The sequence below is a fragment of the Lactuca sativa genome, chromosome 4, assembly GCF_002870075.4.
Source record: "Lactuca sativa cultivar Salinas chromosome 4, Lsat_Salinas_v11, whole genome shotgun sequence".
Lineage (NCBI taxonomy): Eukaryota > Viridiplantae > Streptophyta > Magnoliopsida > Asterales > Asteraceae > Lactuca > Lactuca sativa.
In genome coordinates this window covers 336,255,558-336,327,646 of record NC_056626.2, presented here as the reverse complement: position 1 = coordinate 336,327,646, position 72,089 = coordinate 336,255,558, and the positions used below count along the sequence as shown (strand labels likewise).

At 38.1% G+C, this 72,089-nt stretch overlaps 3 protein-coding genes across 4 annotated transcripts; all 3 read left to right on the top strand.

Annotated features, from left to right (window-relative positions):
• Nucleotides 1-48,175: 48,175 nt before the first annotated feature.
• LOC111909971 (uncharacterized) lies at nucleotides 48,176-48,751 on the top strand. The gene is made up of 2 exons (XM_023905764.2): nucleotides 48,176-48,218; nucleotides 48,288-48,751. The coding sequence occupies exons 1-2, from the start codon at nucleotides 48,176-48,178 to the stop codon at nucleotides 48,749-48,751; spliced, it is 507 nt and encodes a 168-aa protein (XP_023761532.2).
• A 450-nt stretch (nucleotides 48,752-49,201) lies between these two features.
• On the top strand, nucleotides 49,202-49,922 carry LOC111909992 (uncharacterized). The gene is made up of 2 exons (XM_052771439.1): nucleotides 49,202-49,274; nucleotides 49,363-49,922. The coding sequence occupies exons 1-2, from the start codon at nucleotides 49,202-49,204 to the stop codon at nucleotides 49,920-49,922; spliced, it is 633 nt and encodes a 210-aa protein (XP_052627399.1).
• A 449-nt stretch (nucleotides 49,923-50,371) lies between these two features.
• On the top strand, nucleotides 50,372-52,987 carry LOC111909991 (uncharacterized). 2 transcript variants are annotated; one of them, XM_023905793.3, is made up of 2 exons: nucleotides 50,372-50,639; nucleotides 51,303-52,987. In XM_023905793.3, the coding sequence occupies exon 2, from the start codon at nucleotides 51,305-51,307 to the stop codon at nucleotides 52,880-52,882; it is 1,578 nt and encodes a 525-aa protein (XP_023761561.1). In that variant the 5' UTR covers nucleotides 50,372-50,639; nucleotides 51,303-51,304; the 3' UTR covers nucleotides 52,883-52,987. The 2 variants fall into 2 exon arrangements, with proteins under 2 accessions (XP_023761561.1, XP_023761560.1); XM_023905792.3 differs by lacking the exon at nucleotides 50,372-50,639 and adding an exon at nucleotides 50,648-51,140.
• The last annotated feature ends 19,102 nt before the right edge of the window (nucleotides 52,988-72,089 follow it).

Here is a 72,089-nt window from a genome sequence, read left to right as displayed (position 1 = left end):
ATATTAGTATATATAAAATAAGATAAGATAAGACGTGGAAAGTTGATGATGTGTTGTTAATTATGTGTTTGTAGGGATGATGAGACGGGAAGTAGAAGATGTTGCGGAGTTGATGCATCGCATACAATCATGGTTGCCCATAGAAGAAGCAGCCCGCACGTGCGTGTTGTCCAAGTCATGGCTACACGCTTGGTCAACCATCCCTACCCTCAGGTTTTATGTTCTCAACGAACGAAGAGGAATGAGCATGAGGTTAGTGGACATGGAGTGCATTGCAGTCGTGCCCACAATGCCTTATCGATGTACAAGTACATGCTCCAAAATTACTTTTTTTTCGATTTTGGTGGCCTCACGGTGCCTAGTTTCTTGTTTCCGGACTCGTCTCTCAGGCATATCGACCTTTCACTCGATCTCAACCTTCCTATTGATGCTAATTTTTTTCTCAAGATGAGGGAAGCACTCACTTTATCACGCAAGTGCCACCTTCATATAAGAAACAGTTGTAGGCTGCCATTGGACATTGACATCCATGATCTAAGAAGAAGGCTCTTGTTTCCTCCTGCTACGAATGTGCAAGACCTCGAGTTTGAAACAAGTTGGGATGAATGTTTGTGGGAGCGATCCCCATTTTTTGATGCATTCTTTGAGATTTGCCATCCCAAGTACGTATATGCAAAGCCAGACGTGATGCGCCCAGACAATAATCACTTTTGCAGGCTGATGATGAGGGAGGTCTTGGATACGACAACAGGAATTGCATTTTGGCCTCATCACCTGAAAGATGTTCAAATAAGACGTCACAAAAAATGGAAAACCCTAACAGATTGTGAGAGAAGCTTTCTACACGGGAACATACACTTCAAACTTAACTGGCGTTAACGATCATCTCTGGTCCACGTCATTAAGAAGCCAATTTTTTTTTTTTTTTAATATCTACACATATGTATGTTTAAATTTAATATACCCATGTAGGACTATATATATCATATTATGGTTCATTTGTTTTGATTGTTATTATAACACATATCTACTTATCTTAGTATTAAAGAATTTTATTTTTATATATAAAAAATATATTTAGTGGTCCATTTTCATTTTTTGCACGCCCCCCTCAAAATCAACATGACCCCTTGCACGTTTTAATTTTTGTTTGGTCTAGGACCTTGCAAGATTATGTTTTACAAACTTATTTAAACACATATGGTATTCTTTATTATATTATATTATTTTACTGATGTTAGATTATGATTATATATTGGATATCACATACAACTAAAGTTCATAACCATTCACGAATTTAATGCTGACAGTAGTTTGTTTATGCATTTGTGGTAATAAAAATAGGTAGTTTTATATATACCACAAATTGTTGTGTACCCTTTTTAACTGGAATAAGTGTATATTCCTTTGATTTGATGTGAATGAGTCTCTCTCTCTCTCTCTCTCTCTCTCTCTCTCTCTCTCTCTTTGGGGTGCAAAATTCTTCATGTATGACTTTGTAATGGGTTGACTTGTGTAGACCCACTTGCATGTGGTGCATTAGCCTTTAGACCCATTTGTTAGTTAGAGTGAGAGAGAGACATGTAAACACCTCTATATAAGGTGGGTTTGTCCACTTGTAGAGGTGTGCTTGAGAGATGTAAAAGTGAGTCTGTAAGTGTGTGTTATTTATGTAGATGTAGATCTATGTCCCTTTTTGTAACACCATACACATTCAATATATCTCTTAAACACCCAAATCACCATATTCAATTGTGAAAGCTTTAATTCTGCATGCCAAACCATATTCTTTGTCACAACAATTGGTATCAGAGCGGGTCTTCAAGATCAACGTGATATTTGAAGAACGACTCTCGATTTGGCAATTTTTGTCGCAATTTGATCAATTTTGGTGAGTCTCTCTCTATGATCTCTCTTAATTTCATTGAATTCGTGCGTTGCATTTTTGATTTGTGATGTTTGACTCATTGGATCAAATTTTTCTTGAAAAACTCATTTGTTGTGATCCAATATTTTTTTTTTAGATCAAGGTCCGATCCAATTTCATATTTGTTCGTTTGATTTGATTCTCAAACTGTGATTGTTCATTTGAATCGAAATTTATGTTCATAATTCACAGTGATTCAATTACTTTTGATTTAGCCCAAGATTTTCGATCCGGTACTGTTCATTAAATCAATATTCGAAGTCCAATGTCTAAATTCCTTGATTTGTTAATGTTTTGCAACTTAAAAACAATTTACGTTTGGTTCACTGTTCATAAAACCCAATTTGCAATCTAATATTGTAATCAGAATACCTCAAGCCCATTCGTATGTTATATTCGCTGATATCATATAACTGAGGATTTGTTGATTTGTAAACTTGCATTACCGAGTTATACATTTGTTTCCGAAGTCTATTTCCGTTCTTCATCGGTTGCTCTTTCACAGATTGTCCATTAGTCGGTTGTTCTTGATTCCTGATTTCATTCCGTCATCTCTAATAATCATTTGTTATTGATTGTTAATCTGAGTTTAGATATCGATTTTAGATGATGTGTATGTGATGAAATCAGATTTGTTCGTATCTAAACTTTGAAATCGGAAATTGATTTTGAGCTTTTATAAATCTTGGAAAAAAACACAATGAACAAGTAATGAAGATCTGTTCGTACAACTTGTTTGATCTGAACTTAAACTATAAAGTTTTCAATTTTTGTTTGTTTGCTGACAAATTCAAAAAGTCAAAGATAAGATGGAAAAGTCAAAACCGATGTTCTTATGAAATCAATACTAGAATCGATTAAAATGGAAGAGTTCTTTGTGATTTCGGAAGTTGTTGTTTGATGGGTATCGATTGGGAACGAATCAAATGGTGAAAAACTTCGATTTTTGAAAAAGTGAAAGTTGCAGTCGATTGATGAACAGATAGGTTTTGGTTTTGATAAGACGATTTGGTTTAAGATTCGAAGGACTATTGTTTGTTGGTTTGAAATCGAGATTTGATTGTTCGTATGGGAAGATGATTTCGGTTGTTGATGTACGAAGGGCTCTCGTATGGTTGTGAACTGGGATGCAAGGTCTGTTAATGGATATGTGATAATCGAATGGTTGATCTGGAAATGTGAATCGATAGTCAATGTATGTTGCTGTCGATCGATGCGACGTCAAGAAAAATGGAATTGATTAATTTCCAAAGTGGTGTAATGGGTTGCTTAAAGAACGAAATGGTTTCAATTTCAAAGGATTGGAGTAGGTTGGAGACAATTGATGAACGAATGGAGTCAAGAAATCGATGTTTGGGTTTGACAATAACTGATTGATCACGTTTGTTCATTGGCATCAACTGGAAAAGCGAAGCCTGTTTAGACTTTGATGAAATCGATTTGGACGATAGGTTTGTATCAACTAGGAATTCGATTTCATGAAAAACGAATTGTGAAGGGCACTGTGATAATTCGACTTTGTATTGGATGATGGTTTGGAGTCAACGAACACAGGATGGATTTGATATATGGACTTGAAAACGAAGTCTATGATTTTGTGTTGACGAAACGAAGTTTGGAACTCAGACCTATTAATGAAGTTTGGATTCGTTAATTTGTTAATTAGGTCTGATATCGATGTGTTACAAAGCGAATGTTGTTTGCTGTTGAGGATTTTGGGATTGGATTTTGGTTTCGTGAAGGAGATTTCGATTTTGGGGATGATCGATTCGAAGGGTATTTGCCTTGGGTTTTGGGTTTCGGAAGACTGTATTATTAACAAAACTTTCATTCGAAGGTTGAATGATTAAAAGATTACTTTCATTCAGAGGCTTCGTTATGCTTGGATTTCGTGTGTTTGGATGAAGTTTCATACGAAGCAAAATGAAAAAGTTTCCTATGTTGTGATAGTTTGTGAATTTCGTATGAATTGAAGAAGAAGAAGTCGAATTTACGAAACTGGCCCTCAAAGTTTTGTTTGTTTGACAAGAGATTTCGTACGAATTCAAAAAGGAAGAAAAGGGCCTACTCTTCGCATGTCTGGAGAACAAAAGGGAAGAAGTTTCGAAAACGACCCCTGAACCTTCAAATATTTGACACTTCGCAAATTAACTCAAGTTTCGAATGGTTGACATTTTTCACCCAAATTCGAATTTATTTTGGAGCTCGTATGAATGGGGATGCTTGGTTTGATTTGTGCACAAAGGGCAAAATTTTCGAAGATGGTCCCTGAGACTTCGAATTTTTGGCAATATGCACCCAAATTCGAAAAATGACTATTTTTTGCTGAAAATTGAAGATTGTGCATTTCGGGCCCCTGCAGTTTGTGCAAATTGACGCTTTCTACCCAGCTTTGGAAAAAGGGGGAGAGTTTTGCATATTTTGCTGTTTTGGGCACACCGGGTCACTGCAGAATTTTGAAATTGACAATTTCTACCCATTTTTTAGAAATTTTGTCAAAGGCAACCCGTTAACGATGATAAAAAATGATTATTTTTTGGGTTTTCCGGGTTGAAGTACAAAGTTTATGCGACATGTTAAGGGGGAGTTTTGACATGAAAAATTCCTAATAGAGCACGTTCTTTTTCCTTTGAAGTTTTATAATCAAATTTCGATTATAAAAAGGGGGAGAAGTTTAATATGGAAATTCGAACTTGACTTTTTCATATTACGCTGATTTGAAGACCGAAGTGGTCTTGAAGTTTTGAAGCCTACGGAATGATGCAATTGGAAGATCGGAAGTGATGTATTTGAAATGGGTTTGTTTTTATTGAAGATTTTTGGGGTGTGTTTTTATGCGCAATATTTGGGTGATTATTTGGAGTTTGGAATACTCTTGATCATTCGTTGCTGCTCGTTTTGTATGGTCTCACATCCCAGAGCTCAAATTGAAGAATCATGGAAGAATTGAAGATTGAAGTTCATTTCGACATGTGTCACCTGTGAGGCTCGAACCGCATAGTGCTTGATTTTGGAAGATTTGAAGTGGGTCATCCATTCCTAGCTTTGAGGGGGAGAATGTTGAGGTGCAAAGTTCTTTATGTATGACTTTGTAATGGGTTGACTTGTGTAGACCCACTTGCATGTGGCGCATTAGCCTTTAGACCCATTTGTTAGTTAGAGTGAGAAAGAGACATGTAAACACCTCTATATAAGGTGGGCTTGTCCACTTGTAGAGGTGTGCTTGAGAGATGTAAAAGTGAGTGTGTAAGTATGTGTTATTTATGTAGATATAGATCTATGTCCCTTTTTGTAACACCATGCATATTCAATATATCTCTTAAACACCCAAATCACCATGTTCAATTGTGAAAACTTTAATTCCGCATGCCAAACCATGTTCTTTGTCCAACTCTCTCTCTCTCTCTCTCTCTCTCTCTCTCTCTCTCTCTCTCGGTGGAGCTTTTGGATCCATCCCAGGTATGTGATGATCCACATTTCCTCGCATTAAAGCTTGGACTATGGAATCTCATATTATGGACAAATCCTTGTTTAGGCTATTTCGTAGGTCGCCTATTTTTCGTCCTAGATATGAAATTTCTCTCCGTTGATTGGATTCTGCTTTCCAACATCCCTTTGCCATTTTTTAGTCTATTTTTGAATTATAGTATCTTGGATCATATAATTTTTTAGTTATATGATTTTGGCTCTTAATATATTCTACTAAATCAAGTTTTGTCATAACAAATTTTGGAATATTATATTTTTTAAATCATTTAATTTTGAACCAAAAAAAGTTATGATTTATGATCATAATATATTTGAATCAAAATATTTTTGGATCATAAACATGTTCAATCATAACCTTTTTTTTTATCATAAATATTAAAAATTATCCCATTTTGGATTATATTATTTTCGGCATTATTTTCTTAAAACTTGACTTTTTAAAAAATACAATGTCATATCTTAAAAACTTTATTTTGGAAAATTTCTTTTCAAAAAGCTAATAATATATGACAAATAAGAAACCTTTTAAAATTATTTTTGATTTGGAAAACGAAAATTTCACGTACTAGTTTTTATAAAAAACATAGAATCTTTTAAAAGAAACGTATGTAACTTTAATAATAATAGTTTTGAATTTTTTACACAAACTTTATAAAATATTAAGACGAATGACTCCTTCATTTGTTTTTTTTTTTTTTAATTTTTGAAAAAAGAGTATGTTACATTTATAAAAACCAGGATTTCATTTTCTTGAGAGTTTGACACTTTATATGATGTCTTGGAAGTTGGGAAACATTAATTTCAATTGTGCTTCAATCAAGAGATTGTTCTTGTTGTCATGCCCACAATGCCTTATCGATGTACAAGTAAATGCTCGAAAATTACTTTTTTCGACATTGATGACCTAACATTGCATACTCTTTTGTTTCCGGGTTTTATTTTTCATGTTTTAATTCATTTTATCCTTATTTTTTTAGACATATTTAAACATATACTTATCAATGTTATATTTTTTTGATACTACCAAACGTTGAATAAAAGTATACACCATCACCCGATTATACTAACCTAATCACATTACAACCTTGTTGGTTTTAGCTAAACAATTTACACCTATTGATGCTGATACTGATACGACCAGAAAAGAATATGTGTTACAAGCATATTTAAACACTTATGATATTCTGTTTTATATTACAATATCTTAACCGATATAAGATTGTGATAATATATTAAGTATCATTTCCAACTAAAGTTCATAACCATTTATGAATTTAACTGTAGTTTGTTTATGCATTTGTGGTAATAAAAGACACTCATGGTAATAAAAGCATACATTGTTAGATAATTTTGGGACCATTTAATTAATGTACATATATTGTTATCATTTAAATACATAATTATTATGGTAAGAATATAAAGTTGTTGATGGACTAATTTTATAGAATATTTGTTTACTTTGTGGGTTGAGTTCCCGGTTTGACTCAAGATCATCTATATTTTCCATCTCTCACATTAGAGTATATATTCATCTATATATACATGTGATGAGGAGCATACTAAGAGACATGAGATACACACTAAAATTAATGGGTCTCTATGTTGCGGATTTTAAAGAGAGTTCTTAAGATCGAATTGAAAACCAACCCTAGTTATCAAATCTCAAAATCACAATAAAGCCGGTATGTAATCGTTCTTGTTGTTTAAGTGTAACACATTGATTTTTGCCATGAAATTTTTTCATTTTTAAATCGAGAAAACATCCAATATTATTAAAACCGAGTCATAAAATCTCAGAAGAATCAAATACAATCATCCTAAATGAGAGTATCAAAATGAGGAAAATCATAAAATTTGCAAGCCAGAGTGTACAGGCAATCGTTCGCCTTTTTGCGATCGTCTAAAGTACTTGAAACACATTTAATCTACAATTGTAAGCACGAAGCTTAGTGAGTTCCCAAAATAGTACATCCAACTCGGCAAAGTAAACAATTATGAGTTATCAGCAGCCTTGTGGATTAACAACACCTTTAAGGGGTTATAAACAACTCCGTGGACTCACCGTTGTCCAAGAGATATCAACAACACAGTTACACAAAACACACGAACAAGTAAAACACAGCTGGTCAACATGCATACACTACTACACAAGTAATATAGTGAGAAGACTCACCTCACAGGTAGCAGCTCAAACAAGACAGCTCTCACACAGTGAAAACTGGTAATACGTAACAACTAGTAGCAATAAAAGTACTCACTCACTCTACACCCTGAATACTCTGGATTGACCAAAAGTTAACGGTAAAAATCAACTTTGACCGGTCTTTACGTCGTGGCCACCCATTGATCACATCGTGGGCACTCCAAGACAAACAGTCGGCCACCAGTCAAATCTCACGTTATGGCCACATTGGCCATGCCATGGCATCATCCCAAGGGAAAGGTCACAAAAAAAGCAATCGCTACGTTTTGGCAATTGATGGCCATGTCGTGGACACTAGGCATCCACAACTTAATGGATTAAGCTGTTATACCGCAACCCCAACAACTGTAACACTCAGATCTGAATCCCCATAAGGTCATGATGGATAAAGTTTCCAACTGTATCCATTAGGACATGCTAATAAGTCAAAATCTTCATTCCTAAGTTCTTAATGACAACACCAAGGCATGGGTTCACTTAATAACCCATGCAAGACAACTTTACAACCAACCCCAAGGTCCAGAAGCTATCAATGTACTCAAAAGGTTCTGGAGTTCACTCAAGGCCTATGTTTTTCTATCGGTAATCGCTATCGACCACACAACATAATTAAGGAGTTTATCCACATGAATATCTTCCAAGAGGTTACTATAGTTGTCTCGTACGCTACACACTTCTGCAGCTGGGATACATGGAAGGTGTTATGGATCAGATTGAGCTCTTCTGGCAAGTCCAAATGGTAGGCGGTGATAAGGTGTATCTGGGTACCCAAATTATCGTGGAATCTCTTCCAAAATCTGGAAGAGAAATGGACATCCCAATTTGAAACAATCGAGGTAGGAACCCTATGGAAAGCAATCACCTTGCGGACATAAATGTCGGCTAGATTTTCAGCCGACGAGCTCTCCTGGATAGCCAGAAAGTAAGCACTCTTGGTCAATTGATCCACAATCACCCAGATAGCATCCAAATCCTTTGCAATCCTTGGTAGATTCGTGATGAAATCCATGGTGATATGCTCCCATTTCCATAATGGAACCTCTAATGGCTGCAATTTTCCTTGAGGGCGCTGATGCTCGGCCTTGACCTTTCGGCAGGTCAGACACCGCTCCACGAACCTGGCTATATACCTCTTCATACAATGCCACCAATAATTGTGTCTCAAATCATGATACATCATTGTATCACCTAGGTGGATAAAGAATCTCGATTTGTGTGCCTCATCCATCAAAATATGTCGGGTCCTGCCCGAACAGGTTACCCAAATCCTGCCATTAAGTGTCAGCAATCCATGACTATCATAATCAAAAGTTGACATCTGACCAGTCACCCTCTCACTCTTCCAATTTTCCACCCTGATGGCCTCTATCTGAGTAACCCTAATTATCTCCAATACCAGAGTCACCACTGTCATCCTCAGACATATGTCCCGAATCAGAGTACTAACCGCCCTACGACTCAGTGCATCTGCCACCACGTTGACCTTACGCGGATAGTGTCACAACTAGAAATTTTGTGTCATGTAATCTATACACTCAAGTTAATGTGAATCAAAACTTAAGAGCATGTGTGATACCTACTATTATGACATCAAAAACTTCAATCAAATACATCCTACAAGTGCTACAAATGGTCATCAAACAATTGGAAACCCTAGAAGTTCTTGTTTAGATCCACTTTGGACTAGGACTTCCTTATTGGACCCAAATGGACCAATAAGCTTCCAATTTGACTATCATGGGCATAGAACCCTAATTGGGCTCTATTTGGACCCACATTAATTTATTTCAACATTTTGGGCCATATTGGGCCTAGAATGAAATGAATTAAAAGCTTTGATCCATGAATAACCTAAACTAGTCCAACAAATATGTAAAAATCATACTATATTCTTTTATGTTAAAACTCACCCAAACTAACTCTAATATTGGGCTTAGGGGCAAAAAGCCCAAATTTTCCTTTTCCTTCAAGATTCTCGGCCCAAGGACCAAGTCCAAGAAGAAGTGGTGAGGAGTTGACTTTGGTTTGCCACCTCATTATTGTCTTTTGGATTTCCATGCAACATATCACATACCTCCATGCAAGTATCACTTCAAAGATCACTTCTTCTTTTCCCTCCTTCACTCTCGGCCATCTCAAACACACACACATCTCACAAACTCTCTCAAGAACACTCAAGAAAACTTCCTCCCTCTCCACTCAAAGATCTCGAAATTTAAGAAGCTTTCAAGAGGATATTTCCACAAACTCTTCATCTAAGGTAAGATTATGCTTGGATCTATGACTTAGGTTCTTTGTGTTATCAAAATCTTTTCCTAATCTATGCAAAAATCGTGATCTTACCTCTTAGAAGCATACCAAACTCGAGATCTTCAAGAAAAGGGTGCTAAGGCCAAAAATCACCAAGTTTTCTTCCATCTTTTCTTCAAAAACCGAAATCACACCCTAAGGTGAGCTTCATACCCCCTATTTTCTGTTTTTATGAGTTTTGTGGGGGGGAATACAAGTGAAAGTGTAGATCTATATATGTTTTGTATGCCTTGTATGATTTCTATGCTTATATGTGTGTTTTTGTGTGTTATAATGTTGGATCTAGCCTTAAAACCCCTAAAAACCGAGATATACTTTATGATTAATGATACTAGCATCAAGTATATTTCTACATACAAAGTGTTCCAAGAAAAATAGCTAAATGGCTTAATAACATTTTATTTGGGCTAAAAACTCAATTTTTGGACATAAAATGTTAAAAATATAAAGTTAAAGGGCCCAAAATGTCATATCACGAATTCTGATGGATGAGGAGTGTCAAAACAGTTTCAATGAAATATTTTCTGAAAATATACTCATTTGGAGGATTAAAAATATAAATTTCAAGCTTAATGGGCTAAAAATGACAATTTCGGCCCAATAGGGCCCATTATGCGAAATTTTCTGTTTTGGAGGGCCAAAACTGTGTTTTTCTGTAAAACAGTGGACTACTAAGGTTCCAAGTACTTTTCAAAGGTTTAAAATGCTTTTCAAATTTAAAAAGGACCAAAGTTGCAAAAATTTTCCAATTTGGGCCAAAATTGTAAAAACTGCGAAAAAGAGGGGTTATAACCGAGAAAACTGCAATTTCAGGGACTTAAACTGTTTTCAATGAAAAATATGCTGAAAAATATTAATTTCAATAATTTTTGGTGTTAAAATGTCAAGAAAAATGATTTAAAGACCAAACCGGAAAGTTATTTAATTAGAGGGTTGAAAAGAGTAAATTTTACAAACAATGAGGGGCTGAAAACAGAAAACTTTCAAGGCTAATGCAATGCACGCAACTTGATCAAATATTGGCACCGCGACTACCTACGTAATACAATACACAACAATACCAAAAATCGTTGTTAAACGAATTGATTCGGTCTCGAATCAATAACAATCCGAAAATACTAACACGACGATAACTCGATTCATACACGAAAACATTTGGTAATTCAATATACACGTGAGAGTGCACAGACGTCTACGCACCATCTTTGGGCCCCAAAGTGTAAAATCTTGTTTGTTGGGCCTAGCTAGCCCAATGACCTGATCTTAAGGCCCGAAGACTTCTACCTTACGAGTTGTTGGGTCTTACATGATCTAACACAACGTAAAAGGACTTTCATTGGCTTTTATACTATTGGTCCCCAAGGGTCCTATGGTATTGCTAGTAAAGTCGGTATTTCATGCGAGGCGGGTCAAGGGCCCCTCGTACCCTTTTTTTTTATCCCCAACCGGTTAATGGAGTCATCGGGGTCTTCGTGTCCTCTTTCTCTTCGGATGTGGGATTACTCGGAGTCAGGGCGGTTGGATAACGTGATTAGTACGGACGACGCCTACGGGATCGTTAGTGTAGTTATAAACTGGTCGTTTGTGTAACACTTGTTTATAGCAATTAATCATGCGCAAAAATAATCCGACGTCGCCTGGAATTAATGACTTCACGCGTTACAATGGTTTTATTTTAATTTCATGGAATTCAAAGAATTAGGAAAACATCGGGTTTTCCTAGGGTTTTTCAATACATACGGTTTCGAAATGTATACAAGTTTAATGAACAATTTTTACAAATATAGAAACAAACAAGCATACCTATGGATCTTCACAAATGTTTTCAAAAGCTTTTCTTTTCAGAAAATATCGGATTTTCTGGTGGTTTTCAAGATGATACAAAACATTGTTTTCCCAAATACCGCTTATGAACTCACCAACATTTCACATGTTGACGTTTTTTTTTTCAAAATACTTGTATTCTCAGGTAACCAGTGAATCAAAGGAAAATGTACTCAGTGATGGCTTGCAGTTTATCTATTAACGAACTGAACAATTTATTTTTGGGAATGTAATGTTTTGAGACAATGTAATGGATGTAAACACTATCAGTTGTAATATTCAAATGTTGGTGACGAATGATGTTATGTTTCATGTATATTCATTGTGATGGTATTCAATTGAGTCACAACAGCTCCCGAACGTTTCCGCCGTCTGGTTCGGGGGTGTGACAGGTTGGTATCAGAGCTTTGTTTATAGTGAACTAGCATGTCGAGCCACACATTGATATGCAACTATAAACCAAAAAGAGGGACTAACATAACTCTGAACAAAACAAGAAAATAAAACACGCTTGCTTGCATTAGGAATAAGAACATAACGCCGAATCAAACACAATAATGCTGGTATCTCGGTTAACTCGGGACTGTTCTTAGTGATACCAAGGAGTGGATATAGCCTGATCAACTACATTCTCTCCAAAGTAAAACTAACACACGTCTTGATGAGATCGGGATAGCTAGGGAACCTAAAACAATACCCTTTATCACCAAAAAGAGAGCGTCTAGTTAGCATAAGTCATAGTCAGGAGAGTGACGATAGTTTATATTTTCCCTCAGTCGTCATGGAGGAAGAGCAGCAGGATATCCAGTTCCATCAGGTCCTAGTAGCTCACGGGATGCTTGAGGATGAACCGGGAGAGAATCCAGAGGAAGCACACGACGTCGGACCCGACGAATACGTAGACACCGACTACGAATTTGGAGAGATCGACGACGACGAGGAAGGTCAGGTCGGGGACCAGGACCCCGTTCCGCCGCGTGAGAATGAGGCGCAACCAGAACACCCCGCTCCACCAGTAAACCCCTCAAGGGAGAACCGTTCCCTCGAAGCTGAGATCGCCGCACTGCGACAACAGCTGTATGCTATGGAAGCTCGGGCAGTGCGAGCAGAGCATGAGAGGGATGAGGTTATTGGAGACATGGCAGAGATGGCGCAGTTACTGGCGCAACATTTCGGCATATGACCTCGGCACCACCTCCAGACGCAGCTCATCACGGTTAGGGATAGACTTATCATAGTAGGTCATTAGGAACTATGCTATGTACTCCGGCTCTATGTTTAAGTGACTACACTACTCATGGAGCCGTTATGCTGTCGAATTAGTGTCACTCATGTATGCTCTTACGAGCAAAATTTTCTTGTATTAAATGCGGATAATATTAATGAACTTTTATGTGTTTTGCTATGATATTACAAGTTGTTATGTGTTGAGAAGTTATGATTGTATGTCCGATGGTAGTAATGTCTAAGTTCGTACCATACACCTAGTTAGTAGGATCACAACCTCACAGAAACCACATACACTCAACATCTTTCCGTTTCATGACAGAAAGATGCCTCGCCGACCTACTCGCAGAAACCCAGGACCAACTCCACCCGAGGTTGACTCCACTGCATTCCAGGCAGCCGTGTCTGCTGCGGTCACCGCAGCTATGGCACAACTCGTCAGGGGAATAATGGAGGAGGTAACGGACAAGGGGCAGGAAGTTCGAACAATGGGATGAACCAAGGGTCTACCAAAACATGTACCTACAAGGACTTCACAAACGCTAAACCACGAACTTTCAACGGCACTGGAGGGGTGATCACTTTGAAGCGATGGATTGAAAAGGTGGAGTCGGTATTCGAGATATGCGATTGCCCCGAGCAGATGAAGGTGAAGTTCGCGGCCTGCACTTTTGTGGACCAAGCACTCACTTGGTGGAACGGACACGTGGAAGCCATGACGCTCCCTGTAGCCAACTCTATGCCATGGACAGAAATGAAAGAAATGTTGATGGCTGAGTACTGCCCACGAGGCAAAATATAGAAGATGGAGCAAGAGCTATGAAACCTCACCGTACAGAATGCGAATATCGATGCCTACATATCAAGATTTAGTGAACTATCTCTGCTGTGCCCGGGTATGATCACATCAGAAGGAAAGAAGATTGAACGATTCATTTGGGGACTAACATCACCCATTCAAGGGAATGTGATAGCTGCGAACCCTGAAACGTTCGACAGTGCGAAGAGATTGGCGAAGAGGTTGTATGATCATAACAACAAGAAGGGCGAGAAGCCAGTGGAGGCTGAGAAGAAAAAGGAGGGTGATGGCAAGAAAGGGAGGAACAATAAGAGAAAGGGACGTCAGGGCCCCGAGACCTCTAAAAAGCAGCAGACAGTGGCAGTTAACGCTGTCACTACACCGGTTCCAGCCACACCACATGCTCCAGCCTCAGCTGTTTCAAATCCTTCAAGACCCTATTCCGGTAATCTTCCCAAATGTAATAAGTGCGGTCTCCATCATCACGGCGAATGTAGGGAATTCCATTGCACCAGTTGCAACCGAAGGGGACACACTGCAAGATACTGCAGGACTTATCCTCCCCAGAACCAAAATCAGGGAAACAACCACAACAACAACAACAACAACAACAACCACCGCAATAACAACAACACTAATGTCGGCGGCAATAATGCAGGGCCTAGCCACACCTGCTTCGGGTGTGGAAGGACGGGGCATTTCTGCCGAGATTGCCCTAACAACACCAACTCAGGAAACAGAGGAGCAGAAAGGATGCTGACTATGGGGCAGGGTGAGGCAGTTCAGGACCCCGCAGTTGTGACCGGTACGTTCCTCCTAAACCACACTTATGCATGCATCTTATTTGACACCGGAGCGGAGCGAAGTTTCGTAAGCGAGAAGTTTAAACATTTATTAAAACAACAACCCCAAAAGCTAAATGAAACCTATATGGTGGAAATGGCCAATGGGAAAACCGAATCCACTGGGGAGATCTACATCGGATGTACCCTAACCCTTAACCAACACGTCTTTCATGCCAGTGTCAATTAGGAGTTTCGATGTGATTGTCGGCATGGATTGGTTAAGCCCCCACCATGCTGAGATTATGTGCCACGAGAAGGCCGTTCGCCTTCGTCTCCCAAATCACGAAACCCTAGTAATTTACGGAGACAAACCCAGCACGAATCTTCGTCACATCTCGTGCATCAAGGCACAAAAACATCTGCGAAAGAACAACTTGGCGTTCTTGGCTCACATAGTGGACAAGACCAAAGAAGAAACTAACATCCAAGATATTACGGTAGCGTGTGAATTTCCAGACGTGTTTCCTGAAGATCTTCCGGGAGTACCCCCAGAGAGACAGGTTGAGTTCCGAATCGACCTTGTTCCAGGAGCAACTACTCTCGCTAAATCACCCTATCGGTTGGCTCCTGCTGAAATGCAGGAATTGTCCAGCCAACTCAGTGAGCTTCTGGACAAGGGATTTATCCGACCTAGCTACTCGCCATGGGGAGCTCCGGTGCTCTTTGTCAAAAAGAAGGACAGATCTTTCAGAATGTGCATCGATTACAGAGAGTTAAATAAACTCATTGTTAAAAACCGCTACCCACTCCCACGAATCGATGATCTGTTCAACCAGCTCCAAGGAGCCAGTTATTTTTCTAAAATAGATCTACGGTCTGGATACCACCAACTCAAAGTCCGGGAAGAGGATATTCCTAAAACCGCTTTCCGAACCCGCTACGGACATTATGAATTCGTCGTAATGCCCTTTGGTCTAACAAATGCACCTGCCGCATTTATGGACCTAATGAATCGAATCTGTCGACTGTTCCTTGACAACTTCGTCATTGTGTTTATCGATGACATCCTCGTCTATTCTCGAAGCAAAGAGGAGCATGGCCAACATCTCCAACAAGTCCTAGAAACACTGCGATCGGAAAAACTGTATGCCAAACTCTCCAAGTGTGAGTTCTGGCTCCGGAGTGTGAATTTCCTAGGCCACGTAGTTAGCCAAGACGGAATTCATGTGGATCCCTCTAAGGTCAAAGCTGTGGAAGGATGGACAACTCCGACCACGCCCACAGAAACTCGTCAGTTCTTAGGCCTAGCAGGCTACTATAGGAGATTCATTCAAAACTTCTCTAAGATCGCCAAACCGCTTACCTCACTTATGCAAAAGGGCGTACCATTCAAATGGACAGACCGACAAGAGATTGCGTTTCGAACCTTGAAGCAAGCTCTCTGTAGCGCTCCTGTACTATCTCTACCTGAAGGAACGGAAGATTTTGTGGTCTACTGTGACGCGTCGAATCAGGGCTTAGGTTGCGTTCTCATGCAACGTGGAAGAGTGATAGCATATGCGTCTTGCCAACTAAAGACGCACGAAGTAAATTACACGACCCATGACCTAGAATTGGGAGCTGTGGTCTTCGCTCTGAAAATTTGGAGGCACTACCTGTACGGTACGAAGTGCACCATCTTCACTGACCATAAGAGTCTCCAGCACATCTTGAACCTGAAGGAGATGAACATGAGACAACGAAGATGGGTTGAATTGCTAAACGACTACGAGTGCGAAATCAAGTACCACCCAGGCAAGGCCAACGTGGTAGCTGATACATTAAGTCGGAAGGAGTACTCTAATCGCCGTACGAAAACTCTCTCGATAACCATTCAATCTCATCTGGCCACTCAAATTGCATCAGTTCAGTCAGAGGCTATGAAAACGGAAAATAGAGCTAGCGAGGCATTGTGCGGGATGGAGAAGAACCTAGAAGCAAAGGAGGATGGGGTTTACTACTTCATGAACCGTATTTGGGTCCCAAAAATCGGAGGATTTAGGGAGGTTGTTATGAAGGAAGCCCACAAGACGCGATACTCCATTCATCCTGGTTCGGACAAGATGTATTTGGATATTAAACAACACTATTGGTGGCCTAACATGAAGGCGGAAATCGCGACCTACGTTAGTAAGTGCCTTACGTGCGCCAAAGTGAGGGTGGAATACCAGAAACCCTCAGGATTGTTGCAGCAACCGGCAATCCCTGAGTGGAAATGGGAGGGGATTTCTATGGATTTCGTGACCAAGCTACCCAAGACGTCAGACGGACTGGACACCATATGGGTAATAATCGACCGACTGACGAAATCTGCCCATTTCCTGCCAATCAAAGAATCCTACAAGATGGAGAGATTGACGCGTTTGTACCTACGAGAAATTATGAGACTCCATGGAGTGCCAAAATCTATTATCTCGGATAGGGACAGTAGGTTCACATCGCGCTTTTGGCAATCACTCCACAAGTTAATGGGAACTCATCTCGACATGAGCACCGCGTATCACCCACAAACGGACGGCCAAAAGTGAGCGAACCATTCAAACGCTTGAAGACATGCTTCGTGCATGTGTGATAGACTTTGGGAAGTCTTGGGATACCCACCTACCTTTGATCGAGTTCTCATATAACAATAGTTACCATTCGAGCATCAAGGTGGCTCCTTTCGAAGCACTGTACGGGTGTAAATGTAGATCACCGTTATGTTGGGCTGAAATAGGTGATACCCAGCTAGCGAGAACACATATGTCGGACAAGGCACTAACGGGACCGGAGATCATTCGCGAAACCACAGAAAAGATCGTTCAAATCAGAGCTCGATTGCAAGCATCGCGTGACCGACAAAAGAGCTACGCCGACAAACTGCGAAAGCCCTTAGAATTCCAGGTCGGTGATCGAGTACTGTTGAAAGTCTCACCCTGGAAAGGGGTTATACGTTTCGGAAAACGGGGAAAGCTGAACCCGCGATGCATTGGACCTTTCGAAATCGTCGCCCGAATAGGTCCGGTAGCCTACAGACTACAACTACCCGCAGAGCTAAACGGTGTACACCCCGTGTTTCATGTCTCTAACCTGAAGAAGTGTCTATCAGATGAAACCCTTGTCATTCCTCTTGATGAAATCGAAATCAATGAGAATCTGCTGTTCGTTGAAGAACCAATCGAAATCATGAACAGGGAGGTGAAGCGTACTAAGCAAAGTCGTATCCCCATCGTGAAGGTACGGTGGAACGCAAAGCGTGGGCCAGAATTCACGTGGGAACGCGAAGACCAAATGAAGCAAAAGTACCCTCACCTATTCTAACATTCTCAAATCTAGCTTTCAAACAGAATTTCGGGACGAAATTCCCTCTAACGGGGGGATGATGTCACAACTAGAAATTTTGTGTCATGTAATCTATACACTCAAGTTAATGTGAATCAAAACTTAAGAGCATGTGTGATACCTACTATTATGACATCAAAAACTTCAATCAAATACATCCTACAAGTGCTACAAATGGTCATCAAACAATTGGAAACCCTAGAAGTTCTTGTTTAGATCCACTTTGGACTAGGACTTCTTTATTGGACCCAAATGGACCAATAAGCTTCCAATTTGACTATCATGGGCATAGAACCCTAATTGGGCTCTATTTGGACCCACATTAATTTATTTCAACATTTTGGGCCATATTGGGCCTAGAATGAAATGAATTAAAAGCTTTGATCCATGAATAACCTAAACTAGTCCAACAAATATGTAAAAATCATACTATATTCTTTTATGTTAAAACTCACCCAAACTAACTCTAATATTGGGCTTAGGGGCAAAAAGCCCAAATTTTCCTTTTCCTTCAAGATTCTCGGCCCAAGGCCCAAGTCCAAGAAGAAGTGGTGAGGAGTTGACTTTGGTTTGCCACCTCATTATTGTCTTTTGGATTTCCATGCAACATATCACATACCTCCATGCAAGTATCACTTCAAAGATCACTTCTTCTTTTCCCTCCTTCACTCTCGGCCATCTCAAACACACACACACATCTCACAAACTCTCTCAAGAACACTCAAGAAAACTTCCTCCCTCTCCACTCAAAGATCTCGAAATTTAAGAAGCTTTCAAGAGGATATTTCCACAAACTCTTCATCTAAGGTAAGATTATGCTTGGATCTATGACTTAGGTTCTTTGTGTTATCAAAATCTTTTCCTAATCTATGCAAAAATCGTGATCTTACCTCTTAGAAGCATACCAAACTCGAGATCTTCAAGAAAAGGGTGCTAAGGCCAAAAATCACCAAGTTTTCTTCCATCTTTTCTTCAAAAACCGAAATCACACCCTAAGGTGAGCTTCATACCCCCTATTTTCTGTTTTTATGAGTTTTGTGGGGGGGGGGGAATACAAGTGAAAGTGTAGATCTATATATGTTTTGTATGCCTTGTATGATTTCTATGCGTATATGTGTGTTTTTGTGTGTTATAATGTTGGATCTAGCCTTAAAACCCCTAAAAACCGAGATATACTTTATGATTAATGATACTAGCATCAAGTATATTTCTACATACAAAGTGTTCCAAGAAAAATAGCTAAATGGCTTAATAACATTTTATTTGGGCTAAAAACTCAATTTTTGGACATAAAATGTTAAAAATATAAAGTTAAAGGGCCCAAAATGTCATATCACGAATTCTGATGGATGAGGAGTGTCAAAACAGTTTCAATGAAATATTTTCTGAAAATATACTCATTTGGAGGATTAAAAATATAAATTTCAAGCTTAATGGGCTAAAAATGACAATTTCGGCCCAATAGGGCCCATTATGCGAAATTTTCTGTTTTGGAGGGCCAAAACTGTGTTTTTCTGTAAAACAGTGGACTACTAAGGTTCCAAGTACTTTTCAAAGGTTTAAAATGCTTTTCAAATTTAAAAAGGACCAAAGTTGCAAAAATTTTCCAATTTGGGCCAAAATTGTAAAAACTGCGAAAAAGAGGGGTTATAACCGAGAAAACTGCAATTTCAGGGACTTAAACTGTTTTCAATGAAAAATATGCTGAAAAATATTAATTTCAATAATTTTTGGTGTTAAAATGTCAAGAAAAATGATTTAAGGACCAAACCGGAAAGTTATTTAATTAGAGGGTTGAAAAGAGTAAATTTTACAAACAATGAGGGGCTGAAAACAGAAAACTTTCAAGGCTAATTCAATGCACGCAACTTGATCAAATATTGGCACCGCGACTACCTACGTAATACAATACACAACAATACCAAAAATCGTTGTTAAACGAATTGATTCGGTCTCGAATCAATAACAATCCGAAAATACTAACACGACGATAACTCGATTCATACACGAAAACATTTGGTAATTCAATATACACGTGAGAGTGCACAGACGTCTACGCACCATCTTTGGGCCCCAAAGTGTAAAATCTTGTTTGTTGGGCCTAGCTAGCCCAATGACCTGATCTTAAGGCCCGAAGACTTCTACCTTACGAGTTGTTGGGTCTTACATGATCTAACACAGCGTAAAAGGACTTTCATTGGCTTTTATACTTTTGGTCCCCAAGGGTCCTATGGTATTGCTAGTAAAGTCGGTATTTCATGCGAGGCGGGTCAAGGGCCCCTCGTACCCTTTTTTTTATCCCCAACCGGTTAATGGAGTCATCGGGGTCTTCTTGTCCTCTTTCTCTTCGGATGTGGGATTACTCGGAGTCAGGGCGGTTGGATAACGTGATTAGTACGGACGACGCCTACGGGATCATTAGTATAGTTATAAACAGGTCGTTTGTGTAACGCTTGTTTATAGCAATTAATCATGCGCAAAAATAATGCGACGTCGCCTGGAATTAATGACTTCACGCGTTACAATGGTTTTATTTGAACTTCATGGAATTCAAAGAATTAGGAAAACATCGGGTTTTCCTAGGGTTTTTCAATACATACGGTTTCGAAATGTATACAAGTTCAATGAACAATTTTTACAAATATAGAAACAAACAAGCATACCTATGGATCTTCACAAATGTTTTCAAAAGCTTTTCTTTTCAGAAAATATCGGATTTTCTGGTGGTTTTCAAAATGATACAAAACATTGTTTTCCCAAATACCGCTTATGAACTCACCAACATTTCACATGTTGACGTTTTTTTTAAAATACTTGTATTCTCAGGTAACCAGTGAATCAAAGGAAAATGTACTCAGTGATGGCTTGCAGTTTATCTATTAACGAACTGAACAATTTATTTTTGGGAATGTAATGTTTTGAGACAATGTAATGGATGTAAACACTATCAGTTGTAATATTCAAATGTTGGTGACGAATGATGTTATGTTTCATGTATATTCATTGTGATGGTATTCAATTGAGTCACAACAGCTCCCGAACGTTTCCGCCGTCTGGTTCGGGGGTGTGACAGATAGTACAAAATATCATAGTTATAGTCATTCACTATGTCAAGACATCTTCGTTGCATCATATTCATATTTGGTTGATCCATCAGATACATCAGATTCTTTTCGTTCGTGCAAATATTACACCAGACTCCATACAGATAGTGACACCAAAATCTTGAGGGTGAAGACTACCGCCCCCAACTCCAGATCATGAGTTGGATACTTCGTATCATGAGACCTCACCTGCCTCGAAGCGTAGGGGATCATGTGCCCTTTCTGCATTAGTACTATGCCCAAGCCCATGATAGATACGTCACAGTATACAACAAAACCCTCAACTTCAGTAGGAAGGGTAAGCACGAGCGCCTCACAAAGCTTCTGCCAAAGAGTGTCTAATGTTGCCTACTACTCAAGCACCCAACCGAAAGTGGCATTCTACCTAGTCAGTATAGTGTAAGGAACTACAATCTTGAAGAAGTCTCTGATGAACTTTGATAATACCTTGCCAACCCGAGGGAAATCTGAATCTTAGATGCAATTTAGGAACTTCCCACCGTATAATCGCTTGGACAACCATCCTTACCCTCAGGTTCAATGTTCGAAGAGGAATCAACATGAAGTTGGTAGACGTGGAGCGCACTCTAAAAAGGTATCTCCATGACAACATACCAATCCAAAGGTTTGAGTTTCTTATCGACATTGAGAACCAAGAGTCGGCTTCTCATGCTGAAAAATGGATATGTTCCGTGGCAACCAAAACTTCTATTAAAAGGATTTCCCTCTCAATATCCCCTTCGAGTGTGTGTGCCTTGTTTGCATTGCCAGGTAAGATACTCTTGGGTGAGAACCTAACTACGCTAAGAGTTTTACCTTCGTAAGGGGCCCATTCTGTTTGCATGACAACTAACCATCATCTTGCGATCAATTGTTTATCCCTACGAGAACTACACTTAGATGGTGTGTGTGTAACACCCCAAGTTTAGAAGAAAGAGTTCAGGGGTGTAAAGTGTTATTAGAAGGATGGAATCAGGGAGTTGGAGCTATGAATCATCGATTCAGAGCGTGTGAAGAGCAAGTGATAAGTGGCCTGACTCGCCGAGTCAGCGGCTGGACTCGACGAGTCAGTGCTGGAAGAGGAAAACTCTAATCTTAGGGTTTGCACCCTATTTAAAGGACTTAATGTCCACCCCTCAGCCCCCTTACTACCCTTTGAGATCCAGAAACCCTAAAATCGTGAGTGAGAGTCCTTGGAAGCAACTTGGAGCTTAGATAAGTGATTTTGTGAAGAGATCTTGAAGATCGAGGAGCTTGGATCAAGGAGATTTGTGGAGATTTGGCTTATTCTTCAGTGGGGGGTCATTTTGGAGGTAATGAATCGTTATCCTTGGCCTTCTCTTTTCTGGATCCATCTTTCATGGAGTTTTAGGGTTTGTTTGGAGATAATATGATGAGATCTTGGTGCATGAGTTAGATCTGGAGCTGAAACTCCAGATCTGAGTTCTATTTGGATCAAATATACAGAAAGCCCTTCTAATTGCTATGCAAAAGCCATTCCCCATGAGTTAAGTTCCTTTCTAGCTTGGTTTTTGGAATTATGGGACATTGACCGATTTGACCTTTGACTAAGTAGAGTCAACCAGGAAGGTTGGCTTTTGACTGAGGACTTTGACTTTGACTAATTTGACCTTCAGGGGTATTATGGTAATTTTGGATATTTATGTCATTGGGTCATTGATGATTATAGGTGTTGGAGTTGGAGGCAGTGCTTCGGGTTTGTGCTTTCGTGATTCGGTTTGGCAGTTTCAAGGTGAGTTATCCTTACTATATCAACAGGGTCTACGGCACCAAGGCCGGCCCTTTATTGGATAGGAATTAGTGTATTTGTTTGATATGTTATTGAATCGCTAGATCTGTATCCTGGTATATAGGGTAATGTTATGTTAGTGACTGGTTAGGTCGGTATCCTGGTTAGGATGTTGTTATGATGCATGATCTGATAGATTCGTTTTTTGGCTGAGGATTGTTATGTGATTAACTGTTTTATGTGCACATGGTTGTTTGACTGGGGTTGGGTTGAGGCGGGTCCTGCTTTGTGTTGTAGGCCAACATACCCAGGGCGTACCGGATAGACCGAAGGCCTAGCAAGCGGTCCGGATAGGTTGAAGGCCCCAAGAGGGCGGTCCAGACGTGTCGAGGCTCGGAGAGTGGACTAGACCAACTGAAGGCCCGGTGCAGGCGGACCAGTCATATTGTAGACTCCGAGAGTGGACCAGGTGGATTGAAGGCCTGGTGCGGGTGGACCAATCACACTGTAGACTCGATATGCATGGTTGTTCTGTATTGTGATATGATATGAGTATGGTTATATGTGGTTGGTATTTATGGGGTAACTCGCTAAGCTTTCGGGCCTACAGTTTCAGTGTTTTGTTTCAGGTGCTTCAGGAGATTGTGGCAAGGCGATGGCGTGATCGTACCGCTCCTCATTTTTACATTGATGTTTCTGGGATACTCTGATAATAAACAAACTGAAAACCTTTTTGTAATAATTCATGGATTTGGGTTGTTTTTGAAAAGCTTAAATTAGTTGGAAATTTTTGGTTGTTACGGTGTGCATAAGTGAAGAGACACTCAATCTCATATTTTCGTCTTGTAGCTTGCTTGTGGAGATAGAGCTTCCAAATATATACCATGATTACTTCGAGGGGTTCAAGACGATCAAGGTTATTAACCTTCCTTTTCTTTACGTATTAAGTATAGGTTTAGATGGTTGGCAATCTATTTCTTTGGGAACTAAGGATGTCCCAAATATTGGTGTGTTTAGCTACAAACTATTTCATTCATCATGATTGTAGGACCCACACCCTCTTTCATTCAACTCAAATGCACATTCGATATCATTAGGAAGCAATGTGACACACTTAATGCTAGGTGGTGTGATAGCGGACAACGCGGGTCTAAACATGATCAAATCAGGATTTCCCTTTCTCAAGTGTTTGATGCTTCATCTGACATCTTGGATGTTAGGAAGCTTCCATTTAACATGTGCTTCAATCAAGAGATTGTCGTTGTAGTCGTGCCCAGAAAGCCTTATCGATGTACAAGTGCATGCTCTAAATTACTTTTTTTCAACTTCGATCGGTGGCGACACGCTGCCTAGTCTCTTGTTTCCGGACTCATCTCTCTGGCATGTTGAGCTTTCACTCTCTCTCAACCTTCCCATTGATAGTGACTTTTTCTTAAGATGAGGAAAGCACTCACTTTATCACAAAAGTGTGATCTTTGTATAACAACTAGGAACAACTCTAAGTTGCCATTCAACATTGATATCGAGGATCTAAGAACAAGGCTCCTCTTTCCTCCTGCTATGAACGTGAATAAAATCAAGTTTCAAACAGTTGAGGATGAATGTCTGTCGGACTGATCCCCATTTTTTGATGCATTCTTTGAGATTTTCCATCCCAAACACATATATGCAAAGCAGGACATGATGGGTGAATACAACAATCACTTTTGCAGAGTGTCAAATAAGACGCCAGGAACCACATTTTGGTCTCATCATCTTAAAGATGTTCAAATAAGACGTCACAACAAATGGGAAACCCTAACAGATTGTCTGAGAAGCTTTCTACATGGGAACATGCACTTCAAACTATACTGGTGTTAACGGTCGGCTCTGGTTGGGTTATTTGTTTTACTATTTCCTGTTTTAATCTTTGTAATATCCTTATTTGTTTCAGACACATTTAAACATATACTTATATTTGATACACCAAGCATTGCATAAAAACAAACCACCACCTGATTACTCTAACTTAATCACATAGAATCCTATTATTCTTAACTAAACATTTTACATCTATGGATACGACCCTTGCAAAAATGTGTTACAAACATATTTAAAAATATATATGATACTTTTTATATAACATTATCTTTAACTTATATTAGATTGTGATGATATATTGACGATCTAAAGTTTACTACTATTTTGGATAATTCCATAAAAAGCCTCAAATTTGGCCAAAATGTCGGTTTACCAACTGATGGATTTTAGTTTGTTTATGTCGAAAAACTACACGGAGGCTTGCTAGAAAATTCCCAAAAATTCCCCTTTTGAAAAAAAAAAGATGGTCGAAAAAGTAGTGTTCCGGCGGCGGTTTGAGATGAGGGCAATTTTTGATAATTAAGGGGGTCAATGAGTACATTCCAGTCAATTTTTGCTAAAAAGGGTGGTTAATGATGGGAGCAATCGGCGACCGGTAGTTGTTTCTGGCGACTATGTTGGTTGTCGGAGTTGGTGGTAGTTGGTTATGAGTTTTTGGACAGGAGGGGGATGCTAGAGGATGAGTGGTAGTAGTTATGGTGGTGCACTGTGGAGGGAAGGGCGGCACATGGCTGTGGCCGAAAAATCGAGAGCGGAGAGAGATAGTAAAGAGAAATAGAGTTAAGAGAGATGAGAGAGAGAGAGAGAGTGAACGGACCGGATTTTTGTGAAGATCTAGGTCTCATTTTATAGCACACGGTGATGTCATGGTGATGTAATAGACAATGTGTTGCCTCGATTTCCATGTCCCGTAATTCGAGTCCATAATTTTTTTCCGAACAAGCCTTTGGAATGTAACGAATGTGGTCATATAAAATATGAAAATAGAATTCCAAACTGATAAACAGAACTAGGTGAAAACGGCGTTCAAAAGCTTCATTTTTATAAAATTTTTGTCCGACAGTTTTCCCGAATTTGTCTTAACTTCAGTTAAATATAGTGCAAAAGTGAAATCAAATATTGGGCCCTAGTATGAGTTCAAAAACATTCTCAAAATTCGATAACAAGATGTTCAAGTACCCAAACGAACAGTTTCGGTTTTCTTTTAAGAAAAATCACTTATATTATAATTGCTTTCTTAAAACGGACATATCTTTCGCATAGGAACTCCATTTTCAATATTCTTTATATCCACGAAGTCGTGAGAGTATGCTCTATCCAATTTCAATGTCAATTTCTCACAAGTACACTTAAGGTGGGTTCTGTTAGGGTAGCACGTGCATATTTCCCTAGTGAAAGGAACAAATCGACTTTTTTTTTTTCGTTTGAAGGTGATCGTTATCCGTAGAGTTTAAATTATGGGAGTCCAGTCCGGTGAGTTCTTGGTTTTGGAAAACTTTATCCGGAGTTTGGGATTACGTCTAAGGTGGAAAACGAAGTTGTACGGGAAATATTGGTATGAAAACGTCGGCTAGATCATGATTCAATCTCAATAAATCCAATAAGATGACATCTTGATGCGCAAGGAGGATGATTTCGGGGAGGAAATCTTTATAAGTGGGGAAGAGTTGTAACACCCTGTTTTCACTTTACAGTATAATTTAACATAACCGTTTGTTTATAAAAATCTAAATATAACTATATTGCTTTTTAGCCAAAATAATCATCATAAACATGTAGTAAACGTCAATACTATTTTTATAGATATAAAGAATGTTTAAATCTGACTTGGTATGAAGAAGTTTAGATTTTCCGAAGTTTTGATGCAACATAGTACAACAACATGCGACACAGAAATTAAAATGAAAATCGATTGATTGTTAACCAAAAAATGTAAACGAGAGTTGAAGATCTCGGAAATATGAATTTATCAATATAGAGATAGTCGAGAACAAAGTTCGTATGAAGGAGTTATGATTTTTGCATGAATTTTAACAGTGTAAGCTCTATAAAATATGAATTTAAAAATAGAATGAGAATTAGTTGTTAGGGTCTAAATGAAAGTTGTAGTACTCCAAAATACCTACGTGTGGATGGAAAGAACGTCGAAAATGGAGCTTGTATGTGAGATATATGATTTTCGAAGTTTGCAAAATACACATGTGAGAATGATGACGTGACACCACATAAAGGCTCCACATGGACTTGTCGGGTAGCCTCCTCCTCCGAGAGACCGGGTAACATGGACCATCTAAATTGCAACACATGACAACTTCTAAAGGAGCAACGTTACGAAGCACCATGCGGCCCAAACACAATGCACGGTGGGCCTCAAAATCTGGCTATAAATAGCAAATTAACTCTCTTCCCTTCCTCACTAATTTCCTCTCAAATCACTCTCTAACTCTCTCTCAACCTCCGAGATCCAAACCTCTAAGTCTTGAACGTTTTAGCGAAGCGTTGCAACATTGGAAAGCCCAACGGAATGAAGTGTTCGGAGTCAAAGTTCTGCCAACATTTTGGACTTTTGCTAGAAACTCTGTAAATTAAGCTGCACTTACTAGGCTTTAAGCATAACTTATGTTTAAGCTAATTATCATTATTATGAACCTATAGATAAGATTTATCAAAAATTCCAATCATAATACTAATTGATCTACTCACGGGAGTGATGTCTCAGCAAGATCTAGTGAGGTGTTTAAAGTGGATTTTCCAAACAGCATACTCTGTATACCATACAGATCCTACCTTCGATATAGTCTTACATGGTTACTCCTTATTTGATAGAACTTGGAGTATTCATTGGGATTAGTGAAAGATCTAGCATTTATTGCAAGATTACCATAGATGTTAATAAGTTATAGTAATATAGGTTATTACTTGTTAGGCGTGCTGCTTGCCAGTTGGATCTCTCAGATAGATGTTAATCGTCTGAATAATTGCTCAAGTGAGTTATCTCACTATACTATGTATTACGATATATATTCACGTATGTTAGTATATAAGAAATAGTAGGATAGAGCAGAAAGTATAACCTCTATGTGCTTAATGTTATTATACTTGAGTAATTGAGTAGAGCCGAAAGTATAGTCTCCATGTGCTTAAATGCTATTGTACTTATTTGAGGGGTTGACGGTGGAACAACAACAATTCAGGAGCCTACAGACCAGTGTTGACCACGAAATGGTAGGTAGGCCGCAAGTCTAGATACACACATAATCATATTGAAGATAAAATCGTAGGTACGCCATAAGTCTAAGTTACACATATTATTGGTGGATCGATGAATGGTCGTGAGCCAATAGGTGGATCGGCGAACGATCGTGAGCCATTGTTTGTATGCATGTATATGTATTGTGATATATGGTATTTTGGGGAACTCACTAGGCTTCGTGTTTACCCAATCGATAACAAATGATTCCTAGTACTTGTTTAGATCGTGAGAAGAACGAGGCTTGACTGTACACATGCATCAACATCATGTTTTCCTTATTAGTTAATTATACTTTGATTTAATTGAATAAATAAAAATGAAAATTTGGCTATGAAAAATTGCGATGTTACGCCTACTCTCTCTGTATCCATGTGTTTTTTGAGTGCTCAAATATCAATAAATATATGAAATCTACAAATTAGACTCATTTGCTGAAGTTATGTTGTTTGTTGGACCTTTTGACATTTTTGCTCCGGGGCTATTATTCAGGTTTCCTATTGTTTTTGTTGATTGATGTTGCCACTGCTTTCATTGGGTTTTCCCTTGGTGTATGTTTGAAGGTTATAGGCTTGATGATGTCTTCTATTACTCTAGCAGGGTTTTGTATGGTTTTGGACAATTTTGCCCATGATTATTGCATATATATTCTTAGCTTCCCTTGCAAGTTGTGTCTGCTTGTGAAATACAGTGAAGTAACAGTAAAATACCATTTCCTGTTACAACAAACAAAACCAAATTTGACTTATGCAAAAAAAATGGCCAATTTACCATTAAGAAGTAAAGCTTGCCAATAATACCTTGGAATGACATTAATATAAAATATGCATTATACTACAAACAAAACAATGCAAAAAATGACCAATTTACCCTTGAGAATTAAAGATTGACAATAATACCCTTGAAATAACATTAATACAACATATGGATTATACTACAAACAAAATAAATGTAAAAATAACCAATTTACCCTGAAGAGGTAATGCTTGGAAATAATACTCCTTGAATGACATTAATACAAAATATGCATTAAACTACCAACAATGAAATTCCATTGCAATACTATTTCCTAATAAAACAAACAAAATCAAAATTCACTTTTACAAACATAACTAATTTACCCTTGAGCCATCAGTAGATATATATGGTTGTGAAAGTAGGATACCATTGCACCACCATTGAAATACCTTTATGATACCAATAAAATACAACATATTGATATTGTCACACCCTCGAACCAGACGGCAGAAACGTCCGAGGGCTCTTGTGACTTAAATTGAATATCATCACAATGAATATACATGAATCATAACATAAATCATCACCATGCATTGAAATAATACAACTGATATTGTTTACATCCAGTACATTGTTTTAAACATTACAATTTCATAACATAAACTGTCTGATAGATATCATAAGCAAAACATCCAGACATTACTTGGTACTTATTCTTCGGTTTACCTATTACCTGAGAATACAAGTTAATTTTGAAAAACGTCAACATATGAAATGTTGGTGAGTTCATAAGCAATGTTGTGATAAAATTATTTGGTGTAGTTTGTAGAACCCAGAAAATTCGATATTTTCTGAAAAGATCAATGTTTTTAAAAAAGTGTGAAGATCTGTAAATATATGCTTGTTGATTTTCAAACATGTATAATTGTTGAACTTCTGTAATGATCGCGCAAGTGAAAATGTTGAACTTCCTAGAAAAACCCGATGTTTTCACATTACATAAAACACAGTGAATTCTCAATTTGTTATACCGTCACAACGAATGATTTTTGATTACTCGGGTGGCTTTGGATTAATTAGGGTTTGTGAGTCGTTATAATCATGCATTTGAAAATGACTAGTTTATAACTACAGGTTTCGAACGATCCTTAAAGGCGTCTCCTGTTACTACTCACTTAATCCAACAACCATGATTACTTTTGATTAACGTCCTGAATCTGATTACCTTGATTACTCGTAAGCCTAACAAACGAGGAAAAAGGGAGTACGAAGTCCCGTTATATTCTGTGAGTTATTTAGGCTGTCAGGAATGCGAAAGGCACGTTGGCCCAACTCGCATTTGATTTCTTGACCTCACTAGCAATACTAATGGGCCACTAGGGCCCAATAGCACATTAGAGCCAATAAAAGTCCTTTTACATGAAATCGGGTCATAGGAGACCAAATAGCACATAAGCATATTCCCTTTAGGCCCAAAGATCATGTTAATGGGCTAGCAAGGCCCAACAAGCATGATTTGAAACTTCCAGGCCCAAAGTTTGTAAGTTTGCTCATCATAGTTATCGCGTATTTATTTAGATGGTTTGGTTCAACGCTTGTTGTTGTGTATTGATTCGAGACCAAATCGCTTCGTTTGTAACGATATTTGTTGTTGAAAGTGTATTTGCTTTCCGTTTCGTCGGTAGTCGTGGATCTTGTATTTTTGTATTAATGAATTAATTTGTTTAAAAGTAGAATTTGACCTTTTCACTACCCTTCTTTTATAAAAATAACACTTTTGGTCCTTTTATATAAAAGAATTTCATTTTTAGTCCTTAAAACCTTTTCTTGACACTTTTGTATTATTTATTTGATAAAAACACAATTTTAACCCAAAATTTATTTTGTTGACAGCTTCAGCCCTTTCAGAATAATGTTTCTCAGTTAGAGCCCCATTTTTCACAACTTTTACAGTTTTGGCCCAAAATCTAAAAACTTTACATTTTTGATCCTTTTTGATAGTGAAAAGAATTTTTGACTCATAAAATGATTTTTTCATGCTAATTACCCCCTGTTTTACAAAAAAGTTTCATTTCAGCCCCTAAAATTTATCATTTTTCGCATTTTGAGGCTTATTGGGCCGAAAAGCCCAAAATTAGCCCATTAAGCTAAAAATTTACATTTTAAGTCCCTTGAAAATTCTAATGTTCAGAAAAATGATTATAGAAACTGATTTGACCCTTTTAACCTTCAAGAAACTTGACTTGTCGGTTTGTATCCCAAGTTTTGTATTTTTGACAATTTAAGCCCAAAAATGGGTGTTATGTTAGAATATGTTCATCATGACCTTATAAGCTATTATTCTTGACTTATTTTGTGTAAAATAACTTAGATTATGTTTTTTTTCCTTTCTCATGTCATAGATCTCGGGTTTACACCCTTTTTGGTAACATATTTATCACAAAACACATAAAATCACACACATACATGCATCAAATCACACATAGCATACACATACACATAGATCTACACATTTTCTTATATTCTCCCCCATAAAACTCATAAAACACGAAAAGAAAGGGGTATGAAGCTCACCTTGAGTTGTGGTTTCGGTTTTGAAGAAGATTTGGAGAAGTTTGGTGTTATTTTCGGCCCTAGCAAGTTCCTTGGATGGATCTCGAACTTAGTGGGTTCTAAGATGCAAGATAATGAATTTGAATGGATTAAGAGGTGATTTTTGATGAAAAGAAGTGAGTTAGATCATAGATTGAAGCACCAACTTACCTTGAATGATGATTTTTGTGGAAGAAACTCCTTGAAAAGCTCTAAATCTCTAAATTTTGAAGAATGAATGCAAGTGTTCTTGAGAGAATTTGGAAAGAGTTGGAATGAATTTTGTGAGTGTGTGTGGGTGTCTCCTCTCGGCCGAGAATCAAGAAAAAGAAGAGAGAGAGTTGAGGTGACTATCTTAGATGCATGTTGGTCCATGCATGGAAGTATGTGGTGTATTAATGAGGTGGCAATCTTAAAAGTCAACTCTTCCTCTCCATTTTGTGAACTTGGGCCGAGAGAAAGAGAAAGGAAGAAAGAAAATTGGGCCTTGTGTGCTTAAGCCCACATTATGGTTCAATTAGAGAGCTTTTGGCCCAAAGTAAATCAAGAAATGATTTTTATGGCCTATTAGGGCTAATTAGGTTAGTTATGGCCCAATAAGGTCCATTTAGGTATTTTATTTCATTCTAGGCCCAATATGGCCCAAAATATTTAAAATATATGGAAGTTGGTCCAATTAGAGCCCATTTAAGTGTTCTAAGCCCAAGATAGTCAAATTGGAAGTTTATTGGCACATTGGGCCCAATAAGGAAACCCTAGTCCAGAATAGACTTAAACTGGGATTTCTAGGGTTTCCAATTCTTTGTTGACTATTTGCAGTGCTTGTATGAAGTGTTTGATTGAAATTATGTTGTTATTGAATAAGCATCCTACATGCTTTCACATTGTTGGTTCACATTTGTTATCATTGTTCAATGTTTACAAGGCATCAAAATTCCTAGTTGTGACAGATATTGAAGCTTGATTTGAATGAGATGGAAGTAAGATGTTATTGTAACATGGAAGTAAGCATCGTATACAAACCTATATACATCACTATATATAACACTTTATACAACACAACTATATACACACCTGTACACAATACTTTAAACATCAAATCTATATACAAACCTATAACAGGGGTATCTTGGTCTTTTGTTTATATTTTACCACTAGTGGTTCATATGACCATAATCAATCATGATTTTGATCAATTGTCATTTACATGTTGTAATATATTAAACCATTATAGCATTGCGCACTTTTCATTTAACCGATGTGCATCAAATGAAATATCAATGTACTTTCATTTCTTTCTATTTTTATGCTTGATGTCTTTTTTACTTTCATGCCTAATGTATTGCTTGGTTTTTTTTGTGTAATATATCAATATACTTTCATTGCTTATAAGAATTAAATTTTCATGTCTGGTGTCAAGGGTATAATATCACTGTCAAAGTTAAGGGACAAAAATGTCTAGGCCAAAATTTTCAAGGTCAAAGCTATGAAAGGGACAAAACTATAGAATAAATTGCATTAATATGTCATAAGTGCAATGCCTCAATAGGGTATTTTTGTTAAATACCACCAGTTATACTAATGAGCTTTAGATACTTAGCTTTTGACACTTCATCAAGAAAAAATGTAACCAAGTAATACTTTTACTGTCAATGATATACCAAAAATTCATATTTGCAACGTACATGACACATATGCACATTTAGTCAATTTTATCATATTTAGTCATAGATGCATATATGCCTAACACATCATATTTAGTCACAGAGGTGCATTTAGTCATAGAAACATATCTAGCATATGAAGATTGCATATGCATTGGTTACATTTTCATTAAGAACAATATAATACATGGCATTTATACCCTTGATCACGAACAAATACAAGAGTTGCAGGGGTAATTTGGTCAAAATTGTAACAGAACCGACAAACATAAGCATAGACCAATTTGAGCAGAGGGGGTTTGATCACTCGAACCTTAGAGATTACACATTGATTCCTTTCACTTAATCGATCTGAGTAGAGGAGGGTTGATCGGTTGCTTTGAGTATTGTCACTTTTGGGCTTCATTCCCTCCTTAAGTCAATTATGATTCATTTCCCTTAATCCACATAAGGATGTCATGTCACATTTTATTTTCCTTATTTTTTTTACAAGTAATAACTTTCTTTTTACCTATACATGCTGTCGGTTACTAGTGCGTACAATTTGAACAAAGCATAAAGTTTGTTGGCGTTTTTTGTACAAAGTGTTTACTTGGATGGTGTTTTTTTGAACAAAGCAAACTCAGATGGTGTTTTTTAAATGCTTTTGAAACATACTTACCCTTAGGCCACTCAGAGTAGCTTCGACAATCAGCTCGGAAACCTAGGCGAACATCGAGCTAAGCCCTCGGCATGCCGAGCTCGGCTCGGCAACTCGGCTAAAACTTACTGATAAGAGAGGGTATTAGGTTTGAATATTTGTGAAAGTTGGAAGGGTCTTTTGACTATTTGTTTTTTCAAAAAATCCCCCTTTTTACCATACATAAATACTAATACATATTCTGTTTTATCCCACTTCATCATCTTCATATTTTCATTCAAACAATATAATTTTTGTTAAAAAATGGCTTCCCCTTCCAACCCAAAATCTCAAAAAAGATACAAAAAAAAAACACCGAAAACCCAAACATCTCACCTTCTTCACCAAATTTCATTCAAAATCAAAAGTGATCGACAAATTTATTCTCCACCAAATTGACACTTTAGTGGTGTTTACTACCCATTTCAAACCTAAAACCAACCTCAATACCAAAATCAACCGCAATACGAAAACCAACCTCAATTCCAAAACCATCCACAATTTCAAAGACAACTCCAATTTCAAAACTAACCACAAATGAAATTCTTATCCCAAGTGGAAACTGACTTCAATCTATTTGATGATCTTCCAAACTCCCATATGACTTTCCAAACCTAATTCCAAACTCAAGCGAACCCAGAGTCATCCCCGAAACAAAATCGGAGCTGGTAGAGAAGCCACCACAACCCAAAAAAAGTGGAAGGGTGGCTCCAAAGAAATTGTAACACCCATAAATATCAAGCCAATTTAAAACTTTTTCAACCATTCAAGACCACTAAGTTATTAAAAAGTGTTTTCAAAATAGTTTAAACATCAGAGTATCCTAGAAATCCAGATTATAAAAATGTGAGGAGGTGCACGATCACGCCTTCGCCGTCCCGCGATCATCTAAAGTACCTGAAACAAAATGCAAAATTGTAAGCTCGAAGCTTAGTGAGTTCCCCCAAAATACTCATACACAAAACAATATACATATATTCACAAACATGGGTCCAATCAACCATCGTGTTGGAATACCCCATGCTCTCAACCATCGGGTTGGAATGCCAACATACTATGGGTTCAGTCATCCTTGGGACGGTATACTCTCGGCCCACAACCATCGGGTTGGAATGCCCACCTACTACGAGTCCAATCATCCTCGGGATGGAACACAAACGGCCCACAAACATCGGGTTGGAATGCCCAGTTCTGTTGGTTCTCGCATAAAGTAGATAAGCCTCAACCACTAATCAAACATGTGCACATATATCATATAATCACATAACAGTGTATAGACAGACAAACCGATCTAATAGATCATAAAAGCATAATAACATCTTATCTACCAGGATACTGATCTAACAGATCATATGATACTCGAGCATATAACATATCAGGATAATAATTCAAAAAGGGTCAGCCTTGGTGCCTTCGACCCTTGAGTATAGTGAGGAAAACTCACCTCACAAGTAGCTCGGGATGATAATGCCAAACTCCTCCGAATACAGCTCCAAATCAAACACCTACATCCACCAATGATCCACTTCCATAAATTACCAAATTACTAAAATACCCCCAGAAGTCAAACTGGTCAACCCTTGGTCAAAGTCAACGGTCAACGGTCAAGGTCAACAGTCCATGTTGACCTAACTCGTCGAGTGTAGCTCACTGACTCGTCGATTCCTTGCAGAACACAAGAAATCGTGAAAACCCTAGTTGACTCGTCGAGTTTCCAGACAACTCATCGAGTCCATGCGGTGTCCAAATGTCGAGAAAACCCTAACTGACTTGTCGATTCGTCTCACTGACTCGCCGAGTCCATGCAAAAACCAATAATGGACAATCTTCATCTGACTCGTCGAATTGACCATGCAACTCATCGAGTCTATTCGGTCCATTTCTCATTCAAATGTTTTTAAGCTATCCCGAAGCTTCAAATTGCAGACATAACCTCCTAGAGTATGGTTTCCATGTAAAGTTGCAAACTTTATGTACATGCAAGGTCCTAAATGCCAAAACCAAGCTAAGGGAGAAGTTTAAGGTAAGGGGAAGGCCAACTTGCCATAGACTAGAACTTTATAACTATAAGGGCTTAGAGGAGTCCAGATCTGAAGTTACAACTTCAGATCATGGTTGTCAAAATCGCGATCCTGATCGTAGGATCGCACGATCCTACAATCCTAGGTATGAAAAACGATCCGGATCGTAAATAGATCGTATTTGGGGTAGGATCGCAGGTGGATCGTAAGATCGTAGGATCGAGATCCGATTCGATCCTACGTTCCCTTGATTTTTTTTCCAAATGAATTGTTTTTACTACTTTATGTCTTTTACCCTCTACCAATTTACCATTTTTTTCCAAATGTTTGAAATTTTTTTTACTACTTTGTCTTTTTTACTAATATTTTAAAATTTTTATAACTTTTGAACAAAAAATTGAATGTTTGAAATATTTTTATGATTAAAAATTATAAGTTAAAATTATATTTTATTTTGTGGGATCTTAGGATCCTGATCACGATCTTACGATCCCGATCTTACAAACCCAAAAACGATCCTACATAGGATCCCGATCTTGACAACCTTGCTTCAGATCATGACCAAACCCGAAATAACCCACAACCAACCAGAAAATGGCCCTAAACCTTTGCATGAAGAGATCTAGCTTGAGAGAAGTCAAGGTAATGACTTGTTACCTTCAAGATAATTCCAAGATGAATTAGAAACCAGATCCACAAGCTTTTCCTTACTCCAAGCTCCTTCGAGTTCAAGCTTTCTTCACAAAATCCACCTTCCAAGCTTCTTAAGACACAAAATGGAGAGTAGGCGCGATTAGGGTTTTTTGAGCTCAAGAGGGACAGTAAGGGAGGCAGACGGAGACTAATGACCCTTTAAATAGGGTGTAAAACCGTGGAAATTAGGGTTTCATTTTCCAGCTCCTACTCGTCGAGTTGGGGTCCACCAACTCGTCGATTAGACCCCTTAAATTCACGCGGGCTGAATCGTTTCTACACGATGAGTTGGGGCATCTAATTCGTCGAGTAGGTCTAAGAACATCACTATAAGTTTAGGAGTTTGGATGTTACAGAAATGGACATTGGCCGAAGAAAATGTGTTAGCTCATGTGTGGGTGGATGTTTTTGAAGATCCGGTGGTCGGAAACAACCAAGATTGTCCAAGTTTTTTCCAGAAAATTACATGGCCTTTTCTCATGGATATGAATCTTGGAGAGTACCGGAAAAAAGACCAAATTTATTCGAAGTGTAGAAATGTCAACAAAGCGGTGACAAATTTTAATGTGATGTTTTTTAGTGTCAAACGACAATGACAAAGTAGTGCAAACGACAAAACTATTTTGCAAAAAGCTTTTGAAGTGTATCGGAATCAGAAATGGGCCAATTTCAAATTTCTATATATTTAGAATATTTTAAAATTGTCAAAAAAATGGCAAGAGGTCGACGCTTTTGAAACCTTTACAGGTGGTTCTTCTAAAAGAACCAAAACATCTAAAACGACGCATAGTCAATTGTCATATATGCATGTCAGGATTAACCTAACTAAGGAGGAGCATTTTGAGGCTCCAAGAGCCACTTGTATCATGGGAAGAGACCAAGTCAAGCGAAAGGGAAATGCGGTGGGCAAGTGGTTCGGGAAATTCTTTAGGAGACATCGACCAATTAACAACCAAAATGGACAACTTGAAGTCGTCTTTGGAACAATATTTGGCGGTCGCATAAGAGAAAGAAAAAAAAAATCATGTCATGACGATCTTAACGAGAGAAATGGACAATTTCAAATTTCGATATATTTAGAATATTTTAAAATTGTCAAAAAATTGGCAAGAGGTCGACGCTTTTGAAACCTTTATGGGTGGTTCTTCTAAAAGAACCAAAACATCTGAAACGACGCATAGTCAATTGTCATATACGCATGTCAGGATTAACCTAAATGAGGAGGAGCATTTTGAGGCTCCAAGAGCCACTCGTCTCATGGGAACAGACCAAGTCAAGCGAAAGGGAAAAGCGGTGGGCAAGTGGTTCGGGAAATTCTTTGGGAGACATCGACCAATTAACAACCAAAATGGACAACTTGAAGTCGTCTTTGGAACAATATTTGGCGGTCGCATAAGAGAAAGAAAAAAATCGTGTCATGACGATCTTAACGAGAGACATGAGCGCTCTCAGCGCTTTCACGGGACGTGAAAAAGAAATGATAATAAAAGCAAAAAAGGAGGTTGTGAAAAAATATAACATCTAGGGTTCGTTATTTTATTTTCATGGTTTCGTTATTTAAATTTCTAGGTCGGTAATTTGAAATTCTATGTCTTTTTGGTGCGTTGTATTTTTATTTTAAGTTTAATGAAATTTAAGATAAAAAAATAATATTTTTAAAATGTTTATTTTCTATATTAATTAATTTTAGAAAAAAAATAGTATGTCAACTGTGACAACTCACGTCATATAAAGATAAATTTTGGCTTAAGTGTTGCAAAACCGACGTAGCGTACTGGCAAGTACTCCAACCAGCCTTAATTATAAGTCATTTTTCCTAATAATTACTTTATCACCTATAAATATATTATTTATTTTCACATCCTTTTAATGCTTTTACGTGTGATCCAAAGGTTAACATATAATTATAAGTATAGTAATTCTTTGTTTCTTGCATACTAGATATTATAGGATTAGGGTGGATCATAACTCTTCTTCTACTTCGTTTTTGGTTAACGAGTCTTCCATGACTCAATTTAAAATTTAAAGAAGGTTACCAAATAGGTAACTTGGTATATGGTTTCACCATAAGTTTAAAGGGGGAGGTGGGATAGAGGGGTCATTTATTTTATTAAGAAAATTAAAAATACAAAAGATAAAAGATACAAGGGAAAATGTCACTATAGCCCTACGATCTTTCATATTTTGGTTTAAAAGGTCCCTATTGTTATTTTTTGGCTTTATAAGGGCATGAATTCTCTTTTTACCGGCTTGTCACGCCCCCGAACCAGACGGCGGAAACATCCGAGGGCTCGCGTGACTTAAATTGAAATATCATCACAATGAATATACATGAACAACACATACATCACCAACATTACATAGTACAACTAACATTGTTCACATCAAGTACATTGTTTAAATATTACACATCCATAACATAAATTGTTTGAGAATTTTTCAAAACATAACATCCTAACACACTTGGTATTGTTCTTTGACTTATCTGTTACCTGAGAATACAAGTTATTTTGAAAACATCAACATATATAATGTTAGTGAGTTCATAAGCATGTTTGATATAAGACTTGTTTGTATCGTTTGTAAAACCCAGAAAATCCGATATTTTATGTACAAAAACTGTTTGCGAAAAGTTGCGATGATCCCATAAGTGCATGTGTATGTAATTTCAAGACAAGTAAGAGTGACTGTTATTCAAAATTGATTATCCTATTATAGTTGTTGTGTATAGGATTGAATAATGTTTTTCCCCCGGAAAACCCGATGTTTTTCGATATATATAGTATGATAGTTTTATATCATTGTATCATCACAACGAATGAATGTGTTTTCCCCTTATTACTTAGATGGCGTTGGATCTCGATGTGAGTCGTTATAACCATGCATAATAATGACTAGTTCGTCTGTTTTGGCATTCTAGTGAATGCCGGAATTGATTTAAGATTTTGTCACCCTAGACTGGCCGAGTCTAACTGTAGTGAACAGCTCAAGTGTGGGGGAGTCACCCCCGTATAGATCTATACACAAACTCTCGCTCTCCCTCCAGGGGACTCTGGTTATAACTACAAACTATGACCGACACTTAGTGTCACCCGTTATTTCCCACTAAATCCAACTGAATTTGAATAACCTTATTTATCAATCAAAATTTATGTTTACCTAACAAACGAAGAGAAGAGGGCAGCAGAGGCCCACTAATCATGTATGTTATTATAGGTTGTCGAATATGAGACGGGCACGTTGGCCCATCATGCATATGTTTGATTTGGACCTTACTAGCAATACCAATGGGCCACTGAGGCCCAATAGCATGTAAAAGCCATTGAGGGTCCCTTAGGCATGTAATTGGGTCACAGGAGGCCCAATAAACATGTGTGAATATATCGGGCCCAATAAACATGATATTAGGCCACAAAGGCCTAATAGCACGTATAGAGGGTATTTGAGCCCAACTTTTGAATCTCCTATGTTTTATCGAGTTTAAGTTCGTATTGTTGGTATTCGTGGTATGTTAAATGTTTATTCGCAATAACGAAATATTTTAACGTTTGATTTATAACGAAGTTTATATATATATATATATATATATATATATATATATATATATATATATATATATATATATGTATGTATATTTTTAAAACCATGCGTTATAAACTTGATATTTTTAACCCCAAAAGTTATAGTAGTTTAATTGGCCCATAAACATTTAGATTAACCATTGCGACACCTTTTACTATAAAAGTGACAGTTTTAGTCATTTTTTATGAAAATTGACATTTTTTGGTCCTTAAACCATTTTTATTGACATTTTCCACCCAAACTTTATTTGAATATTAATTTCAGTCCAAAACTATTGCATTTATCATTTCCAGCCTTTATTTGCAAAAAGTTACATTTTTGGCCCAATTTCCGTAAGTTTTACAATTTTGACCCCAAGATCAAAAACTTTGCATTGTTAGTCCAAATTTGGTAATAAACTCATTTTTAACCCCTGAAAAAGTTTATTTACATTTTAGACCCATATTTTGTTAAGTTTTCCAATTCAGCCCCTTTAATTCTCATTTTTTTTTGCAACTTTGGGCCCAAAACCAATTAGGCCCACTTTTAAGCCCATTTAGCTAAAATTTATGTTTTTGACCCTTTGAAAAGTGTTACTTTCATAAAAATTAGCTTTTATGAAAATATTCAACTTATAACCCTCATAAAACCGACAAATTACAATTTATACCCAATCTTTTTTGTTTTTGCAAAAATGACACTTGTAAGGTTCTTTTGGTTTTGTTTTTCACTTTTTAAGCTTAAAGACCCTTAGATCCATGATGTATATTGTTCATTATGTTCTTGTTCATGTTTGTTTCACCCTTTTTTATTATAGATCTTAAAATATAACAAATATTTCATATTATCACAACCAAAAACTGAAGAATTCACATATAACATGCAAACACACATAGATCATCACATAATGCTTGTATTCTCCCCCCCCCCCCCCCCCCCCAAAAAAAAAGTAAAAACCAAAAACAGGGGGGTATGAACTCACCTTTCTTAGTTGCTTTGGTTTTGAAGAAGATGTGAAGAAGATTTTTGGTCCTAGCAAGCCTGCTAGAGTTGATTTCGAACTTAAGAATTTCTAGGAAGCAAAATCACCAAAACTTTTCTTAAAAGAGTGATCTATTAAGAGAATGGAATAATAAAACTTGGAGGTGTAAAGACTTACGAGAATGGAATAATAAAACTTGGAGGTGTAAAGACTTACCAAGAATGATGATTATCTTGTGAAAACCTCTTGAAACACAAGCAAAAGTCTTGAGAATTTTTGGATGAAGAAAATGGATGAGTCTTGAGAGAATTAGAGAGAGTTTTTTGTGATGTGTGTGTTTTTGGGAGGCTCTCGGCCAAGAGGAAGAAAAAGAGAGAGGGAAAGAGAGATGTGAGATGACTTTATGGATGTATGGGAATTATTGCATGGATACATGATGAATTTTATTGAGGTGGCATCTCCTAGTCAACTCTCTTCTATCCAATTCATTTTTCATTTTTTTTGTTGTTGTTGGGCCGAAATGGGCTAAGGAAGAGGAAAGGAAGCATCTTGGGCCCATTCTAAGTCTTGCTCCAAATTATGAGGCTAAATAACTATTTTTCAGCCCATTAGGTTTCTAGGGGTGTTCACGGCCCAATTTTGTATAGAAGAATGGATTTATGGTCCATGAAAGCAAATTGAATAAATTATAGCCCAATAAGGCCCATTAAGGTAAACCAATTCATTTTCGATCCATTATGGCCAAAAATGTTAAGTTTCATGAAAGTGGGTCCAATTAGAGCCCATTTAAGAGTTCTAAGCCCAAAATAGTCAAATTGGAAGCTTATTGGTCCATTAGGCCCAATAAGGAAATCCTAGTCCATAATGGACTTACACCGGGATTTTTAGGGTTTCCAACCTTTTGTTGACTATTTGAATGTTTGTATAGAGTATTTGATGGAATTTTGTTGTCATTGAATAAGCATCATCCATGCTCTCAAGTTTTAGTTACAATGTTATCCTTGTTAATTGTTTTACAATGCATCAGAATTTCTAGTTGTGACAGGCTTTTAAGGCCATTTTCTAGAAAGTGAAGGGGTCACCCGGTCACCCCTTTTCCAATCAGCCAATTATCTTGTACACATCATTAAAAAAGCCAACTCATTTTCCAAATCTGATGCCACCTAATGTATTGTTAAATGAGACAAACAGGAGAGCACGAATTTGAGGGAGAACGACTATGTGGAATCCATCGCCATTATCATCACTTCCCCTCAAAATAGCATTCATCATCTCTTTCTTTCTTTCTTACTGCTTCTTTTTCATCTTACTCTCCCCCAACCCCCAACCCCCGTTATCATTCCATCTCAATTCCAAAAGTCAACTCCAAGAAACAACGACCACTGCCACCAATAGAGACATACTCGCACTCCTTGGCACGCCTCAGCAGGCTGCATCCATCGACCCCCCAAGTTGCTGTTGAACTTCAATCCTGCTTCAATTTCATCGTTCCTTTTAATCCTACTACCAACACTCCACCTGATTACCGTTTCAATTTAATAAACCAGCTGAGTCAATCCCTAACCGAATCAAGAATTCAATTTCCGCGACACACGCTGAATTCTAAAGCCCGTCGTGACGTTGAGAGTTATCAGAATGAGCTTATCTAGTCACCATCGACACCTGTGTTGGAGATTGCTCGACTTGCTGTTGATTCTGGTGGCGATCCAGGTTTTGTTCCAATCTGTCCAACTCCTATGCAAAAGGGATTTGCTTACATCTGTGTAGCAGGTATCAACTGTTACAAATTAGCAATTTTCTGTAATCAAATAGCTTCATACTCCTAGTCGCTGGTAGCAAAAGATTAAGAATGATGAAGAATCATAATCGGACCTCAATCACTCAATGTGCTCACTCTATTTCTTTAAGAAGTAAAAAAAATGGAGTGTAATTGAAGCTTCCTTTAACTATGTCACAAGTACCATATTGTGAAGGCTCAAATGAAAATCGATGTTAACTTACAAGATATGCTTATGGACGACACTTTATAAACGAGGTTTTCACAACAAGAATTGAATTCCTACAAGTTGGGTGATGAATTGGGTGACCACTGAACCCTTAGGGCACAAACAAGGCAACTCGTTAGTGAGTCAGTGATGTGTCATCCGAGTTGGGTGAGTTGACTCTGTACCTGAGTTGGGTGATGACTAGGCAAGGAAACCGGTTGAATTGGGGAAAATTTCCTAATTAGCCGGTAAAAAGAGAATTCATGCCCTTATAAAGCAAAAAGATAACAATAGGACCTTTTAAACCAAAATGTGAAAGTTCGTGGGGCTACAGTGGCATTTTCCCAAGATACAAAAGCAAAGGTATAAATAGTCCTTTTTGTCACACCCCCAAACCGGAACGGCGGAAACGTTTGGGGGTGGATGACTTCATGTACAGTATCATAACAATGTAAAGTAGTAAACAAGCAACAACATCATCCATTACATTAATAGTATAGTTTAATACATATGTGTTCTTGCATAGTAATATGACATAAACAGGATAGACAAAATAAAAGACAAGTCTTGACATAAGCTTCGTCTTCTCAAAACCAGGCATCGGTATCTGTCTACTGATGACCTGAGAATACAAGTTATTTTGAAAGCGTAGGTCAGCATTTAAGCTGGTGAGTTCATAAGTATTTAATGTCATTGTTTGTATAAGTATGAAGAAAATGTTTGAAATTGTTCAATGTAATTTGTTTATATAAAACTGAATAGAATGGTTTGGATATATTTGAAAGTTCCTAGAAAAATCCCATATTTTCTACTAGTATAAAAGTAGTTTTCTACCAAGACCCGACTGATTTGAATGTTTACTTCTAGAAATCCGATGTTTTTTAGTAAGTGGGTGGCAATTTAAAAGTTCCAAAACTGTAATACAATGATGTTTTTCATTCCTAAATAGTAGATTTATGTATGTATAAAATTACTAAAGCATTTGATGACCCCGTAAATCAACGTGTGTTTTTGATACTCCATGTGAGTTTTATAACCATACTAATGACTCAGGCTGCCTGTCACAATGTTCTTCAGGCGTTGGAATGTTATGATATTTGTCACCCCAGACCTGCCGGTCTAGCTGTAGCTAACAACTTAGGTGCGACATTGTCAATCCCGTATAGATCTATACACAAGTATCACGCTCTCCCTACAAGAGATTATGGTATATAATACAGGACTTTAACTGCATACTCGAAAGTACGTGAAGCTGAACGTCTCACAAAACTTAGTATCAAATAGATTTACATATGAAAAGTCCATTTGTTCTTGTATATTAAAGTATTTCCTTGATGTAGTACTTATAGTATGTAAAATCTCATGATTTCCTTGTAAACTATACCCATTATAGTTTTTCAAAAGTGTGTTTCGTTTGAATAGTAAACCCTAGTGTAGTGTCAGCTTTGTATGTATAGTATAACATTTGTAATAACATTATCGAACATTTATACTCAAAATATAAATAAAGTGTTTGATATTTATATAAAACATGTTTTATTCCGAAAAGGGCAAGACATTATCTTGACATGTTTTGCATTCTGCTATAGTATTCTCTGTTATAGTATTTGTATATGATACTATTTCTCCTAAACTATACCTATAATAGCTTACTAGTAATTTGTATAATTTGAATGAAAGTATACCTTTGCTACCCAAAGGTATTGAACTGATTGAATAGTACTTTTATATCTACATATGTACACATAATACATAAGTTTAAAAGGAAGTTTTGTAAAACATATAAAGAGTTTAATAATAAATATTGATGACTTGATGTCAATGTATAAAATGATTTAAAAAGTAGTTTGTTTGATAAGATAGTGTAAAGTAAAAGAGACCTTTTCTGTAAATGCAGTTATAAAGTATATGAAATCATTTGCTTGAAACACAGTTGTAAAGTATATGAAATCATTTGCTTGAAACACAGTTATAAATCACATATGATTGATTATATAACAAAAAGTATAACAAAAGATTTATGTCTTTCACACGAGGATAATCGTGTGTTTACTTCTATTCCCCCCCCCCCCTTAAAAGAGTATAATAAGCATTTGAAAGTGTAGTTTATAGGCGTATGAACTCACTTGATTGAAGTGGTGGCTTGAAGAAGTTGAGACAATAAATCGAGCAGAACTTCGACTAGAAAAGCTGATTTATCTCTCGGGAACTTCGGGGTGCCAGGCCTTGCGTCGTGTACTAGGGGTGTACCGGGACTTTCGGGCGGTTTAGATGGGCTTTAGAGGGGTTCTAAGGTGAAAGGAAAATGAGTGAGGGAGCAAATAACCCGGGCAGCCTCGTATGATATTTATAGGGTGTTGAAAGAGGGATTACGCTAGGCATAATTTCGAAGTACGCTGGGCGTACTTGTTACGTTGGGCGTATGCGACGTCAACGCTTACTGCATCCTCGGACGGAGCATTGGATGGGACCCGAAGCAACGTGGAAGAACCGAGGACTAGCACCCAAGTACGCTGGGCGTACGAGGGTACGCTGGGCATAAATCGTCTTGGTGTGTGTGCCTTGAACTTGTAAAATCGATAACTTTCGCATACGAGCTCCATTTTTGACGTTATTTATATGCACGCGTAGGTGAGAATGTACTCTACAACTTTCATTTAGACTTCGTCGGCTGGTTTTGTTTTTATTTTTTATTATTTATTTTTAACAGGCCGGGACAGGAACAGTCCGTTAAAAATCCATAACTTCTTCATCCGACGTCCGTTTTCGTCAGACTTTTTACCATTGTAATACCAATGATGAGATCTTCGATTCTCATTTAGGTTGTTTTGGCCAAAAGTCTCTCGATTTCTATTCCGAGTTTTTAGCTGTCTACTACTATATCCGGATTTTGGAAAATTCATAACTTCCTCATACGAAGTCAGATTTGGACATTCTTTTTATGTACGTTTACGGTTTCATTATTTCTACAACTTTCCTTTAGATACCTAAGGCTAAAAATTATTGTATTGAAACTTCCCGTTTTACGTCTATCAGTGTTGCCGGTTTTTGCCGCGAATCTTAGATTGGTCATAACTTCTTCGTTATAACTCAGATTTTAGTGTTCTTTATATGTACGAAAACCTTAATACGATTCCTACCACTTTATTTAACCCAAATAAGATTTTAGGAAAGTCAAAATTTGACCTAAATTTGATTGGTGTTACATTATATTGCCTCGAAATGTCGGGTTGTCAAACTTTTACATACATTAACATTTAATGGAAGGGATGAAGGGACTAAATTGATGAATTTTGAAACACGAGATGTTTGGTATCTAATTTGAAAAAAAAAATAAATAAAAAGAAAAAAAGAAAAAGAAAGAAAGAAAAAAAAAACTATAAACATGAACCATCAGGGACTAAAGCTGTAATATACGCCCCGCTCCTGAGTTTCACTTAACGAAAGAACAGAACATAATTCAGAGGATTTGGAAGGAAAACAGAGAATTTTGGTTGCTCCCTAGTTTTTTTTAAGAAGAGAAGAGAAGAACATAACGGATTGTAGAGGAATTGTATCGCTCTAAACTTTCCTCCCAAATGGGGAGGAATTGGAGAGAAAGAAACGCATGGAAGATAAAAAGTTAACTTATGACGAAAATACCCTTAGCCTTGATGATAAAAGGATACGCCCCTGTCTTCTATTCTACCTTCTTCATCATCTAGCCTTCTGCCTTCTCCAACTGGTACGCACAATTTCTTCTTATATACTGTTTTTTTTTTTTTTTTTTTTTTTTTTGTACAGCTTCTTATATACAGCACAATTTCTTCTTATATACAGCTTCAAACTAGTTTTTTTGGGAGATATTATGTTCTTGATCGTCTTCCTTGTATTTTGTTTTTGGTTATTATTCTGTACATAATTTCTTTGTATGTAATTTCTTCTTATAAACAACAACCTGTTTTCATATTTCTAGTAAAAAGGGTAAAATTGGAAATAAAATCAAATTGGAAATAATATCAGCAAATGACTAGACAGCAAATTTGTGTATCCTTTCTGTTCACAGTAAGTATATATCAGCAAATGGGCAGAAATATATAGAACTAATGATAACAAACTTTTTATATATTTTCATTTCATTCCTATGATCTTTTGTGGTTTTCCCAGATATACCCTTTTTAACAAATAAGTCTTAAATTCAATATTAAAAATTAATTTTTTTTGTACATGCTTAAGTACTTATTGTTTGTTGTAGATTTATAATTAGAATAAAAAAATTAGTTAAAACCCATTAAATTATAGATTTGGTTTTATGAAATTTTATATTTAAGTGAGACAAATGTATGTTACCTATGCTTACAAATGTTTTATTTATTTATTTATTAAGAGTAGAAAAAGACAACCGATCTTAATCTATGAAGATGTTCTTAACCTAAATACTTAGTTTAAGGTGATGTGGGTAGTTGTTTATTTATACAATAAAAATTCCATCACAGTACTAAATAGAATCAAATTTGCTTCTTTAATAACTAAATAGAATCATACATTATAATTAACAAATGTATATAGTTCATATATAGTCCTTATAAAAAAAATAAATATTGTTGTTTATCAATGTTGTTTAAATTTAACTCAAACTATTTTATCATGTATCAGAAAAAGGGATTAGTTCATATATAGTCCTTATGGATACTCCGATACTCAACCCTGCCCATGCGTTAAGAGCCCGACAATTGCAAGTCGTTAACTTGATTTGCTTGTTGTTGACCTTTATTACACAACGTAATATGGCTAACAAAAAGCGGGTTAGGTTACCCACTAGAAAAGTTATTTTAGAAAGACAAGCTGTACGGGAAGAGTTGCTACACAATCTTTTAGAAGGTGGTCAATGTCGTGACCTTATTCGTATGAGTGAAAACGCTTTTAGGAGATTGTGTGAAATCTTCCAAACTGTAGGTGGTCTACGACGTACGCAACGCATGTCCGTTGAGGAACATGTTGCTAGATGTTTGCATATTGTAAGTAATGATATGCGAACTCGGTTTACCTCGTGGATGTATCGTCGCTCTAGATCAACAACGAGTAGGTGCTTCCATAGAGTATTACGATCGATTATAGCAATAGAAGGTCTTTATATTCAGCAACCTACAGGTGATGTTGTCCCGAGAGAAATTCAAGAAAGTAGGAGATTTTATCCTTTTTTCAAAGATTGTATAGGGGCAATAGATGGAACACATGTTCGTGTCCATGTGCCTAATAGAGATGCCCCTAGATACCGTGGTCGTAAGGGATACCCGACAATAAATGTATTAGTTGCTTGTACATTTGATTGAAGTTTACGTATGTGTTAATGGGTTGGGAGGGTACTGCATCAGACTCGAGAATAATAAAGAATGCATTTACTAGAAATGATCGATAAACTACTAATTCCATCAGGTAATTTATTAAACCAATGTAATTTCAATATCTAATATTTTTCAATAATATTGATTAAGCTCTTTATAGGTAAATACTGTTTAGTAGATGGGGGTTTGCCTCATATGAATAAACTAATGGCGCCATATAGATGTGTTAGATATCATTTAAAAGAGTACTCCATGCATGGTCCACAAAATTCTAAAGAGTTGTTTAATCTTCGTCATGCTTCCTTACGTAACACCATTGAGCGAGCTGTTGGTGTCCTTAAAAGAAGGTTTCCTATCATTCGAAGTACAACGGAACCATTTTACTCTTGTGAAACACAATCTGTCATATTTTTGGCATGTTGTATTCTACACAACTTTTTATTAGATGAAGACCGCGACATAAATCTTGAAGATGAGGTGATGCAAGAGATCTTAAACGGACCACAAGAGCAAGATCGTCGTAATTCAACAGAAACAGATGAGGGTAATAGAATGACAGAGCAACTAAGGAATTCAATTGCAAATGAAATGTTGGCAAATTATTTGACACATTCAAACAATTAAATTAATATGTAAAACTAGTTTCATTTTGATACATTTTGTTTTCAATTTCATATTGTATTGATGATTGGTTTTTGAGATTAATTATGTTATTTACCCTTCATATTTTTGATTAGTATTATGCTTCATATTGTGGTCTAACAATGTACCATTCTTTCATTTTTATTCCTATGTGCAAAGTCATCATGATCAAACAGGAAGCTGGTGGTAGTGAAAAGGAACAAGTTAAATGGTCAGAAATAATGGATTATGCGTACATCCAAGCGATGATTAAACAACAAGAGACAGGCAATAGGGTGAATGGTAGTTTCACACCAATTGCATATGCTCAAATGGTTGAGGAGTTGAACACAAACCATCAAATGGATATTACCAAAAGTCATTTGAAGAATCGCTACAAAACCTTAAAAAAAACAGTTTTCGCAATGGTACGATCTGTTTAGGGGAATTTCAATGAGCGGGTTCTCTTGTAATTCGTCTACTCAACTAATAGAAGCGGAGGAAGAAGTATGTGATAATTTAATAAAAGTAATTGTTCCTTTTATGTCTATGTTATTTTTTTAAAATATTTTATATTATCGTTTGCAATATTAATTATTTTTGTGTTGTTATATAATCAAAACCTGAGGCTGCGTCGTTAAGGACAAAAAAGATTGCATACTTCGATGAGATGTTGGTATTATTTGCAAGGGATAGGGCATCTGGTGCACATGCTGAGACAGTGAAAGAAAGAAATGCCCGATTAAATAAAAATGAAAATATTCAAGTTGAAACAATTAATGAAGTTGATGACATGTTAGCTAACAATGAAATTCATTTGGAGAACGAATATGTTGATCTTGATGATAACATTCAGGATGTTATTCCACATCCTTTTTCACAAGAACAGTCTTCATGTGCAAAGAAGTGTAAGAGTAAAAAGAGGAAATTTGAAGACGACGAAGAAGAAGAAGATATTAACTCAAAGATAATGAAATCGGTTGATAATGTGGCTGGTGCTATCAGGGAGGGTAATATAATTTTTGATAGAGCTTATCCTCGGGAATATACAGGGGAAGAAATTTATAGAGAATTGGAGTTGGTGGGTTTGGAACCCCATGAATTACCGAGGGCTCTAAATTTTTTGGCAACAAATCAAGCAAAAGCTAGGACATTGTTCAGTTGTCCCCTTTAGATACAGATGAGTGTCCTCAAAGATATGATGGGTGCACGTGATTGAATAACCTTGGGTGATTGTTACTGGATTGATCTAATGCGTTTATGATTTTGGTTTTTTTTTAATTTTTTTGAGTTGTTTGTGGTTTTCGTTTTGCATCTTGAAAACAATTGAATAACATGTGGTTTTCCTTTTTACAATTTACTTTATATTAAAATAAAATTGTTTTGTTAATGTTGTAAGTAGAGGGGAGGAAGGTTTTTTTTGGGGGTGGGGGGTGTGGGGTAGGGGGTACGGTAGAATGAATGTGAGGATGTAAAGACTTAATATTTACTCAAAAACATAAAAGGGTATAATTGTTTTTTTTTTTTTTTACTTTCTTTTCTTTCCTTTAATGAACTCGGGAGCACCTAAAATAAATACTCTCTTTTCCTTTCTTTCGAACTCGGGCTGAATACTTTATTATTTCCGTTCCCTTCCTTTTCTTTTCTCTCCTTGTTCTTCCTTTCTTTTCTTTTCTTTCCTTTAATGAACTCGGGAGCAGGGATACTCTTAAGAATGATATCGCCCAATTGAAAATAGTAAACACAATTTATAACTAGAAGCTAGGTCATCATCATGAATTAGAGGCACGCACGAGGAGTAGAAATAAAACATGAATCCTAGGTCATCATCATGAATTATAATGGTTGACGAACCGCCTGCTGCTGTTTGTCTCTCCATTTTTGGTATCAGGTAAGCCCTCCGACTGGTTTTCAGTCTTGTTGTCTGCTGTTTGGTGCGTATCAATACTCGATTTGAACAATTTGAGGCATAAACTACAGCGACTAAACTCGAAATTACAAGATTGGTTTTTTCTTATTATAAGTTCGGAATTCTCGAGAAAATTTTGAAAGTTTATGTGGTTTTGAAGAGATTTAAAGCATTTGGTAGATTAATTCATGGTTGGGTAAACATCATATCGCCGGTCTTCACCCCCTGGACAGGAATTCACCGAATTAAACTGTGTTGCGGCTTTACATAAATTTGGTTGGTGGGTCCTGGCTGGCTAAGAGTTTTTGTATGCTTGTAAGACTAATTGTGCAGGCAAACATAGTTTCAAGCTGTGTCTTATAGGCTTCTGTTTCTGGTTAATTCCTATTGCTGCATATATATTAAACTGGAAGACAAAACCCCTAAATCTGTAGAGACTATCTATGGATGGATATGCAAATCTGGTGTTAGCAATCAATCAGAGTAATTTTTTATTTGATTTGTATATGTAATTTTTTAGGAATGATTGGTGTGCCTGTTTGGATAGCGTTACTGTTTTAGTTTGATTTATATATATGTATGTTAGTATATATATAAGATAAGATGTGGAAAGTTGATGATGTGTTGTTAATTATGTGTTTGTAGGGATGATGAGACGAGAAGTAGAAGATGTTGCGGAGTTGATGCATCGCATACAATCACGATTGCCAGTAGAAGAAGCAGCCCGCACGTGCGTGTTGTCCAAGTCATGGCTACACGCTTGGTCAACCATCCCTACCCTCAGGTTTTATGTTCTCAACACACGAAAAAGGAAGACAAAGAGCATGAAGTTAGTGGAAGTGGAACGCACTCTGATAAGGTATCTCCGTGACAGTATACCAATCCAATTGTTTGAGCTTGTTATCGACATTGAGAACCAGGAGTTGGCTTCTCATGCTGAAAAATGGATACACTCCGTGTCAACCAAAACTTGTCTTAAAAAGATTTTCCTCTCAATATTCCCTTCCAGTGTGTGTGCCTTGTTTACACTGCCAGACGAGATACTCTTGGGTGAGAACCTAACTTCGCTAAGAGTTTTAGCTTCGCGAGGGACCGTTTCCGTTCGCATGACGACTAGCCATCATCCTGTGATCAAGTGTGTGTCCCTTCGAGAACTGCACTTGGATGGTGTGTGCATAAGTGAAGAGACACTCAATCTCATATTGTCGTCTTGTAGCTTGCTTGTGAAGATAGAGCTTTCAAATATATACTCTGATTCTTGCGAGGGGTTCAAGACGATCAAGGTTATAAACCTTCCTTTTCTTTACGCATTAAGTATAGGTTTAGATGGTTGGCAATCTACTTCCTTGGAAATTCGTGATGTCCCAAATCTTGGTGTTTTTAGCTACGACTTATTTCATTCAGCACGATTGTGGGACCCACACCCTCTTCCATTCAACTCAAATGCACATTCGATATCATTAGGAAGAAATGTGACACACTTAATGTTAGGTGGTGTGATAGCGGACAACGCGGGTCTGGACATGATCAAATCAGGATTTCCCTTTCTCATGTGTTTGACGCTTTATCTGACATCTTGGATGTTGGGAAGCTTCCATTTCACATGTGCTTCAATCAAGAGATTGTCCTTGCAGTCGTGCCCAAAAAGCCTTATCGATGTACAAGTGCATGCTCCAAAATTACTTTTTTTCGACTTTCATGGCGACATGCTGCCTAGTCTCTTGTTTCCGGATTCATCTCTCTGGTATATTAAGCTTTCACTCTCTCTCAACCTTCCTGTTGATGCTGACTTTTTTCTTAAGATGAGGGAAGCGCTCACTTTATCACAAAAGTGCGATCTTCGTGTAACAACTAGGAACAATTCTAAGTTGCCATTCAACATCGAGGATCTAAGAACAAGGCTCCTCTTTCCTCCTGCTACGAACGTGCAAAAATTCGAGTTTCAAACAGTTGAGGATGAATGCCTGTCAGACCGATCCCCATTTTTTGATGCATTCTTTGAGATTTGCCATCCCAAACACGTATATGCAAAGCGAGACATGATGGATGAATACAGTAATCACTTTTGCAGCCTGATGCTGAGCGAGATGACGACAGGAACCACATTTTGGTCTCATCATCTGAAAGATGTTCAAATAAGACGCCACAAAAAATGGGAAACCCTAACAGATTGTCCGAGAAGCTTTCTACATGGGAACATGCACTTCAAACTATACTGGTGTTAACGAACGTTTCTGGTTGGGTTATTTGTTTTACTATTTCCTGTTTTAATTTTTGTAATATCCTTATTTGTTTCAGACACATTTAAACATATACTTATATTTGATACACCAAGCATTGTATAAAAACACACCACCACCCGATTATTCTAATTTAGTCACATAGAATCCTATTATTCTTTACTAAACATTTTACATCTATTGATACTTTTTAGATAACATTATCTTTTACCGGCTGACGGGATTTTAATTCGTTTATGCCGTAAACTTACAAAAAAATATTTGGTTATACCTTTTTTACAGGTTAAGTCGGTCGTCTGTAGGCCTTGTTATGTTTATAATGTGAACAACTAATATATAATGTATATCACTGAAACAATTTAAAATACAATTTTGTCGTCGTCATTTTTCTGGTTTAAAAAAATGAATTCCCTCCTTATTAGGTCACCAAAGATGGTCCCTATGTTTAAAAACATTTAATGCATTGTCTCTCATGTATATAAAAAGACATTTATTTTCTTTTTAATTTATTTTAGATTTTTTTAATCAAATTTTAATTCAAAAACAATAATAAAGAAATAACATGGACCCTCTGCCTATTTCGGAACGACTATTTAGATTTTAGAATGTATAATATTTTATCTTTTTGTTAGATTTGAGGTTTTAAACCAAGGGGGTGTTTGGCTTAGCTTTTGTGGGGCAAAAATCCTTTTTGTAAAAGGACTTTTTGTAAAAGAACTTTTTATAAAAGTTATTTTTTAAAATGTGTTTGGATTAGCTTTTGAAAGGAAAAAATCAAAAATTAAAGTGTTTGGTTTAATTTTTACATGTAAAATAACAAAAAAGGATATGTTTAGGATAGATGAGGGGTATATTGGTAATTTAATATTTTTAGCTGGTGAAAAGTTGGGAAAAGTCAAGTAATCTTGACTTTTCAAAAAGACTCAAATTACTCTATGGGAAAAGTCATTTACAAAAGTCCTTTTCCTTTTACCAAACATCTTTTGGGACTTTTTTCTAAAAGATAAAGTCAAAAGTCATTTAAAAAGCTAAGCCAAACACCCAACAACTATCACATTTTATGCATTTCTATTGTATCTATTTCTTCTTTCCTATGAATCTTTATATTTTTGATAGATTTCAGTAAAATGTTAAGCATTTTCTCGAAATATAGGATTTGTTTATCGGATTTCAAACATATTCTTGCAATTTCGCAATAATTTTTTTTATCCAGAATCCAAAATTTGTATTTGAAATGTATTTAATTGTTAGAAAATATATCTTGAGTATGGAATAAAGTTGGTCTAAAATTACACATTTAAGATATAATGATCATGTTGGAGAATATTAGCATTAAGTACACATTATATAGGTAGCAGAAAAATCAAAACTTGATATATCTAAGTGCACATGCAAGCTAGGATCTATGTTTTACTATTATAGCATCCTACTTTGAAAAACGACATAAAAGAAAGTACCAACCTCTTGTTGACTTCCTTGTAATCTCGATCGTGACATCTTTGTTGCAAGAAGATGCATCTAAAGGAAAATTCATCTAATAGAATCGGACCCACATACCAAATAGCAAAAGGAAGAACTTACAAATTAGGGTTTGTTCGAAAATCACAAACCCTAAGAGAGAGGTTTTGATTTTCATCCAAGGAGGGTAGTAGAGACAGAGGTTCGACGATTTTGACAATAGGAATAATTGGGCTATAGGGTTTACCCTAAGAGTCTATTTATAGTTGAGCAAGAAGTATATCAAAAGGATACAAAATCTAGGATTTATTCTTATATGAAATAAACATGTCAAATCGTTATCCAAGCAATCTAGAAATCGTCCATAGTCTATCGCCAGTAGGTTCTAGAATATTCCAATTAATCCCTACGATTATTTAAATTAATTAAAATATTTTAATTAATTTACCAAAATAATTTTAATTAATTTATTAATTTATTAATAAGTTAACACGTTATTGTTCTCCATTTTCTCATGTCATTTGGCTCATGAGGCCAAACCAAAAGGACCATGTTATTATAAAAAATATTATCAAAACAGTTAATAACCTTGACACTATTTCCAACAGATAAATTTTCAAATCTTGAATTAGTTGGTTAGTTCGGATTATTACTTCATTTTTATGTGTCATTTTTATAAATATTCATTTTTAAAATATATTTAATGGGAAATTGAGTAATTAAAACTTAATTATGTAATGTGTTTGTTTTTTTATGTTTTGAAATATATTTAGTAATGGTAAGTTGAGTAATCTAACCCATAATGTAATTTGTATTTGACAAAAAATAACTAACAATTTTGATTTTTGAAAAAATAACCACCAAGTGCGGCATGGGAAATCTAAGAAAAAACATACATTTTCTAACAAAAAAAAATTACATTTCAGATTGACATTCAATAATTTTGGACAAACATTCTAAATTCTAGATTGAAATTTCGGAGTTCAAAAGAAAAGCATCATATTTTTTATGTCTGTTTTGGGTTCATCTTTTATTCGGGCTAAATTTAGCGATCCATGCAAAATAAGTTCCGTTCACCTACCGTAAGGGAACCAACCTAAAAAATTCGAAATCAATTGAGCGGCTAAACGATACGAGCATGCCACACGCTTCGATGTATAGGCAAACACAACAGTTTTAACACGCCTAGATTGAGGAGTCTCCTTTTAGCCATTCTCTGGTTGGATTTTGATTTAAAATATGAATGTAGAGAAGTCAAAGACAAGAAGTCAAGAGAGTAGAAGATGAGGACACTATGAACTAATGAACAAAATACTGTTAGAGGTTTCATTATTGAATAATAAAAGAGTACAATTACAATGAAAAGGAAATACATTATAAATAGGAAAACTAATTAGGTTAAACCTAAGTAAAGGGTTAGACGGCCAAACAATCCCAAACCAAAAAAGGGCCTAAAATATGTATTATGAGGTAGAGAAATTGTCTCCTACTAAAAGTGGTGATAAGTGAAATGATAATCAATCTCAATATTTTTTTTCCGCTCGTGGAACACTGAATTCTTGGAAATCATTATCACACTCTCATTGTCACAATGCTAAAGGAATAGGTTAGGAAATATGAACACCATATATGCAAGGAGCCACCACAGCCAAACAATCTCACAAGTAGCAAAAACCATAGCTTGATAATAAAATTCTATAAACAATCGAGATACAACATCATGTTTCTTACTCTTCTACGAAATCAACGAATATCCAATAAAAATATAATATACAGTAGTGCACTTGCGCTCATAAAACGTCACTATCCCAATCAGTATCAATATAGGGACATATATCAAGAGAGGACGTGGAAGGAAACAAAAGGCTTTAGAACTGAGTACCACAAAGATATCTCAAAATATAAAGAACACCTCCCCAATGAACACTAGAATGAGCCATTACAAATTGACTAACCACATGAACTGCATGAGCAATATCTGGCTTAGTGACAGTAAGATCAAAAAAACTTCCCATAATAGTACGATAAATGCTCAGATCTGATAAAGGAACACCATCAATTGGAGAATACTTTGTATTACTCTCTAGAGGCGTATCAACTATATGATAATTCGGGAGTTGAGCGTGTTCAAACAAATTTGATATATACTCCATCTGAGATAAAAAAAACAACCCTTTAGATATTGTGCAACTCCAATCCCCAAGAAATAACGCAGTAAGACCAAGTCTTTCATAACAAATTGGTAGGACAAATCATGCTTCAAAGACTCTATATCGTCATGATCATCACAAGTAATAATCATGTCATCAACATATAAAGAAAGAATAATACGACCTGAACTTGTACATCTAACAAATAAAGTTGAATCATGATTACTAGCATGAAAACCAAGCGAAGAAATCATCGTAGAAAATTTCTAAAACCAAACACGAGGGGTTTATTCGAGACCATACTGTTGGATTAGGTATCTAAGCCCATAACTAAAATTGGTATGTGCTTGCTTTGATAGTAGTATAGTCCTTTTAGGTTGCTTTTACCATATCAACTTGACAGGATGACTTTCGTAGAGAGAAGAGAGAGGTTATTTAATGATTTATTAATATATTATAAGAAAAATATATTAATTAGAAATCATATTATTTAATTAGTATTTAATTAGTATTTAATTAGAAATTAATTTGGTATTAATTTTGAGATTAAAGGAACTGATTAAAAGTGCGGAGATTGATATTGAAAATCAATGATAGTTGCAATATTAGGCTTGTTAACGTTACCATAAATGGTCCTGTTAAATGTAACAAACATCATAAACAAGACGTTATCTCGTCAGGACCTTGGCCAAAGCCCGATCTTGGCCAAGGCACTCTAACACCGGGATGGCAGTTTGTTTCCCTCCGTGAGGGATGGATATTTCCCGCAATCTTCTCATTCACTCACGACCAATCAGGGTGTGGCAGAAAGCTTAGGTGATGCTCAGAACTGACGTCACCAGGCAGTTAGTTAACGTGAGCATGATTGTAACATCCCAAATTTCGAGTCCAAAAATTTCAATTTTAATATAATGGTTTAGAAAACATTTATAAGAAAACATCATTAAGTCATATCATTTCGTAAAACCATAATCTCATGTCTGAAAATCATATCATAAAAATAGTAACAATGTCAGAGTACAATCCCAAGAAATCTCATAATGCGGAAATCCAATGTGTGTGTATGATGTGCAGCTACCGCACCGACCCCTTCCCCTTTGCGGAAGAGGTACCTGAAACAAAACTGAAAACTATAAGCACGAAGCTTAGTGAGTTCCCCCAACATTCCACATACCATACAATCACATAGCATACATATTGTCGGGCAATTCTAGAGTGCCCGACCTACCCGGTACGGCCATTCTGGGGTGCCGACCTACCCGTGTCAAGCCATTCTGGGGTGCTGACCTACCCTTCGCTCCTAACAATCGAACCTCGGGGACTATTCCACCCCTACTGCTACTATCACATATATCATAACATAAACATACTATCATACATATTTGGGGTGTCTGACCTACCCTTCGGTCCTAACAACCGAAGTTGGGGACTAGTCCCCACTTACTATCACTATCACATACAACATAGCATGTCAGCAAACAACATATCAGGTAGTAGCAAACCTAGATGAATATCACATAAACAATCATCTAACATACAACTCTTACTAGTGGGACGACATTGTGGTCGTAGACCCACCGTTACTGGAAGGTAACTCACCTCATATGAATGAATGCTGTTAATCCGAGTGCAAAGTCCCTGCCTGCTGCTCCGGATACTCTCCGACTATAATTCCCATAAAGACACTTAGTCAGAAGCTGATAACTACTCTTAGGGTAAAATGACTATTTTACCCCTGGCCAAAGTCAATATCCTGGTCAAACTCAACTTCCAGTTGACTTGACTCGCCGAGTTGGACCGACAACTCGCCGAGTCCCTATTCTTTCATCTGACCCCCTTCCCGACTCTACTCGTTGAGTTTGGCAAGGACTTGACGAGTTCTCCTTCTACAATATCATCGAATGGACCTTCATCCGACTCATCGAGTTCACCTTCATCCTATGAACATGTCCAGTCTGCGACTCGCCAAGTTATATGAACAACTCGTTGAGTTCATCTTCAAGGGTTGGGAGATTGTCTTGGACTCGTCAAGTCTGTTCATACACTCACTGAGTCCTATGATTCCCATATCCATGGATAAATCTAATGCGTTGGGTCACTCCCCTGGACCCCTCTAAAACCCTTCTAACACTCCACTGGGTTCCTTTGAACCTCAACAGATTGGGGACTCAAGCCCCGACTCGCCGAGTTCCAAGAATAACTCGCCGAGTCGATGTTGTCCAAGTCTTATATCTCGATTTCTGATGTACAACACTCATCCAAAAGGTAGATCTGGGCTTCTAAGATTGATCTAGCACGTAAAGTTATGAACTTTACGTGCATGCATGGGAGTATAAGCTTAAAGGACCCAAAAATGAGTTCTAAAGGCGTATCGGACTCTCTATGGCTACAAGGTTGGCCACTTTATGCCATGTAGTCCCCTAAGGACCCTGGATCTGGAGTCTTAACCCCAACCATGCTTGCACTCATGATTAGTCACCAAAAATGGTTCCTTAAAGCCCTAATTCACTTTAAAAAGGGATCTAGAACATGAATGAACAAGGTCTAAGCTTTATACCTCCAAAGAACTGTAGATGCTGCACAAACTCGAAATCTTCTGGTTTCCTCTTGGCTCCTCAAGCTTTTCCTTCCTTTTTGTGATCACAAACCACCAAAATCACCAAAAAAGGCCTTAGATCTCACAAAACGATTAGGGTTCAATATGAGGTGTTCTGGGAGCATAAGGGACGATGGAGGCTGCAATAAGACGTTTAAATAGGGTGCAATCCCTCGGATTTAGGGTTTCACTCAAACAGCACCTACTCTCCGAGTTAGTATACCCACCTCACCCCAACATATCAGGGTGCAATCCCACCTCACCCCAACATATCAGGGTCCTACACTTCCTCCCGTATAACATCTCAAAGGGAGGACGATTGATACTCGTGTGATAACTATTGTTGTAAGAGAACTCAGCTAATGGGAGGTAGGTATCCCAACTACCTCCAAAATCCAACACGCACGCCTGTAGCATATCCTCTAGTGTTTGGATGGTCCACTTGCTCTGACCATCCGTCTGCGGGTGGAAAGCGGTGCTAAAGTGTAGACGAGTACCCAACTCGTCGTGAAATTTCTTCCAAAATCTGAAAGTAAATCGCACATCTCTGTCGGAAATCATTGAGACTGGCACTCCATGTCGAGCCATCACCTCTTGAATGTAGATGTCAGCCAGGTTCTCGGCCGATATACTCTCCTGGATCAGTATGAAATGGGCACTCTTAGTCAATCGATCCACAATGACCCATATGGAATACACTCCCCGCGCGGTCCTGGGAAGTTTGGTGATGAAATCCATGGTAATATCTTCCCATTTCCACATGGGAATTTCTAACGGATGCATCTTGCCGTGTGGCCTCTGGTGCTTGGCCTTGACCTTCCTGCAGGTCAAGCATCGCTCCACATACCATGCTACATCCCACTTCATGCAGGGCCACCAATAGTCAAGATGAAGATCTCTATACATCTTCGTCACCCCGGGATGGATAGAAATCCTGGATTTGTGCACCTCCTCCATCAATATCTGGCGCACACCTCCATGATAGGGGACCCACACTCTACGGTGAAGAGTCACTAACATTCGGCTATCATAATCGAAAGAGGAAACCTGACCCACAATACACTCGCTCTTCCGATGTTCCTCCTTCATAGCCTCTTGCTGGGCCTCTCGGATCTGCTCCAACAATGGAGTCACTACCGTCATCCACATGCAGATGTCTCGGATCGGCACTGACTTACGGCTAAGCGCATCGGCCACCACATTGGCCTTCCTCGGGTGGTAAAGGTTCTCACAATCGTAATCCTTCACCACATCCAACCACCGACGCTGCCTCATGTTCAGATTCGGCTGATCCATGAGGTACCTCAAAATCTTATGGTCCGTGTAAATGGTACATCAGACCCCATAGATGTAGTATCGCCAAATCTTGAGGGCGAAGACGACCGCCCCTAACTCCAAATCATGCGTCGGGTAGTTCGCCTCGTGGGGCTTCAACTGCCTGGAGGCGTAGGCGATGACATGCCCTCTCTACATCAATACTGTGTCCAAACCTGAAATAGACGTGTCGCAGTACACAACAAAAACCCTCTATGCCCTCTGGCAGGGCTAAGATCGGCGCCTCGCACAATCTCTGTGTCAGAGTCTCGAATGCTGCCTGCTGCTCAGGCCCCCAACGAAAGACTACGACCTTCTTCGGTAGCCGAGTCAAGGGTACGACTATCTTGGAGAAATTCTGGATGAACCTCCGATAGTAGTTGGCTAATCCCAGGAAACTCAGAATCTCAGATGGAGACTTCAGAACCTCCCATCTCATCACGACATCCACCTTGACCGGGTCGACCAGAATGTCGTTCTGGTTGACAAGGTGTCCAAGAAACTACACCTCACGCAACCAAAACTCACACTTTGAGAACTTGGCGTAAAAGCTCTCCCTCCTCAGAGTATCCAAAACCTTTCGCAGATGCTCCTCATGTTGCTCTTGTGTCTTGGAGTAAACCAAGATATCATTAATGAAAACTATCACGGAACGATCCAACATCGGTCTACATACGCGGTTCATGAGGTCCATGAACGCGGCAGGGGCATTGGTGAGCCCGAAGGGCATCACTACGAACTCGTAGTAGCCATAGCGAGTCCAAAAAGCAGTCTTCTGTATATCCTCATCTCCGAGCCTCATCTGATGGTAGCCTGATCGCAAGTCAATCTTGGAAAACCAAGACGCCCCCTGAAGTTGGTCGAACAAATCGTCTATCCTCGGAAGTGGGTAACGGTTCTTCACCGTTACCTTGTTCAGCTCCCGGTAATCTATGCACATGCGATGCGAACCGTCCTTCTTCTTGACAAACAGGATCGGGGCTCCCCAAGGCGAACTACTCGACCTAATAAATCCCTTGTCTAGCAGCTCCTGTAGCTGCGTAGACAACTTCTGCATCTCAGGAGGAGCCAACCGATATGGTGCCTTTGCTATCAGAGCCACTCCAGGGAGTAGGTCGATCCTGAACTCCACTTGTCACTCTAAAGGTATCCCAAGAAGCTCCTCTGGGAGCATATCCGCGTAGTCTCGCACTACCGGAACATCGCTCACTGTCGCCTTACCCGCCTCCCGGGTATCCATAACATAGGCGACATACCCAACGTATCTTTGCTGTAGGTAGCGCCTAGCCCTCGCTGCTGAACACAATGTGGGTCCACGTTGTGGCCTCTCGCCGTGGATCACCAACTCTCCCCCACTTGGGGTCCTGACTCGAACTAACTACTGCGCGCAGTATGTCACCGCCCCATTGGGGCTCACCCAATCCATGCCTATAATCACCTTGTTCCCACGCAATGGAATGGGAACCAATTCCACCAGGTAGCACTCCTGGAATAGCCTCAGAATACAATCTCTGAAAATTGTTGATGCTTGCACCGATCGGTCATCGGCAATCTCAACCTCTAAAGGGAAATCTAACATGCCCGAAGACTTAGGGAACCTCTTGCTAAGTGCAAGAGAAACAAAAGATCGAGTGGCACCTGAATCGAACAACACCTAAACTGAGATACCGTTCACATGGAACGATCCTAAACATGTATACGCAAAGCACATCAATATCATAAGCATCAAATAATAAAATCTAGAGAAAAGGATTCATACCCGTCACCACATCGGGTGCAGCACGTGCCTCCTCGGTAGTCAACTAGAAGGCCCAACTCCTCATCACTGGAGCCTCTGCTATGCCCTGCCGGCCATCTATAATCCACAGGGTCGCTAGGGATGGCGCCTTTACTGTCGCTGCTGCTGTCAACTGGGGGCAATTAGCCTTTTTATGGCCCCTCTGGTTGTAGTGGAAACACAACAACTCTGATGTCTGAATAGTGGGTGCAGGGGTGGTACAATCCCTATTGAGTCTTTCTGCACTTGTAGTAGCCTGGCGATCCCAACCTGCAAGCTCCCTCATGTGGCCTGTCGCATTTCTTGCAGCGGCCTTCTCTCGACTGGCCCTTCGACCTAGTGTCTGCTCCCTTAGTCTTCTTCCCCGAAGCCCCAGTCATTTGTCCCTCCTTAGTCTTCGTCTTACGGATATGATACAAATCAATCTCTCTCTCTCTCTCTCTCTCTCTCTCTCTCTCTCTCTCCCTTACCCTGTTAATCATGGAGTCCAGGGTAGGACAAGCTGAAAAATTGACATGCTCCCGAATATCTGCTCGCAACATGTCGTGATAGCGGGTCCTCCTCATATCCTCATCTCCCGCGTATTGGGTAACCAATAAAGCCCTCTCTCGGAACTTGGCAGTGATCTCCGCCACTGTCTCAGTCGTCTGCCTCATATCAAGAAAGTCGCAGGCCAGTTGCTGAAGCTCCACCGCGTGTGCGAACTTAGCCCTGAACCAAGTCACATAATTTGGCCATGTCATAGCCTCAATAGCCGAGGCTCCCAGAGAGTCGCTAACCGACTTCCAACATTCCCTGGCCCTGTCCCTCAAGCATCCCGCTGCATATCGCGCCTTCGACCCCTCGGGGCAGAGGCTAGTAAACTGTGCAGACTCAATGTCTGCAATCCATCGTCCGAAAGCAATGGTGTCCTTCGCCCCATGGAAATCCGGCGCACCACTACCCCTGAAGTCCTTGAAGGACAGTGTGCGTGATCCTGACTGGCTAGTCGCCATGTCACTCCTGAACGCCCTGAGGCGATCCTCTATCAGCTCTACTATCCCTTCCTTGATTGACCCGAAGATAACCAGGGTCGCATCAAGGATGCCTCTAGTGATCTCTGACGCTATTAACTCGCGTATCCCCTCGTCCACTGGCTCGGAACATGAACCCGAATCCAATCCCTCTCCTAAACTGCCAACAACTGGTCTAGAACATAGTACCACCATTCTGTAAACACATAATGACAACCGTCAGAAATACTGTTATATCTAGAGGGATCACATCTATCACAAGTTCCCTGGTCTTGTACCAGCCTTCCTCGATTCAAGTACGGATCCTCTGATTTCAGCATTACGGGCCCATACTACCTTCCACATCTATCTGTACTTTCCTTAAGAACTGCCTTTACCCCACCAAGTCCCTTCTACTACTACTGTTCTCTGCTATTATCATCCTAGGCTTACCCTAGGGGAAATCTGGTACTCCAAACTAGTCCTCAGCTGCTGAAGGCCCCTTCACATACAACGAGGCTCGGATAATCCTTTGAGTAAGGGACTCATCCCTACAACGGTTAAGACTCAAACGAGAGCTACGCAATAGGGTCAAATCCAATACTCTAAGATTATTCAACCCTGATTGCATGTGACTTTGACGTATTCACCTAATGGCTAACTCCCATTAATCAGAGTCCCACAAAGCACAAAGCAAGTAGCATTCAGACAAGAAGGGCACACACTAAAGCATTTCTATTCACATAACAAAATCTATACTAGCATGCGATATAAGCTCGTATAATCAGGCATAACCTAAGCAGGCTATCCTACCTCTGTCTGACCAACACTATCATGTACCTCCAAAAGCACATATAACAGGCATATAAGGCATCCTTCCTAGATCCTTAGTCCTAATCTATCATGTCGTTCTACTAAACTGATAATCATAACATAAACTTGTATGGGTAATTTGGGAGAAACTTACTTGAGCTCGACCGGTTGCGCACATCACACACCTTGTTCTTTTCGAAACTTTTTAACTTAGATTTTAGAAAACCATTTTCTTTGTAAAAAATCTTTTAATCCCTTAGTTTGAGTCCAGACACTCCCGAGGGTGTGTCCGGGTCCCTCAAACTAGGGCTCTAATACCAACTTGTAACATCCCAAATTTCGAGTCCAAAAATTTCAATTTTAATATAACGATTTAGAAAAGATTTATAAGAAACCATCATTAAGTCATATCATTTCGTAAAACCATAATCTCATGTCTGAAAATCATATCATAAAAATAGTAACAATGTCAGAGTACAATCCGAAGAAATCTCATAATGCGAAAATCCAATGTGTGTGTATGATATGCAGCCACCGCACCGGCTCCTTCCCCTTCGCTGAAGAGGTACCTAAAACAAAACTGAAAACTGTAAGCATGAAGCTTAGTGAGTTCCCCCAACATTCCACATACCATACAATCACATAACATACATATTGTCGTACGATTCTGGGGTGCCCGACCTACTCGGTACGGCCATTTTAGAGTGCCGACCTACGCATGTTAAGCCATTTTGGGGTTCTGACCTAACCGTGTTGAGCCATTCTGGGGTGCTGACCTACCCTTCGGTCCTAACAACCGGTCCTAACAACCGAACCTCGGGGACTATTCCACCCCCTACTGCTACTATCACATATATCATAACATAAGCATACTATCAGACATATCTGGTGTGTCCGACCTACCCTTCGGTCCTAACAACCGAACTTGGGGACTAGTCCCCTCCTATTATCACTATCACATATAACATAACATGTCAGCAAACAACATATCAGGTAGTAGCAAACCTAGATGAATATCACATAGACAATCATCTAACATACAATTCTTACTAGTGGGCCGGCATTGTGGCCGTATACCCACCGCTACTGGAAGGTAACTCACCTCGTATGAATGAATGCTGTCAATCCGAGCGCAAAGGCCCTGCCTGCTGCTCCGACGATTGTCTGGCTATAATACTCATAAAGACACTTAGTCAGAAGTTGATAACTACTCTTAGGGTAAATGACTATTTTACCCCTGGCCAAAGTCAATATCCTGGTCAAAGTCAACTTCCAGTTGACCTGACTCGCCGACTTGGGCCGCCAACTCGCTGAGTCCCTATTCTTTCATATGACCCCCTTCCTAACTCTACTCTTCGAGTTTGTCAAGGACTCGACGAGTTCTCCTTCTACAATATCATCAAATGGACCTTCATCTGAATCGCCGAGTTGTATGAACAACTTGTCGAGTTCACCTTCATCCTATGCACTTGTCCAGTCTGTGACTTGCCGAGTTGTATGAAGAACTCTTCGAGTTCACCTTTGATGTGCACAAAAGTACCCACTAATTTTAATATTTACAACCTAACAAACTTAGACTAACTATGCACTTATATGTTGTGTACCTAGTTAGATTACAGTATAGCTTAGGTAAGTCAGGTGTCGATCACAGGGAACGGTGGTGAATTAATTTAATATATTTGATTATATGTTACAGGTCACACGAAAAGAATAAAGAAATAGTTTAATAAATCTCAAACTAACAATTAATTAACAACTCTCGATAAACTAACAGGAAAGCAAATCTCTTCAGGTACTTTGGTTTAGATAAATTACACCTTAAAAACATAGACAATTGCATACACAAATTCATTTATTCATGTTCACCGATTCCTAAAATGATTAGATTCGCGTTCACTTTAACTAATCCTTTAGCAAGCAAATCAATTCAAACAGTGATCAGTTGGTTAAACTAACATGCTTCCTAGTATTCAGTTCGTATCGAGAAAGACTTGTAAATATAGTTAATAAAATTAGTCATTCAATTAACCTCTTGTTGATGGTCATCAAACAAGGCTCACACATTAACTTACTTATTCCCAAGTTAATCCTAGTTTCACATTCGTTATTCCTAGACTTATAATCTCGATAGTCATCAAAATCATAAGATACAAACAATCAAGCATATGTTCATACAACTCAATTTACTTAACAATTAACAGCAAATAATTATCATCAATACGTAAGGATCTTTTAACAAGCTTGGCAAGATAAATTAAACACAAATAAACAATTCAATATAGCAATTAGTCTAATAATCAAAGTTTCATTCAATCATAAACGCAAAGTAAAAGGTTTTTACACCCAAATCATAAACTAAATACAGAATAGTAACACAATGGAATGCTAGACATGGTCACGTTAACAACCCATATGATTACCGACATGTATCCGCTCTCCAACCCTTCCAATCTCCGCTCCCGTTAGCTTAACGGCCTTCTGGCCGCCTTCTAGACCCTCAAAATGGCTTAATAGAAGTTTAATATCGACTAAATTAAGTTGGAAGTCGAATTCCCCCTTTTGGTTAGCTGAAAATCGACTTTTATAACCCTTGTAACCGACTTACGTACGCTGGGCGTAAGTTGGATTTATACGCGATTGAGTTTATCCGATGCCAGCCATTACGTGGGGCGTAATCTAAAGTTACGTTGGGCGTAACTTGAATTTGGTTGCTACGCTTAGCGTAGAAGTGTATTACGCGGGGTGTAAATGGCCCTCCAACATTTTTCCTTTCTTTTAGCTTCTAAGCCCGATTTCCGCTCCAGTCTTTTCTTTTGTGCTTTATCGACAACGAATATCTGCAAAACATAATTCAAAGCATTATGAGTACTTTTTAGTTTTAAAAGAGAATAATAAAGGCCAAAATATTAAGATATAATGCATAAAAATATATATAAAAACACACATATCAAAATACCCCACACTTAGCCTTTGCTTGCCCCCAAGCAAATTTTACTTTTATTTTACCAATATCGTACTAAACAATCCATTTAAATCTCAACCATTATGCCAAGACCGCAACGCATGCATTTGTGTCTAAAATTTTCCTAAAGTAACCCCCCATACTTTAAATACTCACAATCTTCATAAACACTTGCCCACTTTTTCCGAACAATGCTCATTTTATGCAACCCTCCGAATCCATCTGTAGAAAACCTCCTAACCTGAAGGTATTTTTAGTTGAGCAACCTAAGCATACATAATCTAGAATTACAATTTATGATACCACTATGGAGCTCTTTTGAATTCTTCACTTTCTTGATAATTTAATCTTTGATTTCTTTGAATTCACCACCTTATTTGATTTGATTTCTGGTATCTTCAACTTTTGAATTTCTTGGAATTTTGATCTTTTGATCTTCACTTTATTTGCTCCAAAATTCTTCAAACTTTTCTTTTTTGCAATTCTCTTTTTTTTTACATGTACCTCACTTTTTTCACCCAAAACCTACATGCTTAAGCAGAGGCGCTCAACCTCAACCTTTATTGGTTAATGATAATAATTTTCCTGGATACATTTCAAGTTTAGGCTGCTAAACATATTGCATCCCTCAAACCAAGTGGGGTTATGTTTTTGTTCCATGATTTCACTAAAATAAGGGAGGCCACAAATGCACTATAACGTATATTGGCTCAACTAAACATTTGAGTTCTCATCGGATCATCTCATACAATATTAGCAAAAATTTTAAATTATCACTAGATTCTTCTAAATTAAACTATTATTTCAAGTTTTTAAATTTTTAAATTTCCCTAAATCTAGCAATTTCCAAACTATTATTTCATTTTTTCTTTTAATCTTAATTTACTTTTACCGACCCCTACCCCACACTTATTTCATACAATGCCCTCATTGTATGCTAAAACAAATTAAGAACATAAAAAGGGAGAAAAAGGAACAGACTCCCCTGGGTAGTTGTGGCGAGATCGAATGGGGATGCTACAAGTTGCTTCAAATATTGCTGAAAGACTGAAAACTTGAACTGCTGCTTCTGAATTTGCCGAAAAAATAAAATCAAGACTGCCGACTTCAAAAATGTGGTGCAAAAGACTGCAAACAAATGCACTGTGTAATAACCATGACGTGGGAAAGTGTCGACCACGTCGTCTCGTCAAGAATGACATCCTCTTCTCGCGATGAAAAATCCCCACAACATAGGAAAGTGTCAACTATGTCGTGGCACCCGGGATGATACTTCTTCCTCGCATCGAAATAAAACTCTATGGTGTGGGAACAGCTCATCCATATCATAAGAGTCAAAATATCGTAAAAATGCCAATCTTTTAAATAATCGCTCACGAAATCAATATGCACCCCACACTTATGACAAATTGTGGGTCTTGACTATAATCTTCGATCTCTCACACGACTCTCTCTAGCAACAGTCGGACCTAGCTGCTGAACTTATTGTCAGCTTTCTAAGAGCGAAAATTCTGCAGAGATCTAAACAACCAAAGAGCATCAACATGGAAAACAAAAGTAAAACACCCTAAATCAAAGTTTAATTACATACCAAATAAAAAAAACTAATACTAAAAAATAACACAAAAAAAATAAAAAGGATAACTAAATCACTCATCATCTCCGTCATCATACTACTATGTCCCAGAAGTACCGACCCCATCATATCGTGACTGGAATGGTGGAGGGTAGGGAACCGAGTACTGAAACCCCTAGTGGGCAAAGAATGCGGTCAACGCATCCCCACACCACTGTTGTTGCCTGTCCACATGTGCAACATACTCACTAAGGTTCTGGACCCTCATGTCAAGACGATCAATGCCCTGAGCTAGGTAGCGCATATCAATCTCCGGCTCAGGTCCCTGCTGCGCTCCCCGAGGAGCAGGTCTACACCGCTGGACCCGTCTCGGTTGTGGCTCGGCGGCACCCTCCTTGTCCGCCACGTCATCTGCTCGTACCCGCAAGACACCATCTCCGCCCCGCTCTAATACACGCATCGACTCTAACAACTGAAGGCTCATCGGCCTCATGTCATGAAACACTATCGATCTCGTGATCTAACGCGTCAACAACTGATATGATCGAGCTAAACGCGTGATAAAATGCCCTCTACAAATCGGGCTATCCTCCCGAAGTCCCCTGGCCCTCCGTCCTAAATATGCAGCTAAAGCAACTGGAAGGTTTAGGTCCCTCCCTGGAGTAACAAGTGCCCATAGGAAATACAAGTCTGTCAAAGGCACTCTCTCACTGTTCTTGTGGTGCGTGAGAGACATAGAAATCAAACGGTGCAACAGTCTATATGTAGTAGACCGAATCATCCTCTCCCGTGCAGTAGATGGTGTATAAACTCCTCCTGTAATCTCGACCCAAAAATTGTTTTCGTTATAGTCATCCGGCCGGTCCGTGAGACAATCAGCAAGGAATGCCGGGAAGTGGACACTCCTCGTCTCATCTGCTGTGTAAATCAAGGTTCTAAGTAACGTAAGGCGTGACTTGGCGGCAATGTCAAGCCTCAAGCTTTTCCGAGCCTTGGCGGGTCACGTCGTTTGTAAGGCGTGACTTAAGACAGCAATTTTGTATATAATTCATATTTTTATATGTATTTTCTACTACTATTCATTTTTATACACATATATGGGTCAATGCGACGTTTTGGCAAAGCTTGGCGGCACATGCAAGCCTTGGAGTCATGGCGTGCCATGGCGAGCTTTTTTGAACCTTGGTGTAAATACCCACTCGAGTCGTAAGCTCTATCACACTGCATTCCCGGCTCACACCCCCGAGTCTGAAGGCAAAGGCTGTCCTATCATCGGGTGCCTTCCTAGGATCATAGGAAACTGTAGCGTAAAGCTCCAGCAAAAATTCTCGATAAACAGGCTCCTGGATCCTGAACAATTGTGCCCATCGCTGACATACGAACAAATCCACTCCACTCGCGTCTGAGTGCGTGTATTGCAAAAAATCCTGGATCAGTGCAGCAAGTCCAGTCCGGGTCGCCAATTCCCAGTCAGATAAGTGTGCGATATCAATCTCCTTGGTGAGCAACAAACTCAAATTGGTGACATATCGTGCCCGGGTTGCATCGTTCAGAGTTTGCGGAAATTGTAAGAAACGGTGATCGGTCACATCCTCGGGTGGGTTGGTCCTTTGAGTTCTTCGGGCCATAATCTGCATAGACACAAAACCAAACAAAATATAACAGCATTAACAATATATATATATATATATATATATATATATATATATATATATATATATATATATATATATATATATATATTAAACAAAAATCTTGGTCATGGACTTGGTCTTTACGCTGGGCGTACGTCCAGGTTTATGAATCGGTCCCCCCGCTTGTTCTAAAGTCATAACCATATCAAAATTTTTTAAATTAAGCAAATCTGCAAGCAATAAACACAGCAGGGGAAAAATACAAGGGGCATATCGAGCATACAGCCTCGTGGTCCAAAGCAGAAAAAAAACGGGACCACCCTTAATAATACGAATCATTCCCATGTTCGTGCCTTGTATTTTTCAAGATTAAACACTACAGGGAAACTGCATAGGTCAGTCAAGAATCGAAGTCAACAGGGGTTACGCTTAGTGTCCGTCCCCGAGCTCAAATCGATGGGTCTATCACGGGATTAAGGACAAATTAAGTCATAGGGTTTAGTCCATTGATGGAAATCGGTCTTTTTAAGCCATAATCAAAACATACAATTGTGAAATCGGCCCTAATTCAAGAACCCTATAAACCCTAGATTTCGATCAAAGGCAATATGCAGCCAATTTTATCGATTTAAACACAAATCCAAAACATTGAGTAACCAAAAAACTTACATGTGTGCCGAATTTTACAAGAAAAGAAGCAAAATTGAAAATCCTTGGGAGAGCTTGCCGTCACAGTTCGTGTGTGCGAAGGAAGGGATTGTGAAAATAACAAAAAAAGTCAAGGGTCAAAAGATATAACCTGGTCGCCGATATACGCTGGGCGTAAAACAAGGTTACGCTGGGCGTAACCCAACTCCATGAAAAGTCCATCCATGATCCGGGGTTTATTACGCTTGGCGTAATTGAACTTACGCTGGGTGTAATGAAGTATTCCTTTTCTTTAATTGAAATTTCTTTTCTTTTAACTGTTTAATTAAGGGACATAAAACTTAATTATTTTTCTTTTTAATTTCTTCAGCAACTGATGACTTTCCGATGAGTGACATAAAAAAATGAGATGTCATAATCACTTAACTTTGTCAAGATCAAACAAAAATGGTTTATTAAAAACCTTTGCACGCAAGAATTGGTTTGCGAAAACAACCACTTTCGGGACCCGTTAGAATATTTCCTTTGTTTTCTTTGCACCTTTAACTAAAAGCGGAACAAGAAGTGACCTAACTAGTCAAGAACAGCAAGAGCTCGGTCTTCCACTTAACCACCACAATACGCCTTGCTATACTACGCCTCATGGATTGAGTTGGACAAATCAACAAAGTAGTAGGCCAACCAGGTCAAGAATTCCCTAATCGCTTGCATTCTCGAAACCTATGCAAAAAAGTAAAGTCAAGCAATGTGTACAATCCCAAATTCCTGCAATTAACAACAAGAACCTTCCCGACAAGTGAAATGATATCAACGAAAATCAAACTAAAAATAAAAACTAACTAAAAACAAATAACGAATAATCAAATAAACTAAATTAGTGACAAGCCGTTCCCCGGCAACGGCGCCAAAAACTTGATGTGCACAAAAGTACCCACTAATTATAATATTTATAACCTAACAAACTTAGACTAACTATGCACTTTTAGGCAGTGTACCTAGTTAGATTACAGTTTAGCTTAGGTAAGTCGGGTGTCGATCACAGGGAACGGTGGTGAATTAATTTAATATATGTGATTATAGGTTACAGGTCACACGAAAAGAATAAAGAAATAGTTTGCTAAATCTCAAACTAACAATTAATTAACAACTCTCGATAAACTAACAGGAAAGCAAATCTCTTCAGATACTTTGGTTTAGATAAATTACACCTTAAAAACATAGACAATTGCATACACAAATTCATTTATTCATGTTCACTGATTCCTAAAATGA

What these genes read in the sequence shown, in the direction of transcription:
- LOC111909992 (XM_052771439.1), top strand. Translation starts at nt 49,202, where the DNA reads ATGAGCGGGTTCTCTTGTAATTCGTCTACTCAACTAATAGAAGCGGAG. An exon ending in AGTATGTGATAATTTAATAA is followed by an intron (nt 49,275 to 49,362) that starts AAGTAATTGTTC and finishes GTGTTGTTATAT; the next exon opens with AATCAAAACCTGAGGCTGCG.
- LOC111909971 (XM_023905764.2), top strand. Translation starts at nt 48,176, where the DNA reads ATGCATTTACTAGAAATGATCGATAAACTACTAATTCCATCAG. An exon ending in TAAACTACTAATTCCATCAG is followed by an intron (nt 48,219 to 48,287) that starts GTAATTTATTAA and finishes AGCTCTTTATAG; the next exon opens with GTAAATACTGTTTAGTAGAT.
- LOC111909991 (XM_023905792.3), top strand. Translation starts at nt 51,101, where the DNA reads ATGGATGGATATGCAAATCTGGTGTTAGCAATCAATCAGA. An exon ending in GGTGTTAGCAATCAATCAGA is followed by an intron (nt 51,141 to 51,302) that starts GTAATTTTTTAT and finishes ATGTGTTTGTAG; the next exon opens with GGATGATGAGACGAGAAGTA.